This window comes from Xenia sp. Carnegie-2017, unplaced genomic scaffold (genome assembly GCF_021976095.1).
Source record: "Xenia sp. Carnegie-2017 unplaced genomic scaffold, XeniaSp_v1 HiC_scaffold_24, whole genome shotgun sequence".
NCBI classification, from domain to species: Eukaryota; Metazoa; Cnidaria; class Anthozoa; order Malacalcyonacea; family Xeniidae; genus Xenia; species Xenia sp. Carnegie-2017.
Window position 1 is genome coordinate 1,851,314 of NW_025813487.1, and position 60,948 is coordinate 1,912,261.

Here is a 60,948-nt window from a genome sequence, read left to right on the forward strand (position 1 = left end):
AGCTGAAACCAGCCCGCGTGGCTTGCGCACTTCGAAAGTTGTCTTTCGACATCATTCACTTTCAGCCGGACTGTCGCAACATCGTTTACAGCAGCCGCAATCCCATGCGAAGCACCTGACTCTAGCTGAGAACTGAGCCAAGCGTGACCATAGCCGGGCTTCCCCTCCTCGCCTGCAGAGCAATAATACGCAGAAGGGTTGTCCCCACGCATCGTCGCAGCTCTATCGGAACGACGCTTTTATTGGCGGCGCTTACGCTTGGGTGTTTTTTAAAATCAAGCAAGCTCAACTTGATGGGTTAGATCCTGCAAATGGATGGGTTAGTATATACTGCAATGCCTTACACAGAAGGAGATGAAACTCTCGGTGGCGATTTGATGCTCCAGTCCCCTTTGCTTGGGCCCCATTTGGGAGATAAACCAAGACCTCCTTAAAGACTTATGTGCTCAGGTTGGTTTATGATAAACTGGAGGACCTCCATCCCCACTTTGGGATGAGGAAGGCCGACAGATAACCATCCGCCATTCGCTCAAGTCGCAGTGGGAGACCATCAACGATCCGGACTCGAATATGTTCAATTTTCTTCAAGAATCTGGTGATATTCCTCCTGAACTTCTTTCTGTAATTCTTGGTCAGATTTTTTCTCAATTAAAAAAGCTGCAAAGCTACAAGCTTAAAAACTTTTGGTAATGACGGAGAAGGCAAAGCTTTCACTGAAAGTCCACCATAGAATTTTCGCCAATAATAGGCGAATTGCTGATTGGTGCAGTCCATAGCGAGGATGGGCGCTCGCAGCGGTCAGAGTTTCTCGTACAGTTTGAAGAAGAGAACCGGTTTATTGCCCGTGCCGCCGAAGAGCGTATTAAGAAACTGCTTCACGTTCGACTTATCCGTGAATCGGAAGAGATAGAGAAAGTTGTGTTAACCTTCATGTCCTTTATGTTGTCGAAGCTCTGGGAGAGGAAGAAGACGTTCAATTTCAGATGATGGCTATACATCGTAAAGAACTTATAGAGGCACTCCCTCTGTGTTCCACATTTGAGATTCATGACGCGGATGTCGTCGATGATGACGTAGGACTCCGGTTCTATTCTCGTATCCTCGAGCGATTCAGGCATGACGAAATAATGCTTCAAGACCGTGTTAGGTTGGATATATTGATCAGCGGAGGTGTACGAAATGACGTACAGCCTTTTGGACGAACGTGAGCAAGGAGCCGTTTCATGAAGAAGCTCTTGCCCATATTGCTCTGACCCAAGAGCAAAACATTTTACCCTATTTTGAGTAAAGGCAGAAGCTCGTCAAACCATTCTTTTTTGTGAAAATGAAGCCCGGGGATAGTGGGGTATTTGTCGTCACCAGTATTAGTATTGCGCGCGATAACACTTGGAAGAACAGAAGGCGAGGGCACCTGTGTTGGCGTCGGGACGACTGACCCGGGGCGGAATAACAGCCGAAAATCTTTTTGAAAGATATGCACCGCTCTAAATGTTTAACGACTGGCCAATGTGGCGCTCGTCGGGTCGAGGACGCTGCCCGCAAGGCCTGGGAGATGCTGTTGCTGATGGGCTGATGGAAACGTGAAGCCGCAGCGGGCGCCGAAGCAAGACATTGGGTAAAACTTGTGGCTGACGATTTCAACTTAGAAATGGCCCTCGATTTTGCGCGATTTGCTGCTCTCTTGCCCGTGCTCTTTGCAGCATCCAGGAGCATGCTCTTGAATTCATCCAACCGCTATTCTTCTCGCCCCGTGGTCTTCCGTCGTGTCCCTGCTGTTCTTCTAGGCGCTGCGCTTCGACGCCCCTGTCTTCCGTCTTGTTGTCGACCTTGGCGCTGCGCGTGTTCTTCGAACTGTTCTTGTCGTCTTGTGAGTCTTTCTAGCCCTCGATCTTTTTGCACCGCCCGTCGATGCTCGCGGGATGGCACATATTCCACCCGGTAGTCGTCGGAGGGGTGAGACTTGTTGCCGTTAAGAATACCCGCGCCAAAGATCCTGTCAACGATATTGACCCCAGCGAGCTGAGCGCACCGAGGGCGAAGGGGATCGCAGCATTCTCCGCGTAAGGGGCCATCCTGGTGGCGACCCTCAACAGCCTCCCGCTGTGCTCAGTATAAGGAATGGATTACCCGATCTTGAGCGTTGACATCGAACGCCTCCTGAAGGCCGAGCGAGACCAAAAACGGTTCGTTGGGGTCTGTAGCTGCGACAGCCTACCACATCTCCACAATGGGTAGTTTTGCATCAGCAACACGAACAACATCTACCCCATCCATGATCCGGTCGAAGGGGGGCAACACCGGCTAACTGTTTGTTGTGCTGGAACGCATGTGCTTGACTTCAATAGCTTTGGACGTGCACTCGCTGAAATTGAGGAAATATATACAGAGCCCCAGCTGCGCAAGTATTTTCTGGAGGCCTTTAACAAGCGGGTCATGATTACAAATTCGTTTGCAGTGCAGAGTCGAGCAACGGCTGTCTGCGGGGGCCTTGCTGTCCTGGCGGGGCGGCTGTTTATAGAAGAGGGTTCTGTAGAGTTGCCTTTAAAAAGATTAATTGGAATGTCCGGCGGAGACACTCTAACTAATGACCATTAGGTACTCGACTTTGTGCCTCTGACCACAGGCGGTTGTTCCTGACGATTTCGAAGCTGAAGAGAAGTCGCCTACGACACGTAATGTCAAAGCTGTCGTCCCGACAAAGCCTGGTCGCGTTTTTACGGACGGAAGCGATGAGGAACGCCTCGCAGAGGTCTACTACAGTCCTGCAGGGTACTGGATGGGCCTTGCTGCTATTCCAAAGCTGGCTAAAGAGACTGGCGTCTGCGACGATGTGGCTCATGAATGGCTAACAAAACAGGCCATCTGGCAGATCTATTTGCCCGCACCAGCGCAAAGTGCTATTCCCCGACCTAAGTTTGATATCAGCACCCCGAATGAGGTCCACTAGGCCTCATTTGGGGTGCTGATATCATTGACGGTCGGAAGACGCACATTCAAATACGCATTGACGGTCGTCGACGTAACAAGTCGGTATAAGGAGGCCCAGGCGATCACAGACAAGACAGCAACCCAGGTTGGGAAGGCGTTAGAGTCTATTTATGCCCGTGAGCCTCTTCGATGGCCTAAAGTTTTACAAGTCGACCCTGGCTCGGAGTTCCGCGAGGCTGTGCAAAGCGATTTGACGGGGTAGGGTCGGAGTTCATACGGATCAGGGGATCGTAGAAAGATTTAATCGAACTTTGGCGGAGCGACTCTTCGGTTATCAGTATAACCCTGAGCTGGCTGAGCCTGGAACTCGGAACAAAGAATGGGTATTAAAATTACCTGAGGTGGTTAAAGCGCTCAATAATGAAACTACCCGTTTGACGGGCGAAAAGCCCTCCTTGCGATTCGGAAGAAGAGCGTTAAGGCAAACCGTTGCGCCGGCGCTTCGTCCAGTTGGTTTCAAAGAGCAACGCTTGCCATCGGATGTTATGCTGCGGTATTTGTATGCGCCTGGCGACCTCGAAGGTGGCGAACGGCGTAGGGCGACCGATCCTATCTGGAGTGTGACCTCACACCAGGTCGAGCGGGCTGTAGTTGAGGGCAAGAAGCCCGTGTTTTATTTTTGAGCGATTGACCTAAGGGCACGTTTGTGCGCGAGGAGCTCCAAGTGGTGCCCTTTGGTACCGAAACAGCACCGGCTTAGACGATGGGGTCCTGTCACGCTTTTAACACCTTTGGCCTTTTAACACCTTGGCTTTCAGGATAGAGTACATCTTAGGCCTGAGTCCCAAAACTCAGCGATAGGCCCCAGCGCACTCGTCCTTCATTTTCCAGCACCTTCTTGTTGGCTGTGCTGAACAGCGGATGCATATCTATGTCAGTGAGTAGCTCGAGCTCCACCCCGTGTGCTTGAGGAGAGCGTCCAGCTTAAACCGGGCTCGTATAATAAGGCCAGGCCTAGCTTGTATTGCTCGAGGCACAGTTTTCGGAAGTTCTCGAAGACGTCGGCGAGGAGGAGAACATCAGTCCGAAGGTAGAGGTCGTGGTAGTCGCCGAAGGTTGTGCAGCCGAAGGCGTCCCAGACCATTTTCCGTGGGCATAGTCGTCATCGGTAATGCCTTTGACGGACAGTTTGCTGTAGAAAGCCTTCGGTGGGAGGGACCCCTCGTCGAATGTGGACCAGCCGTCTATATACTCATAGGGGTAGATCCCCTTGCGGAGCAGGAGGGTACGCCTCTTAGGGTTTGGCTCTAAGTCTGCTGTGATGCGCATGTCTTGCGGATTGCTGGCTTCCACCAGTTTATCCAGACATCAGACTGGGCGTTGTGGATGAATCAAAGCTGGCCGATACTGAACGAGATGTATTTCACGGCATTGTTGGGGATGCAGGTGACCTTCCCTTCAGTCTTTGCGATAGTCTGCATGATGAGATGGCTGTCGTAGCCCCGCAGGTTGTGAAAGACAATCGGTATGGTTGTCATCTTCGAACTGAGCCGCAACTTGAAGTTGCACTCACTTAGGGCCGCACCTTGGTACTTGCCAGTAATGTGGCAGTGGTCTCGCATAGAATCGCCTTCGATGGGCTTGCTGCAAAAGTGGCAGTTTGTGGCTTTCTTGTGGCTCCCCCAGTCCTTTCCTGTCATGCATAGGCTCGGGGTTAGCCAACACTGTCTTGATCTTACGCTCTTCTTCTTGGATCGCATCCAGGAAATGCTTGGTCCCGTCAGGCCATCGGTGGAGCTGCGGCGGCTGCGTTTCCCCGTCGGAATGAACGACTATGTACGAGTAGCCATATGCTTCGTGTCGGGAGGTTTGCTGGGTGTAACTCTTGTTGGGGTTAAGCTCGCGGTCCTCGATTTTGCGAACCAGACTCTCGAAGTCGGCGTAGATTATGAAGGGCGCTTTGAGCTGCTTGTGGTAGTGCTCAAAGCTGATTTTGCCATTTTTTCCGGGGTTTGACATTCTGATGGCAACCGCGGCCTGGTTGAAGCCTCGACATTCAGGCTTATGCTCTTCAAGCAAATCCTGTCTGGTCAAGCCGTGAAGGCAACGTTCACAGAAGTGCAGCCGGTGGGTATCCTTCAATTCCCGGTTGAGAAGGCAGTTGAAGTCCTTGATCCTTGATTCAAGTGTAGTGGTGTTTCTCATGATTTTTCGAATCCGAGACGAGGAAGAGATTCACAATCTTGTGAGCTCTCTCTACTTTGCTTAGACGGCAAGGAACGACGCCGCCTTCCCAACCATACACGTTGATAGCAAGGTCGTTCTGACGCTCTACTCGTTCAAGCTGGGAGAGCGGTGTGGGTGCGCTCACCCCCACAAAGTCAAGGCCGTCATCAGTGGGATACTTGCCCGGTTGTTGCGGGTCTTTAGCTTATCGGAAACAGCCCTGCCCTTAGAGACCAGCGGGGGCGGTCGTCGTCTTTGTTTTTCACGTTGACGATCGCCTTCTTATTCTTGACTGGGGTGGGGAGAAGAAGGTATGAGCCTCCGCGTAAAGGCTGGTAGTGAGTGATGTCAAGCTAGAGTGTTTTGACACGATCCACTATCCACCCATACCCTTCCCGAGTTAACTTTTCCAATCTCTCCAGGATAGTTTGGAAGGCTTCATGTGGGAGTTGCAGAATCTCATGCGCCTGTAGCAGCGTGATCTGCTTTGTCCGGAACACTGGTGCTTAAATCACTTCAGTACCATTTACTTCATCCTTCCGAAGCTCAACCTCTACCGCCAACTGGAACTTAACTCCTCGTAGAGCTAATAGCTCCTCGACAAGTTTGTGTTCGATGTGGGGCTAGGCGCTTTTGAGGAAAGCCATCAAGTCGCGTTCGGAGGGGTGCCCCTTCGGCACCTGAACTTTCCAGGCTCTCAGATGATAGTTGAAGGCCTTTGTTTCATCCCACTTAAGTTCCGTGGGTGGTGGGGGAGGAGCCCTTGTGGGGCGTTGTGGTCTGCGCCTCAATGACATTTCAGCCAGAAGATCATCCATGTATGCATCAATTTCATCATTGGTCGACTTGACGGGGCTGCGCTTGCACGGTTTGGAGATTGGCGGAGTGACATTTCTTGGCGTGGGTGTTGAGGCAGCGGGCGGTTGAAGAGCCTTAAGAGAGTCGTTCAGCGCGTGTCCGCTGATTACATCTTGGTCATATAGTTGCAGAAGCTTATTGACAGTATCCATATCGAATGTCGCAAATCTCGTTGGTATGCATTAGGGGAGATATTTTTCTAAATCAAAATTAATTCTAAATGTCGAAATTAATTCGGTGAGTACGCTAGCAAACGTTTTTCTTGCTTGTTTCTGTTTATAAACAAAAATATGCTGCACCTTATTCGCACCGCAGGCACAAGGATACTTGTGTTCCGATCCAACACTTACGGGTTTGTGTTCCGATCCAACACTTACGACATGGTTGTGGAAGTCCTTGCCTCCCAACCGCCTCATATAAAATCCGCAGTATTCACCTATGCAGCTGTCCACATGTGGTGAGCTTTCCGGATAATATCCACGCCACTTGCCTCTACCTCATGGCTTTCGAATGTTTGGATATACAAGATGTGAGAACTTATGTCTAAATAAATAATAGACCCTTTACATGTTACGTACCTAACAAAAGATGAGAAATTTAATATAAAAACGCGACTACATATCAGTTAAAAAGTGACGATCATAATTAATTCATACATTATTGAAAAATCAACTTTTTATCTATATGAGTTTTGTTACATAAACACATTTAAATAACGAACGAAGATGAAGAATTAGTCAGGATCTTCTTTAACAAACAGTATTATTCTATAACTAAATATACATCACTGACAAAAACAAGTGTTATAGAAATAAAAATACATAAATAAGAACCTCATGCAGAGTACATAATAACATTGAGATTAGTCAAATTCCAAAGGACTGCTGCTATATCTTAGAAAGTTTCACAAGTTTTAACTCAGGAATAGAGAATCACCTATCTAAGACAGGATTTGAATGTCAATGATTACGACACAATTTTTGATACTCTAAATGAATTTTCATTTCATAAGTCAGTTCTTATTATAAAAAACCTTTGTTATTGAATAAACCATTGTAAATTATAAATACATGGCAAACATCAACTCCACGCAATTATAATTTATAAAAAAAATTCAGCGTCCTTAATGTGGAAATTACAACCATGCTATTCTTCCTTTGCGCTTAAAGCTTTAACTCTTTTTAATAACTTAAAATCATTTTACGCCTGGCTGAGTCCCTGTTACAGGGTTCATGTGAACAAGCTGTTAGTTTACTGGCTGCCGTTTGCCATATTGTCAATCCTATTGGTCACACAATGAAATTTAAAGGCTGCAAATATGGTAATCACATGCGTAATAAGATATGCGTGGCACGAAAAACCAATGGAGTGGCACCACTAGAATATTGGTTAGTTTATGCAAACTTTATATTTGACTTGAGATGGTACATAGTAATTTTCTCAGTAAATATTGATGTTATGCAAAGTTTTTCCTCCCATGTCCACCCCTAAAGTGAACCTTCTAAACATGTCAAGAACTTCAGAAAAGTCATTTCTTTTTGTTTTTGAAAGTTAAAACTATGTTGACATTGCAATTTTAGTGGGGTGTCCATTTTAGGATTTTCGTCCTTGATTGAAGGATTGGCACATGTATCATGTTGTTTGTCGTGGTCATTTAACACCTTCAAGTTGAAATTACTTCTGGTAAACGAAGTGCATATAAACTCTTTTACAAGTAGTTCTTGAACACTAACTCATTCATTACACGTTTGTAATTGATCATGCGGCGTGCATAAATTAAACATTTGTTACTTTTTCAAAACTTGACGTTACTAACGTTACTAACATCCATCTCATTGTTGCTAATACGTAATCGTGAGTTAGCATTGGTTAGTAACAAAGTGTTGCACTACGAGTCCACGACAAAGACACACTGTGTTTCACCAATACCAATTTAAATCTAATCTCTAACGATAGAGTCTCACGTTTTCAAACGTCCTTCCATGTTTGCTAAATTTCAACATTCTACGGTCGTTTACTGCATAAAAACAACAGCTTCCATTACTTAACTTTATAAAAGGTTATTTTATGCATGCGCAGAAGCACAACACAAACAGAAATACACGAATGAAACCAGAAGTAAACTATTTTGAGTTTACTCCATAAATTCCATAGCATTTCTAATTTGAAACTGTACGTGTTGCGTCGACGCAGGAATGTTGTTAATGAAGATCGTATCAGACAATATATTTTACGAGAACTCAATGAATGCAGTATTACGCTTGGATATAGAACTATTTGGAGGCTTTTGCAATTTAAGTATAACGTGCTAGTACGTTATTTGACATTTCAAACTATGCTCAAAGAAATCGACCTTGAAGCAACGAGACCTCGACGAGCAAACAGACTAATAAGAAGAAAGTATTTGAATCCACGCCCTAAATACACCTGGTAAGATAAACTGAAGCCGACGGATAAGATAAACTGAAGCCGTATGGCTTTGCATTTTCACGGAAACATTGACGGCTTTATATATAAATTTATCGGCTGTCGGATAATTATAATAAATAAAATTACGCCAAAGGACATCGTGTCGTGGTGAATTGTGCGTGAGAAATTAAGTTACATCAACTCATTTTCTAAAGATGATTGACTCCTAGGCAATGATGTGGAAACTTGGACAGGACTTGTTTTTATAAAGATAAGATAACAAAAAGCTCTATCACAAACTTATGAAGGGTGATCTCCCCGAAATTAATAGCTATATTTTCAATTACTAATGCGCATTTTTTCCTTTGCAATGTGCATTTTGTCTTGATCATATTCCATTCTGGAATTTCATAAATGAATTTTTTTCTTGTACAATTTGTGTTAAAACTCATTTTGTTGTTGAACATTCCATTATGATGACGTAACATTATTAGTGATTTGCAAAACATCAAATTTTACTCAATCACATTATAATTTATTTATAATTTATTTTCTTGATGCGGTAATAATGAAAACAAAATAAACCAGTTGTTTTACCTACAAGTCTACAACCCTAAAACATGGCAGACAGGTTATACTTTGTAAGACTCTTCGCAACTCTATTTTGGGTTGTATTGCTGACCTCGAAGAAAGTCCAGATCGGGATTCTTGCGTTTTTCGTATTGATTCTCTTTACCATACTACGTTGCGATTTGCTGAAGTATTCAAGCTTGAAGAGGCTGTTCTGCAGTTAATCTCAAACGCAAAAGAACTTTTAAATGTCGATGTTCATCATGATATTAATTTATCTTCTTCATTGAACTGCCCTCAAGTTTTTAATAGTTTCCCATACTTGCCATGGCACAGAACCTATTGCTGAGTTGAAATCATCTCTAAAACAGTCTCTGATATTTCTTGATTGTATTGAATAGTTATTGGATCAAATATGTGTTACATCCTGAATTCCGCCATTATTGACATTCTCTCTTCTCCACCCACCTAGTCTAAGTGAACCATTGTAGTCACGGTCAATAAAGTCAGGTGGACAATATGGATTACTTGGAATACAACTGTCAGCCATAAGGTAGTTATGAAGAGCTACAATTGCTTTGTAGCTTGCACTGCAACGTCAACATCTGCCGTAATTGCTCGTCTGAAAAGTCTGAATCGTGAGGTGGCAATGCCAAAGGCATTTTCTACAATTCTTGCACGGGAGAACCAGTAATTTGCAATTCTCTCGGGGATCTGGATCTCTACCTAGGATAGGGTTTCATTAAATAATTTTTAAGAGGGAAAGCAACGTCTCCAACAAACACATATGGTACACTAATATTGGTTCCAGGTAGCAGTCTTGAGTGTGGGAGGTTTCATTTGTTCTGTTCCATAGCAATACCAAGTTGGCTACTTGAAAAAATGCTACCGTCACTTATACGTCCATAGTCACCTACATCAACTATCGCAAATTGATATTTTGCATTCACAAATGCCATCAGGAAAACACCGTGGAACTTCTTGTAGTTAAAAAACATAGATCCTGCTCGTGAAGGACAATGGATAATGATATGCTTACCGTCAATCGCTCCAACGCAGTTCGGGAAATTCCACCTTCTCTCAAAGTCTTGACTTATAACTAGCCATTCTTTAGACGAACTCGGAACAGATAAAAAACCATTTTCTGCCATAACATTCCACAAAGCTTTACAAGTCTCCCCTATAATTCGTCCCACAACAGTATCACTTACACGGTAACTTGCTGCAATAGTTCTAAAGGCGTCTCCAAATATTTTAAAGTGACGCAAAGCCTTTCTGCAAGTCCAATAGCTTCTCTTCTTGCATGCCAGCGTGTTATTTTTGGTGCAACCAAGGTCAGTAATTCTTCAAACTTGAAAAGAGTCATACGAAACAAACGAAAAAAAATTCTTTGTCATATAGCATAGCTTCTTCAACTAGAGTATGGTATTCTCCTTTTCTTTCCTTTTGTAATATATTCCTTACCCAAAATCTTTTCTTGTATTTTTGTTTTCTTAATCCTCGTCTTAAAAGAATTAGCAGAAAAAGTCGTCGTCGATTATTTAGAGCCGCCATGTTTTGCTTAAATTTCCTGCCATCTCTGGCAAAAATAATAGAAATAAAATCCAGCGGGCGGCAAACGCTCTCATAAAACAGATTTCACACTCGTGGGCGAAGCGACCGTAATGAAAAACTGTCTTTAACGGCCATTACTTGCGCGAGCAATAACTACGAAACGAAACTTAATTGAGAAAACATCTGGCCACAAGAGAGTCATAAAACGATGCTACACACATTATGTGTGTCCGCCTAAAAGTTTGTCAATCTCGAGTTCTTTAACGCAGACCGCATGGAGTAGTTATATTATGATGTATTTCACTACATATGGCCCTTACAAGGTTAAGTACAAGTTTCGGTTGATAGAAAATATATAACACTAACAGAGACCTTTTATGACTCACATCACAGCAGTTTTTCTCAAGAAATCCCATGTCTAAAAATAGTGACATTTAAAGCGGTGCGAATCTTATCCTGTGAGAATAGACGAACTTAGTAGATATCATAAGAGCAACAAGAATCACTTTTGCAATATCGCCAGTATATTTTTGAACGCTTTGTTAGTCATTTTATCAGACATCAGAAACCAAACAATTAAAAAAATTTGTTCTTTGAACAAACTTCTCTACTTATATATGGCAAAATTCGTTTAAATCAGGCATACCTGTGTCGAGAGGAGTGAAGAGCTTGTTCAAATCAGAAATTTGCCAATATACCGTAAAAATTCTCGAGAAAGGTGATGCTATCTGTTTCAATGCGATTGCTTTTAGAATTTGTGAAGCTCCTTATCGTAGCAGACGTAGAGTCGCAGCCAAACACTGGAGGTTGCCAAGATAGAAAGAATGTTGATGAAATTGAACGAATCTTATTGGTTGTCAAATAATTAGTTATGCTACCACCAACTGTTGCTACCATGCAAGAAAAATTTTTAATTAAAAACAGTGAATTTCAGTAAATGGGCAGCTGTTTTTACATTTGTAGTTCACCCATTTGATCTAAGCTCTCGAATTTATGTCCTCTCTAATAGTCTGCAAGTGATGAATGTCAAGTTAGGATAAAACTTTTACATGGATAAATTATTCGTAATGTCAGGATCACTACATGCGGTCGTTTCCACAAGAACTAGCTATCGCAAGCCTGAAAATTAGAAATCTTATATTCTATAACAAGAAATCTTATATTCTATAACAAGAAATTACGTCAAAATGGTTTCCATCTTAGTTTTCAGTGTGTTCTCCTCGAAACACTCCTAATTCATTTCACTTTAATATAATAGTGGAAGAAATAAATGAAGTTCGTATTCTTTTCTTCCCGAATGACAACTGACAACTTCAATTTGCATTATATAAAATAAAAACAACAAAAAGCCTGCGTTGATTGGTTGATAGCTGAGCCTCATCAATTAAATCCATCATAGAGTATTTGCTAATCAATCATGAATACATGTTATAGGAAATATTAAAACCTTTGCTTTGAATTTATCTTTATTACATTATTGTTATTTTATAAAAGAAATGTAAAGATGTTTTTCCCTGATCTGCTTTCGAGTACTCCCAAAGGTCTCCTCGGTTTTAATATTTCCACAATAAACATCTTTTATTTCTTAATTGAATATCGGCAAATCTTGCAAAGTACACCGAGCAGAAACATTTGTTTCCTCCTTAGAAACGTACGTCAATTTGAAACCTACACAGCAGCAAACGTGACTATGGCACTTTAATAAGTTGCCACAAAATGAAAATTTTGCTAATTGAATCGTGTTTTTATTGAATAGTGAACACAAAAGGTCTGTCCATAAGCTAAAAGAGGACGAAAAAGTTAGTGTGGCTAAAACCTGGGCCATTTTTATCGAATACAATCATTAAATATGTTGGTCTTAGCTGCTGCAACTCTTAAGACATAAATGACTTGAATATGAAGCCTAAGAGTTTGGACAACTATATACCTTACTTGTATTAAAATTTGCGCAGTACTAGAATTCGCGCAGCGCTGAGTGCGCGAATTTTAGTACTGCGCGAAATATAATCCGCGCAAAAAGCTTTGTAGTGTTATATGAGACATTCATTGTTGGTTATGCAAATCAGTTGTTTTATTAACGCATATACAAATTCACATATGTTTTAAGTTGTCCTGGTAACATTAAAAATCAAAAATGTCTTCATTTTCATCCTGTACAATTTCAGTCGGGATATTCTCAGGTTCTACGTAGTATTCCGTCACGAATGCCTGCATTTTGTTGTATATCCTAAACCTTGCATTGTTCTGCATGACTGTTAGGTAATAGGAATCTCCAAGCCTCCTTGTGGTAATGGGGATCGACGAAATTTGATGTCACACACACATGCTTCTATATTGCTCCCATATTCAAAAAAGAACTTGCAAAATCGGGATAGTGAACTCACGCTTTATTTTGAAGCCATTTTGAGGCCACCCAATCGCTTTTGATGAATATTGAGGTATTTCTTGATAAAGAAAGCTCAACATAAATGCGTTAATTATTAATAGTTCTTTTGAACAAACCAAAAAGAACGTATTGTAGTAAGGCAAAAAATAAAATCAATTTTCTCGTTTTTACGATGATTTCTTAACAATGACTTTTAATTAATTGAAGATATGATCTTCAAACATTATTTCAAATGACTTTTAAGTTCTCAAATAACACAGTGATTGCGTCAGGGGCAAAACTAGACCGTTAATTGGGTGGGGTATATATTCATATGATTTACTCTGCCCTGCTGACCTCTTGAATAACCAGAAGACTTTTAAGTAATGTCTTTAACTAAGGTTGTTCTTACACTTCCAAACTCCTAAATTTGCAGGTATTATCGCATTAGCTACAGAAAAGGACAAGAGCTATTTTTACTTTACTATATGACATTATTCCAGTCATGTAATCATACCATATCATGAGATTATAACTTCATCACAAGAAATCATCATGGATGACTAAGATACAACAACATAAAAATAGTAATTGATCTCAAACCAACATTCACATGAATATCGTTTGATTTTCATGTGATCAATTCTTTTTTAAATACAATCTCACAAAAAACACTTCATTGCACAAGTCACCACAGCCTCAAAGTAGATCAATATAAGAAGAAAACAGAACTATTTCTACTTTATTTTGTTGTATTTTACTTGCTACAAAAAGAAGTACAAGAAAGGTAATTTCAACATTATTGCTATAAACTGTAATATGTTAAGAAAGAAATACATTTGATCATTTTGTTTTAGCAATGAAAGGAGCTTTTATTGTTTGTATCTACTGGTTTTATTGATTTCGTCAAAATGGAGCGATACAAGCAAATGAAGGAAAGACCGACGAAATCATTATTTGAAAAGACTTTCAAAGAGGTTGGTCGTCTAAATATTTATCTAACATAAACATTTAATAATAAGGAGTGGGGCAAAGTCCATAACCATGAACTAACCAACGAAAGTCACATGAAAGCAATCGAAACTATTCTATAGAGCAAGAACAATTTTCTCAGTCGATCACAAAAATTATTTATGAATTTGATGTTCTGCTTTTTGGCTTTGTTGCACTGACTTCACTGCACTGGCTTAATAATTCTGGTTTCTCAACACAAACACAACTTATAATACAAAGTAAACGCATTTTGATAATCAGTGTCAGAGAGTTAAACCTTTATATTTTACTTGCTACGTCTTTTTTTCTGTCATATAATCATAAACAAGTCATAAGAAATTTAATGAAAAGTAGACAAACGTTTGGGTTCTGATCAACTTTTGTGTGCCCCAGGCGGTTCAGAAACGGTAAAAGTTGTGATATTTACTAATAATGTTTCCGCTAAAGCGTCATATACAAAAGTTGTTTTTTTCATCAATGATTTTCTTACAATGATGAGCCCAAACGTTTGATATTCAACTACAAACAACATGTCATTCAAAAATAGAGATGCTAAATCAAGACGTTAACCAGTCAGTGTAATAAAGTACGAGGTCAAAGGCATATCGATCGTGGGACTGCTGCTGGGGACTTTGGGGTGGATGTTTAGCGTTATATATAAGTCTTTCGTAAGAGCTCCGAACGTGAGTTCAATGTACTAGAACGCTATTAAATTTTGTGATTATTTTATTCACTAGCGAAGAAGTTATTTACAACAGTCGTGAGTGTTTTATATTTCACAATTTATTTACAGGCTTTTTATATTTGGCTAAACAAGGTGCAGTTATTACAAGGCGGATAATGTACTTGAAATTTGAGTAGTTTTACGTAATTATAAAGTAAAGTGCGTAAGTTTAAGTAGCGCGTTTGAGTAAGTGTAAGATTGGCTATTTTCTCTATTGCTAATACATAAATCTAGATGAATAATATACGCACGTTATGTACGTCACTACAGGTCTCACTCCCTCTAAGGTCGAGAAGTAGGTGCTTTTAGGGCAGGTAAATTAAAGACATTTGAAAAGATGTTTTCTTGTTATTTTCACTTTGTACAAAAAGCCTTTTATTGATCATTTTCACTTTTTTTACTTTTATTTCTTGTTTTATTAAAATGTGTATTAAAAATACAGTAAATGACGATTTTCAGGAGATTAAAGTTGCCCCAGGGTTCAACCCAGACTCCTTGGATTTTCTCAATCTTGTGTCTTTGGTGTTTGCAGCTAAAAAACAAACCACTTTAATATCTTTAGCCACGGACTTGAAAGAATGTAACTTTACTTGACCAATTGTCGTTAGACTTTAAATTTCGACATAAAATACTACTTAAATACGTAACATTTTGGGTAAGTACAACACACCTCTAGCCAGAGATTGAAGCCTCCGTACGCCTCCAATGTAACTAGTTATTTTGAAAATTGTTATATTTGTTACTAATATAGAGCTTGTAAGTTGGAATCAAACCTATAAACCATGTTCTCGGACACACATTTTAAGAAAAGAGAAATTTCAATGTCAAACAAACAAGTTTTAATTATCACAATGTTAATAGAAGAAAAAATATAGACAGCTAAAATATTTTTCAGTTTGAAATAGAAATCATTATTAAAGGCAATGGTGTAATTTCTAGAACAAGTTCACATAAATATGCATACGAGAGATATTTTTAAATCCTCTCTTTAAAGAAAGCTTTCAAAGCTTTACAGTGCAATTATACATTTTCACATGGTAAATTGGTAATTACCAAAAAACGCACAGCAATCTACCAATCACTGTTGAGAATATCTTAAAGTGTATTATTTTAAATGTAAAATATGCCACGCATTATAATTGTAAAACGACTTAAATAATGTGCTCAAAACATTTGGAAAAAACGACGATTTTATTATCGAACACACAGTTTTTTATTATTGAAATATCAATAAGAGTAAAAATGTTCTTTTTGAGTATTCTTAGTTCTAAATTGAAATATTTATTAATGTAAGAAGTGTCATTATATCAAAAATCACTTAAATAATGTACTCAAATCATTACTGAAATTTCTTCTAGAATGTAAATCGTGTAATTTGTGGAAAAATTCATGGAGTGCAACAATGGTGTCCGGATGGTACAAATTGATGTCCAGTTCATAGTTTTGAGATCGATTTTGAAAATTACCGTTGTTGTCCTTGGTTGAATGGAATTTGTTGTTTTGACGGGAGTTGTTGTCGTTCTGGTTCTGGGTGTTTTGGGTTTGGCAAATCGTGTTTTGTCCGATGGAATTCAACACATGAATGAATAAAATAATGTATAGTCTTTTCCATGATTACGAATTTCTATATCTTGACTGGTTGGAATGGATATTTTTTCATTTATTTAGATTTTCATATATAACACAAAAAGTAAGGCAATATATATCTTGAAATATGTTGTTAGTTTTATGAAATTTATTGAGTAATTTGTATACCTCTTTAAATGGTATCTTTTCCATTGATTTTTACTTTTCTTTATGACACTGAGCTGTATATATACTTGGAGTGCGCGTATATAAATTTTGTGGCAAGAAATATACTTCTTATTTTTTCGTCTGACGTTAAAACAAACATTTACTAACTATCTCGTGCATTGCACGTTTTCAATTGACCGTGCTGCGTGCATAAATTAAACGTTTGTTATAGTTTCAAAACTTGACGTTATTACCTCTACTAAAATCCATCATATTGTTCATGTTCTACGGTCGCTTAATTTATTGCATATAAACTACAGCTTCCATTGTTTAATTTGTACGCCTTAGCCATTAATAATTTAAATTTTTAAAACTGAAACAAACATTTCATCTATGCACACCGCAAGGTCAATTGCAAATGGATGTAATCAAAGCTTGCACTGATGCGCAAATTGACATCTGTCACCGTGTGGTAAATCTATTTACAAATTTTTTCACGTATTACTTGAAGTGTTTATTTATAGAATAAGCAAAAGAGTTTTAACTATTATCTTACAGGTTGCTCTTACACTTTAACACTCCTAAGTCCTAAATTTAATAGTATTGGAAACAGAAAATGACAAGAGCTTTTTCTATTTCAGTATATGTCTTTCTTCCTGTCCTATAATCTTATACCATGTCATGAGATTATAACGTCATCACAAGAATTCATCATGGATGATTAACATACAATAACATAAAAGGATTAATTGATCTCAAATCGAAATTCACAAGTTATATCAACTGAGCTTCATATGATAAATTCTTACTTAAATACGATCTTATATATTAATGTAATCAATTGCACAAGTCAGCAGGGGCCGGTTGCACGAAAGGTGGATAACTCTTATCAATAGGATAAATCTTTTTTTCACTTGATCAAATTTTTCACATCTTCGTCAAAAGATAGGGATTGTCACACTCTCCACAGTCATTGTTCTAAGTCTCTGGCTAATAATACATGTCACGTGACTAGCTAACATCTTCACATTTGCGTCATATATAAGATTTCGCAAAAATTTAGAAATGCCATCATCAAAATTTTCACTGAAAACTATACTAGATTTCATTTAATCAAATCATCTTTATTATCTCGCTGAGTCGGTTGATGAAGTAGATTAAAAATATTTGTCTTAGAAGATCTGACTGAGCAGAAAAATTGCGTACATATTTTTTTCAAAATGTAAGCCATAATGTTCATTTAACGCAGTGTTTTGGGAAATATACCGAAAGGCCGAGAAAAAAAACGTGAATATTCATGATACCACAATAAATAATGTTATGACAAATGACTTCGCTTGGCCCCAAATTTTGTCCCTTTTTTTTTTCCAAAACAAAGCGAAATGGAAGGGAAAACCGGTGGATCCGGTAAAAAACCCTCCAATAAATAAAAAGATCAAAATTTAGAAAAATTTAGTAAAATTTTTGTTGTTTTAAGATGTTTCATATTTTTGTTGTTTTCAATGATCCCGATGATCTACTTTAACATGCAGCGTAGTCAGATCGTGGCTTCGTCGTTCGTATCTTAAATTTGCAAAGCGACAAAAAAAGCGTCAACAAAAAAAGCGGCGACAAAAAAGTGGGCTGACTACCAAATTTATTGACACCGCAAATATTTTGTGTTTGAACAAAAAAAACGAAAACTTTAGTAGAGAACAAAAAATGAAAGAGTGCAGAGTGTTAACAAAAATTTTAATGAATAGACGAGAAAATAAAAACTAATAGCAGCTCATACATAAATCATTTGGAAAATTCATTCAGTACGTTCGATCTGATCATTCACCGACCAACAAACAATGAAAAATGAAATGACCAAAGTGACGTCTCGTTACTTGCATACAAATGATTTTTGATGTCTACTAGATTTCATTTGATCAAAATTTGATGTTGCTTCATTAAGACCTTCATTAATAGCTGGCTTTCACTCGTGTGCTTTGTCCGAAAATTTAACTATTGTGAAAATTTAGTTTTACGAAAATTTTTAACGGTTGAATTTAAAAATGCGTTATAAAAAAAATGTTGTACATGCGTTATACTGATTAATAGTATGCATAACAAAAGTCGCAAGTGTGAATCGTTCAATAAGGACGCTTGTTTCTTCGTGCTTCTGTCCAACTTGATCGTTCATTCAATGTCTAGTTATTACCCTTACAGACATAGCTACTCTATAAAAACACATTATAAATGTGAGCATAATGAATGAATAAAATCAGAAATTATATATTTTGAGAAGAACAAAACTTTACTACCTGATTTTCAAGCATTGTCCAGGTCCGTCTGATCCAGGCGTCTTAGTAAGTCTCTTCTACTTTTTTTACAGCGCAGCTTTAACGTGTATATCGTAACGTGTATATTGTAACATTTTTATCTTAAATATTCCATGAACCCTACTTGTAACAATGCAATTTTGTTTATAAACGTTTGATAAAATTAATAAAAAGTAGCGAGTGAAAGCCAACTATTTTCTCACAGCATTTGACATCTTTTATTGACTTTTTTTTAGCTAATATGGGTGTTTTTCATGATTATGGTTCAAATTATAAAAATAGACCATCGAGATCCTTATGGAATATCTCATGCAGTTACTCATAGCTATAAGTTAATTTTAACACTTATCTACTCAATTTACAAACCACAAGACATAGATCATGTTTTTCCCCTCGCTTGTTTTCCATCTTCGTAGATTATAGTCCAATCATTTCAATATTAATGTTCACACGTACAAATGCCGTTATGAAATGTCCATTCAATACGTTTATACCATTCCATACACAAAGTAATCGACGTAACCAATAAAGGGGCTACTGGTATTATGAATCACCATTTCGATAGATTACTGTTTACAATGCACTCTTATGGTAACTTCAAGCGAAGAAAAAGGGATCACTTCAATACCCCAGTTATATCATCACTCAAAGAATTCTTAGTGTAGATTTGATCTCCTAAAAATATCAGCTGACCACCTTTTGGTGGGCTCATAGAACAATGGGGCCCATCATCATTATATGAACAAACAACTGACATCCAAAGAGAGTCCAAACTACAAATGAACACTTTTGGCCATGAATCACCATGGCACATGAGTAATGACAAACTAGTAAGAGTATTTGAAGTGAATGACACAGGTGGTAAAGGGACTTTCACAACTCTATCCATGTGGGATCTATAATATAAGAAAATGTAAAACATATGTACGACATTTCATGATGAAGAACTCTATATATGACGTTAGTTTGCCATTTTAAATTCTTAATCATATATAGTGTGAATGAGCAAATTGTGATATGCTTTCTGTTTGACTATCCAAATGGTAGAATATACACCAACATTGCACGAATAGCTTTAGCCGGTTGAGTTTGAAAGATGCAACAAGTTTCAAACGATCGAAGGCTTTACATAGTTATCAAAGCATTTTACATTGAAAGCTTTCATATTACGAGGCCTACAATTAAGACTAGTTGATTATCCATGCAACTCATACTTCAGTAATCCGTCAGGAAAAAGACAAAATTCACCTTTCTTTCTACAACTTTAAAGTGACTAAGTTTCGGTTGTTAACATTTGTTTAATTTACGTCATGACTAAAATTTATATTGTGATTGGCTCTTTAAGATCTTTTCACTTTTCACAAAACAATACGTAATCCTTCTATGTATTTGAACAAAAGAATTCATTAGAATCTACAAATTTTTTTGGCGTTTTAATGTCATTATGCAAAGCAAAGATGCATGATGTAGTAGGTTAAGATTCATGAGACGATAATGAATTTATATACTACAGTTTATTTTTGTCGAAATATTCATTGAATCTTGCAGTCATATGTTGCTAAGTTAATGTTAGGAGAGAATTTAAGGGCGTTCTGTTTTCCCCGAGGTTCAAGTCTACCCCTTAATCTATGAAAACTGCACTTCTATGCACTCAACCACATACTGCATTGGAAACAGATGGCAAATTTATTGTATGTATATTCATTGCTTACATTCAGTCATAACTAATGTGACATTGAAGAAACAAACCAAAATTCAGTAGCATCAATAAAAACCATTGAGATTTTCACAATATAGTCACTTACATTTGTAGTTTCCAGCCGTAGGATCTATTTTCATGCATGACATCGAAACAAGTAGCTACGTGTGTAACACATTTCATAAGCGTTTTCCTCTTTCAAATTTCTTTTTGCTGCTGCTATCAACATTTAGGATGTGATACTGATAGTAAATATCTATACATCGTGGCTTTCAAATAGCTTGTCATCGATGACAGTGGAAGGCAACAACTTTATTTTGCATGGTACAATCACAAATCTTTACACTTGTCGTCTATGTGTAAAGTCTTGTTCCATCTCACATGAACAACATTTACTTTCCATGACGTCTTGTGGTTTATATGTGTCTTGAAGTGGATAGTATCTCTATAAATAGTGTTGAGCATGTCATTATTTGTATTTTTTCCTCATGATTGTTTAACCCTCTGGGAGCCCTGCCTTTTCAAAAGTTCTTACACATCTCGTTAGGTGATTGTTGCCTGTGAGCAACAACGGCCTCGATAGGGTTAAAACTCATTGTTTGTACTTGAACAAAATACTGGGTATCTATCAAATCTAATTTTTAAAAATAAAACGTATTTTTGCCAAACAAAAGAACTATGCTCTCCCTACATTAATACACGTGAAATGCTAGTAACAATTGACCATTTTTCAGCGATATTACGTCGATCATTTATTGATTAAATTATTCAGCCTATTAAATAACGCTAATATCACAGAATAGGAACATACAGAAGAGTCACTCGTGTCGGAACCTTTGATGTTTTTATTCTTGGGCATGTCGCGCCGCGCATGGTGGCCGCCATTTTTACAGCCAGTTGATTAGGGTTTTTGACTTTTTCCCAACCTTCAAAATGATCCAAAGTCATTTCTAAAGTCAAAATATTCTCGAATTCATTATTAAGAATTGATGTCATGTAATTTAAATGGTTGGAAACCTGTAACAAACCCTAATCAACTAGCTGGATTAATGCCTGACGTGAGAACACGTTGAACACCTAAGTGACCCTTCTGTATAGTTATTATTCTGTGTTAATATTATGATTTTGGGCTTGAAGATGATGGTGACGTCAATCAGAACGCCCTTAAACCATTTTTAGAACCTCATCAAGATATGACTGTAAGATTCAATGAATATTTGGTCAAAGTTAAAGTCTAGTTATTAAATTCATTAAGATCTTACGAATCTTAACCCACTCTACAACATCATGCATCGTTACTTTTGCATAACGACATTAAAAAGCAAAAGAAATCGTAAGATTCTAACGATTTTTTTTATTTAAATTCGTGAGTGCCCCTACTGTTGTATATTCCTTTACTGTGGATATGCTGACCAGAAGGAAACAAAAAAACTTATATAAACACTATTGAGTGCTTTACAACAAATAGCGTTTTGTATTGACAACTGAAAATTACGTGAAAGAGCTAGGAGAGTTGTTTGCAACATGTTTAGGTCGGGTTGCGTTTGCCTAAGTATAAAGCTAATTTAAGATTGATAAAGAATTGAGATATTTTCGGTGTCTAAGATAGAGAAGCAGGAGCGAATGTATTTAGATTTTTTGTTCATTCAACTATTAACTTAATAAACATTGTATCCTCTATAATGAACGGAAAATTGCTTAACATCTCTATCGACGAAATTAGAACTAGCAATCCAAATGGATTCAAATTAGACTCTGGTCGCTGAAATAAGGAACTTTGAGGATCTGAATGAAAAGCATCAATCATGTGATCCCCATTTCCTTGAGCCATTAACATCATTGTGATCTTCTTTTGAAATGACCATGTTTGTAGAGCATCGAAATCACCTAGAAATAATAGCATACACAATATAAATTTTTATAATAATACGATATAAGTCTTAATAAATCCCAAGGCATACCTTTCCCTTCTATCGTCATTTATTTTCGTACATGGTCAAAAAAACTAAAAGGTATGGGATCTCACAAACAATTGTAAGCTTTAGACTGCTTTTTCGATGAAGTGAAAATAAAAATCTTTGGCTTTATACTCTTCATACCATGTTCTACATTATTCAACAACTTGTTCCAATTAGGCATCTAACTTCTAATCCTATCTATTCCAAAAAGCACAGCCAGTCACATGGCTTATTCTGTAGTAAAGTAAATGGTTTGAACCCGGAAGTATCGGTACATGTTTGTAAATGTAGATCGTCTAGGTTGGTATAGTCCTGAGAAGGACTGTTTTTGTTGTTGTTGACTGACGTTTCGACAAAAATATTTCACTTCACACTAATTTACATTGACAATACACATTTCCTGTACACACAACACAATGACGTAAGAACCAGATAAAAAAAGGCTAACCTGACGTTTACTCCTCATTCGACTCCAACGATGACTACCGCTAAGGTTGTCGAAACGTCAGTCAACAACAACAAAAACAGTCCTTCTCAGGACTTTATTAACCTGGACGATCTACATTTATAAACATGTTACAAACATTATTCTGTACTCTTAGATATTATGCCTCTAGAGAAGTCAAATTACATGATCTCAATTCTAGCGCAATTTTTGCCATCATCTGCATGCTACTAATCATTCTTGGACAGCCTATTTTATACCTACAAAAATCCACTTCCAATTTTTGAGGCAGCTTAAGTAGAAACTGTTAAAAATAACTTTACCTTTCATGATAACAAAGAACAAAGATAAATGAGTTCATATAGATCTTAGCACACATCTTGTAACCGTACTGAGAAATGTAAAATGGTGGAGTGTACCAGGCATTCTTAACACCATTAATGGCGTCCTGTCGCTTTCGATTGAAGTTGTCTATTCTCCAAAGTAACTTACAATTATAGCTGTGTATGATTTGATCCCAGTGCGCGCTCTTCGAGTTGTGCTTCGAAATTCGAAATGCTCACCATGTTTCCCACTATTGATTCGTCTTTTTGATGTAAACGCTCACGAAACAATTGTATAGGGGAAAAATCGTCTCTCGCTTGTCGCTCAAGTGTTGCAATTCTTTCACGCAACAAGGAAACTTCTGGGGACAACTGGGTGTTATAACTATTGCTACCACCACGACCCTTGGGATACTCCATTCCTCTTTCCAGACCTGTAATTTTGCCATCTAACATCACAAATTTTTCAAAGTAGTATGCACGAACAGTAGTGACTTGCTCAACAAGTCTTCGCAATGGAGTGGTAAACTCTGGACGTAGTAAGAAGTTACTAAGCTGTATTACAAATGCCATAACATATCGTAACAAGAGGCTCACGTGATTAATTGGAGTGTCATTCATATGTTGTCTGATCTCCTTTTGTTTTAAAGTCTGTGAAGTGAGAAAAGGATGCTGCAAGAACATTCTTTTAACAAAACATTTGATGCTATTTACTGGTTATTTCATTTCAATCTTTATGTATGACTAAGACATTATGTATTATTAATAAATCTTGTTTCTCAACTTATATTTTATCTATATAAAAAGTAAACGAGAAATTTCTTTTTTTGGCACGTCTCAGCTTTTCCCGGTCCCCCCGTCTCCATATACGTGTACAGTAAGGAGTACGAAGTACGTTAATACGGCAGATTGAATTATAATTACTGCAACTTGCATATCGGGAAAGCTCTAACTCCTTAGCTTGGGTAAACCATCAAGTATCTTAATAATCATATGTTCTGAATTTATAAATTTGTAAATGAGTGAATTTATAAATGTGTACTTAATGTAAACCTGATGAGGCTTCATTTAACTACAAAGTCAACATTTTTAACATTGCTTGTTTTAAATTTTAAAACTTCTAAGCATTTTTATACCATACTATCATCTCAAGGGTTTTTGACGTAAATTTTTTTATGCAAAGAAAAAATGCAAGATTGTCGGTGGGAGCTACTGCGCATCTACTACTGCTGACATGAAATTATAAATCAGTCCAAACATTCTTACTTTATCATGGTTGCATCCAAAGGCTTGAAATTCACATTTCGTCTGCACTTCATCACAAGTCGTACTTTCATGATGTTCAATATCTTTCCTTGGTATCATTTGAATACAATACTTACAAACCACTCGATAATTTTCACACATTATTTCTTCGTGCTTCTATATGTTAAAAAAAATAAAAGCAACATTTTTGTGCACAGATTTGCGTCGGATGATCAACAAAGGAAAGTTCCATCTGATATATAAAATAGCGTTGGAGACATATGTTTATTCGTCATAATGTGAGGTGAAAAGCTTCAATTATTTTTCAGGCTCTCATGGTAAAAATGGTTTCTAAAAATATTCTGTCCTTAATATTTTTTTGTACTTAACTCAATGTTACTTTGATCAGTGAACGAATGTTCCTCGTACCTTAAGTGAAGCATACGGGACACTTTACCACAATATTCATTTCACATTTCGATACTCACATTCATTCTTCAAATGTTCATCAAGAAGAGAGCGAGGTAACTGAATGTTACACCGTTTATGTACGCAGCTAATGAGCGAATGCTTACAAACTTAAGATTGACCCTGACGAAATAAAACTTTAATTAGTAAGTAATAAAGAGAAGTATAGACTGGTTTCTTTCGTAATAAATGAAAGGCAAGTGAATTTTCGTTTAGAACCGTCCGAAGCAAAAATTGATACAGCTGTATGAAAATTTCCCGCGTAATAACTATGGAATATTTTCACCTACGTTTTTTTTCTTAATTTTTCTTGATCTACGGGACATTTTGGATCAGGACCTCTACAGATTGAGCAAATATGAAAGCATTTATTAAATGAAAAGAATAAAAAATTGAGGGTAGGTGAATGACCTTATCAAAGCATCTATTGAACGACAGACATCCAACTGACAAAAACATTTGATATTCTACTACAAACAACATGTCATTTAGAAATAGAGATGTTAAATCAAGTCGTTAACCAGTCAGTGAAATAAAGTATGAGATCAAAAGCTTATCGATTGTGGGACTGCTGCTTGGGACTTTGGGGTGAGTGTCACTCCCTCTAAGGTTGAGAAGTGGGTGCTTTTGGAGCAGGAAAATTAAAGACATTTGAAAAGGTGTTTTCTTGTTATTTTCACTTTGTACAAAAAGCCTTTTATCGATCATTTTCACTTTTTTTTAAGTTTATTTCTTGTTCATTAAAAAGTGTACTCAAAATAGAGTGAATGACGATCTTCAGGAGATTAAAGTTGCCCAAGGGGTGCACCCCAGACTCCTTGGATTTTCTCAATCTTGTGTCTTTGGTGTTTGCAGCTAAAAAACACACCACTTTAATATCTTTAGCTACGGACTTGAAAGAATGTAACTTTACTTGACCAATTGTCATGTGAAATTTCTATATAAATTACTACTTAAATACGTAACATTTTGGGTAAGTACAACACACGTCCAGCCAGAGATTGAAGCCTCCGTACGCCTCCGATGTTACTAGTTATTTTGAAAATTGTTATATTTGTTACTAATATTGAGCTTGTAAGTTGGAATCAAACCTTTAAACCATCTTCTCGGACACACATTTTAAGAAAAGAGAAGTTTTAATGTCAAACAAACAAGTTCTAATTATCACAATGTTAGTAGAAGAAAAAATATAGACAGCTAAAATATTTTTCAGTTTGAAATAGAAATCATTAGTAAAGGCAATGGTGTAATTTCTAGAGCAAGTTCACATAAACATGCATACGAGAGACTTTTTTAAATGCTCTCTTTAAAGAAAGCTTTCAAAGCTTTACAGTGCAATTATACATTTTCACATGGTAAATTGGTAATTACCAAAAAACGCACAGCAATCTACCAATCACAGTTGAGAATATCTTAAAGTATATTATTTTAAATGTAAAATGTGCCACGCATTATAATTGTAAAACGACTTAAGCAATGTGCTCAAAACATTTGGAAAAAACGAAGATTTTATTATCGAACACACAGTTTTTCATTCTTGGAATATCAATAAGAATAAAAATGTTCTTTTTGAGTATTCTTAGTTCTAAATAGAAATATTTATAAATGTAAGAAATGTCATTATATCAAAAATGACTTAAATAATGTACTCAAATCATTAATCAAATTTCTTCTAGAATGTAAATCGTGTAATTTGTGGAAATATTGATGGAGTGCCACAATGGTGTCCGGATGGTACAAAATGTTGTCCAGTTCATAGTTTTGAGATCGAGTTTGAAAATTACCGTTGTTGTCCTTGGTTGAATGGAATTTGTTGTTTTGACGGGAGTTGTTGTCTTTCTGCTTCTGGGTGTTTTGTGTTTGGCAAATCGTGTTCTGTCCGATGGAATTCAACACATGTATGAATAAAATAATGTATAATCTTTTCCATGATTACGAATTTCTATATCTTGACTGGTTGGAATGGATATTTTTTCATTTATTTAGATTTTCATATACAACACAAAAAGTAAGGCAATATATATCTTGAAATACGTTATTTGTTTTATGAAATTTATTGAGAGAAATCTATACCTCTTTAAATGGTATCTTTTGCATTGATTTTTACTTTTCTTTATGACACTGAGCTGTATATATACTTGGAGTGCGCGTATATAAATTTTGTGGCAAGAAATATACTTCTTATTTTGTCGTCTGACGTTAAAACAAACATTTACTAACTATCTCGTGAATTGCACGTTTTCAATTGACCGTGCTGCGTGCATAAATTAAACGTTTGTTATAGTTTCAAAACTTGACGTTATTACCTCTACTAAAATCCATCATATTGTTCATGCTCTACGGTCGCTTAATTTATTGCATATAAACTACAGCTTCCATTACTTAACTTGTACGCCTTAGCCATCAATAATTTAAATTTGTAAAATTGTAACAAACATTTCATCTATGCACCCCGCACGGTCAATTGCAAATGAATGTAATCAAACCTTGCACTGATGCGCAAATTGACATCTGTCACCGTTTGGTAAATCTATTTACAAATTTCTTCATGTATTTCTTAAGTGTTTTATTTATAGAAGAAGTAGAAGAGTTTTAACTATTATCTTAAAGGTATCTCTGACACTTTAACACTCCTAAGTCCTAAATTTAAAGGTATTGGAAACAGAAAATGACAAGAGCTATTTCTATTTAAAGGACACATGCAAGCTAGAAGACAACTTTATTTTATTGTAATGCCTATAGCGTGAAAATAAGACGTACCAAGTTTCAAAGTCGTCAGCAAAATATTTCAAAAAGATATTTAGGGTTATAATCGGTAAAAACACGATAAGAAATGACTTCGGATCATTTTTAAGGTTTGGAAAAAGTCAAAAACCCTAATCATCTTGCTGGAATAATGGCGGCCACCATGCGCGGCATGACATGAGTTACTCTTCAAAGGGTTAGAGCATAATCACTTGTGTTCTATGAGATTAAGAGTCCCAAGGATTAGATAGAGTGAATTTTATCTAATGCGAGGTTTCTTAATCCCATAGGACACAATTGATTAAGCTCTAACCGTCTTAGAACATAGCCAAAGCCACGAAGGATTATTTATGGTAGTGAATTTAAGGCCCCGTCTACATGTATCCGGACTCATTTGTACCTGTAAACATTTTTTTCTGGATTCAAAACTTTACGCGTCCACATGTATGCAAATTTGATGCGTTTTTGTGTGTCCACACGTAGCTGTAAACATTTTGTTCTGGATTCAAAACTTTACGCGTCCACATGTATGCAAAGTTGATGTGTTTTTGTGTGTCCACACGTAGCTGTAAACATTTTGTTCTAGATTCAAAACTTTACGCATCCACACGTATGCAAATTTGATGCGTTTTTGTGTGTCCACACGTAGCTGCGAAAACGATACAAATACGGAATTATTGCTTACGGAGCATGCGCTTTTCCAATTACTAAGCTGGCTATAAAATGTCGAATTATCCAACATAAACTAGTGCATCAAGGTCATCAAATGTAAGAATGAAGCTTTTGTGTGGACAGATGATGAAGTGGACCTTTTTTTAAGATCTGTTTTAGAATATGAAATAGCAAAAATGCTTAAGCACATATTTTTGGCATTGAAAGGAGCCATATCAAACTGCTCTCCCTCTTTCTATAATTCTTTTGATATTTTAAGACGGCAAAAATAAATCGCATAAACGCAACATTGCTCGAAAATAGCACAGTTAAAATCAAAAGAATTACTTTAGGCGTCATTTTATTCCATAGGATAATGCATGATAAATGTGGATTGGATTAGGGCAGCAAGGGCGTGGGTAGATATTATATTTCATCGATTTACGTCAACATTTTTAGATCATTCCGGTTGCAGCGTGTCCTCACGTGTCTGGATTTGATATGTTTTCAAAAGTTTCCACTCTGGAGACCATTTTCAAAAGTTTGCAGTTATAGTAGGCGTTTTCGCTGGATACGTGTGGACGATAAGCGTTACCGCAACAAAATATTTGCGGATACGAACGAATCCGGATACGTGTGGACGGGCCTATGATGCCTTGTTTTCAATTAAGTGATTATCAGTTAGCAATTATTGTTTCAGTGTAAGAAAAACAAATAAAATTCAAAAATTAGAAGATAAAATATCCTTATGCAGTAGTTTTAAAATCGTTTATTTTAATCTGTACATTTGAAGACACGAGTGAGCTTAGTAAATTGGTCTTGTTAGAATGCCAGATTGCAAATGCACTTCAACCACCTTCTGCAGTCGACGTTTCAAGTCCAAAGAAAGCGAAGGTAGACGAGGAGAAACAAAAATGTGGCAGCACTGCAAATACACAAGAGACAAAGACTTTTTTGGTTTTGGACATGGGAAAACACGTATGTCTTTTTATTTAAGTGATAGAGTAGATGTGTTCGTTATTAATTTTGAGTGATAGAGTATATGTGTTCGTTATTAATTTTGAGTGATAGAGTATATGTGTTCGTTATTAATTTTGAGTGATAGAGTATATGTGTTCGTTATTAATTTTGAGTGATAGAGTATATGTGCTCGTTATTAATTTTGAGTGATAGAGTACATGTGTTCGTTATTAATTTTGAGTGATAGAGTATATGTGTTCGTTATTAATTTTGAGTGATAGAGTATATGTGTTCGTTATTAATTTTGAGTGATAGAGTATATGTGTTCGTTATTAATTTTGAGTGATAGAGTACATGTGTTCGTTATTAATTTTGAGTGATAGAGTATATGTGTTCGTTATTAATTTTGAGTGATAGAGTATGTGTGTTCGTTATTAATTTTGAGTGCAATATTAAATTTTTCTGATTTGTTTGTAAGAGTTATTTTCTTTTTAAATTTGTGTGCAATATGAATCTGTTTACTTCACAAAAATGTGTTATAAACGCCTTAGATTTTATCTGCATGTTAGATATTCGGATATGCACTGTAGGGTTACTACAGTCATTAGTATTTTCTATTTAGAGAATACTTACTAATATCCAAATTAGTATTTTCTATATAGGGAATTTCTAATGAGATTTAAAGAATACTAATGATCTGTTGTATTCCATTGTTTTCCCTCCATCTTTGCATTTTCTTAGAGCCTTAAAGAAGCCCATACCAATTCATGATTTTTAGGCACTATGAAATAGAGAACATCAAAATACTGGATGCTGATTGGCCGAATGGCTTTGGCCATGTTCTAAATAATGATAAACAATTTTTATTTCGATTGGCTCTTCAGGTTCATGTCACCTTTCAAAGATACAATAATTAATTCTTTAATGTCTTTGAACAAAAGAAATACTTTGTATTAAAACTTTTACGTCCGTTTCAAACATCGAACCTTGCATGTGCTGAATGCATTTAAAACAAATGATAATGAGGAATTTTACATTATTTTCTTTTGTCTTTGCACGTGTAAAGTTCTACATTTATAATAAGGCTCCGTTTACACTAATACGAACTGCTATCGTTACAACTAATACAAAATAAAACAAATTCCGAAGAGGGACATCTCGTTTTCTTAATATTCAAGATATTACAAGAGTTTGAAACAAAAGATGGTGTAATATTTCGTCTTTATTCCAAAGACATCATCAGACTTATGGTTTACAATGCAGGCTGCGAAACGTTTATATATTTACAAGCGGAAATGACAGTTATGTAATTAGAGAACTATAAGACTAAACAATCAGGCAGTATACTTATAATAAAATAGAGATAGTTTCTTACAAGCTTTAAGACCACTATTAAGTTGTGGCATATTGCGTTTTATCAAAAGTGCTTCTAAGATGAGCACTAGAATTATTGTAATTAGTGTAATTACAATAATAGTGTAATTATTGTAATTAGTGTAATTACAATAATATTGTAATTATTGTAATTGTAACTAACCCAACATGCCACTAATTACAATAATTCTAGTGCTATCTCACAACATTTACTCATTTGTCCAGACGCCAACTACATCTCACAACTTTTCTCACTTCCTGACGTTCATTCCGACCCCGATCTCACATGCGTGCCACTTAATCCTTGTAATTTGATTCCTAGTAACACCAAAATCTTATATCGCTGTAAAAATAATAATCCTAATCAACTTCTCATCTTAGAAGCACTTTTGATAATACTCAATATGCCACAACTTAATAGTGGTCTTAAAGCTTGTAAGAAACTATCTCTATTTTAATGTAAATATACTGCCTGATTGTTTAGTCTTATAGTTCTCTAATTACATAACTGTCATTTCCGCTTGTAAATATATAAACGTTTCGCAGCCTGCATTGTAAACCATAAGTCTGACGATGTCTTTGGAATAAAGACGAAATATTACACCATCTTTTATTTCAAACTCTTGTAATATCTTGAATATCAAGAAAACGAGATGTCCCTCTTCGGAATTTGTTTTATTTTGTACTATCGTTACAGGTTAAATTTTCTATGTATTAAAATCATTGATATCGTTCAATGTCAAAAACAAAATTAAATTGACTAAATCTACTAACTTAATATACATTTACTCCAAACTGTTACAACTTTGAAACAAATGAAGATATCGTGATGAGCAAATCCTGTATATAGTGCAAACACAGCATAAGCCTCAAATTTGAAGCATTGGACGCATTTGAGCAAAAAGAAAAGAAAAAACCCGGTTTTCAAACATTGATTTGCCCGGCGGCTCGTGGCCACTCAGTTTTTATCACAATGACGTCATACCCGTGTATCTATAACTGTATAGACAACTGTTAAATGTACATAATATACAAACAAAAATGATCTCTCACAATTTTCAACTAATGACCATAAAACTCGAGAGCTATGATCTATAACAGGACAGACACACGGAATTGAGGTCACAGAAAATTCCTTGTTTTTAAATGACAAACGAACGGAGAATTTATTTGAATATTTACCTGAATATATCCCTGAATGGGCAAATAAAGAAATTAAGAATGCCTAGTTGAAGCAGTGGACGCATTTGAGCAAAAAAAGAAAAAAACGGTTTTCAAACATTGATTTGCCCCGGCGGCTCGTGGCCACTCAGTTTTTATCACAATGACGTCATACCGGTGTATCTATAACTGTATAGACAACTGTTAAATGTTATATATTTGTTAAATAAAAATAACCAAATTATCTAACCATACATTTTTATTAAAAAGTAAATCATCAACATGAAATTTGTTCAGAGGTACAATACATAATAATAAGTTTCACAGAGCATCTTACAGTAGTAGTCAAATCTAGAGGATGCCCTGTTTAAATGACAATTCATTTATGAAGATTACAAGTAGAATCTTAGAAACAATTAGTATAGAAGCTCTCTTTTTAATTACAAGTCATTTGTGTTATAAAAAGCAATTATATATCGTTTCAGATTATTGCAAAACATAGATATTATTTTACAATCTTTAATAGCAGGAAGTAAGACATTCCAAGAAATAGTACCGATAAATTTAAAAGATCTTTTGCAAAATTGGTCCAAATTTATTTTTGGTAAATATAAATAATTTTTTAAAGATTGCCTGGTGGAATAAGTATACTTCTTCTGTAGAAAACTATAGTAGGTGGAAACAAGCAACCATCCTTACGACCATCAACATCTATGTGCAATTTTCTCAACAGGTTTTTGAATTTACTATCAAAGTTTGAGTTGATGTATTTATTCAGGAACATTAAGTTTTAAAATTTGAATTCTGCAACAATAACCATGCACTAAAGCTATAGTTCCTGTGTTGGATTGAATAGTTATATTAGTCATAAAATATTCTCCTTCGTGAAATTCAGCGCAAATTTCACCACTCTTTACATCTACAGCAAGCAATGACTCAAAAGACACTACAATGCAATAAGACTTGTGTACGACTAGGTTGGATTCCAAATATAGTTTCCCGACATCATGCAAAATGGCATTCACATCACCATTCTTGTGAACATTAATTACATAAATGTCCTTAATTTTGATGCCTTTAAAAAATGCCATGACTGCTTGTTTACTATCACTTATACAGCAAGTGAACTCTAGATCAGTTACAGTTACCTGTTGTGGAACAAATTTTTTAATGACAGTTGTTATGGGTATTTTTTCAGTATGCCAAGGTTTCAAGTAAAGTTCATTGTTGTTATTTTCCCATTTCCATAATGTGTATTCTGTTTTGTTTACAGTTAAAATAACAGAAGTATCAGGTGATACAGCTGCTGCTTTAAATTTTGAACTATCGACAGGAAGTCTTTTGTTGTATTGTATCTCACCCTTGGTAATTCTAACAACTTGAACAAAATCTTGTTCGTCAATACAAACTAAGACATCACCAAATGTTAAGATTTTCTTAGGTTTAAATCCAATGTTAATTTCTTTGTCTGATAGAATCTACAAAATTTTCAGACGAAGTTGATATCTTCATAAGATGATCAGAACCATCCCATATCCACAGTAAACCATCTGACCACCAACATCCTAATGCATTCTTCAGTTGCATTGGTACAGTTTGAATAATAGTGCAACGTTCAATGCTCCAAATATGAATGTTGACGTGGTCACCAACAGCGAAAGCAGCCAAAAAAGATCCATCCGGTGAAAAACAACAACATTTAATTTTCAATTTCTCAAAGATAAATGAAGGTCTCCAAAGATGATCAGTTTTGAAAATTTTAAGCTTGGAAAAATACGGCACAACGTAAAATTCCTTAAACGAGATTGGATGGACTTTGTTAAGATTCCTACGAACACATGGACAACTAACATTTGGTAAACAAAACTCGATTTCTCCTTGATCGTTGTATTTTGTCAACTGAGTGATTTCAGAAAGCTTTACATTCTGGTTTTATGATAATAAAACAATTACGATAATGGTGGGTTGTCTTTGAATTTGAAGATAGTGAATACCTATTTTTTCTTGCAAAAATATCGAATGCCTTTGGGAATTGAAAAACATACGAACAATATCCAAAGACTGTAACAAAGAACTCTGAAGATTTATCGGTGCATTGTAGTTTTTGGTAATCAACAACACAGCGTCGATCAATTCTTTGCAAGGTTAATGAATTCCATGCAGTGAACTTAAACTGAAAACCTCCATCATTTCTTGCTGTAATAAACAAACCAGAACCTGAGAAAGAGCAACGATTAACGACATCATCTGACTGTAAACATAATAACAAACGTCCATTGTTAACGTCCCACAACTTTACTTCAGTAGATCCATCACTAGTTACCAGTCTATTTCCGGTAGGTGAAAAGGAGCAACAAAAGATGTTTCCTTGTACGAAACAGGATTTCTTTAATGTTGAATAGTCATAGATGTCATACAGGGACATAATTGTGTTAACATTATCCCACTTATCGAACCTTGAATCATCAAGTGCAGTGCCGAGAGTGCATCGTTGCTCAAATTCAGGAAGTTCAAAAATAGATATTTGACCATTTTCATATCCTACAGCAAGAAGTTCTTCATTGGACGACACACAAAGAGATGTAACGTTAGCACGTAATGAGACAGTCAAATGATGATGGTTTGTTAAATATGTTGTGTCTAAATCCTCAAACCAAACAAACTTTCCTTGTTTCAATAAATCCCTTGCCAATAATCTTCTTTCGTTTTGCTATCAATTCGTTTGCAATAATTTGTAAATAAATTAAGCTATGACCAAACTTATATCTCATTCTCACTGACGTCATCAATAAATGAAATAGTAGCTCCTCAAGTACATCTTTTTCAAGAAAGTACGCCGTTCCTTAATGATTTCACGCAATTCAGAGTCAATGGTATAAATGCCAATGTCTTCTACACCCATTAACCTTGCACAAACCACTTTGACATCTACTGCCCAGCTAAAGTGAACATTTTCGCCACATTCTATCATATGGTAGACTCCATTCTTCAAAGCATATTTAATCATAGCAGTGTTCATCTGATCTTCAAAAATGTTCATCGACTTAATTTGTTCAAACACTTTCTCACAAGCATGCCATAAAAACTTATGACCATTTTTTGGATTAACTGTAAACTCATGCTGTTCGTAACCATCTGATTTCAACCAATCAATGAGAGATTTGTGATACACGGTTAAACAATCATCGTAAACTGGCAAAATTTGAGATAACGATTCAATGATTTTACTGCGGACTTCAAACTTGATGTCACCAGAAAAACCTAAATAGCTAAAAAGTAAAGTTAATGGTAAAAACTCCAGACTGGCAGCCAACAATTCAAGAAATTGCATAAAAGTGGTTTCTGAGATAACAGAATTTCCCGGACTTTCTTTCGTTATATCTTTTACTCTTTCAAATTGCTTTGTGTAAACACTGCTTAACCCACTTGGGACCAATTGTTGAATGTTTTCGTAAGTAAGCTCAATATTTTCTTTATTCAAGCTCAGTTGGGCGTAATAGGCATAAAGAAATGATCCCTCACATTTTTTAACTAATGACTGAAGAACGTAGCGATTTCTCTGCACGCGATTGTTCAACTGATGTTTCAAATACTTGTGCAGGTCTTTTCGTTGTTTTATCACGAGGACGAGTTGTAATTTCCACAGGATTCATGTCTTTCAACTTCTTTTGAACAGGAAGCTCTGGACGACTGGTGATGAAGATTTTAATCCATTTAGGCAGTCGGTCAAACTCTTCTGCAATCAATTCCAACAATTCACTTTTGCCATCAACTTGGCTTTCATCTAAGGCATCAATAACCAAAAGCATAGGTTCGTGATCTTCCAATAAATGCAATGGATTATTTAATAAAACACGGAATGCATCAGCGACTGATTTGTAGGAATGATTTCTCAGTAATTCTTCACTAAGTTTACTTTTAAAATTTGATATTGTATCACACATGCTACTAGCCAATGATTCTATCAACATTCGAGGATTCCTCTCATCGGATCGATTATACCTGCAGAAATGACAAGCAGCAAGTTTATTCTTTGCAGAGTATTGTCGACACACCTCAGCAGCAAACACACTTTTACCAACGCCAGGACCGGCAATTAAAATCATGACATTAGAAGCATCTTCACTTCTATTGTTAAACCAAGTGTCGAGTTCTTCAAATAACCATTGTCTAGTGCCTTCAAGGTATTTTTTGTTAAGATCTTTTATAAGACCGTTAAAATTACACTTTCCAAGCTTCTTGACATCTGCTCCTGCATACCAGTTTTTCAATATTTCAATATGATTTGCCTCATCAGGACTGAGAGGAGCTTTCTTTGCTTCATCTATTTCAGTTTGTTGAATACCCAAACCAACCAATGCTTTTGAAATTTCCTGCCACAAGTACTCAAACTCACTGTCATCTACACTAGTTGTAGTAATGTGACCATACACTTTGTTTCGATAAAACTTTATTCTTGCAATATTTGCTGAGATTGAAGTATCTGAAGAGAAAGGAAGATTATCCCATCCACCATTTGGCGCTGTTAGACCACATATGTTACGCAATAAGACAGTCATTAATGAAATATCAAAGTTTTCAAGATTTGGCAAACCAGTTGATGGATAAAGAAGGTTCCATTGCTCTTTGTTGATGACGCTTCTTTTTCTTAATGATTCCAATGTACTTTTATTTGAGGGTTTATTAAGTTCATCGCTTAGGTTTGACGAACGAAAATTTATATTAAACTGTAATGTTATTTTCAAAGCTTGTGTTCCTTTATTTATCAAGAGTTTACTTAAGCGAAATCCGTTTGCTTCAATCTTCAGTTTTTGAGGTGGTGAAGCCATTTTCAAACAAGAAATTTATTTAGAATATAATGCTGTAAATACTCTGACTTACTTTAATGAAGAATCTTTGGTTTTAATCGTGAAGCCTTTGTTTGAACTTCACACTAAAAAGAAAGAAAAATAATGGTAAAAAAATAAGTTACAAAACTTTAAAATTAAACAAATCAACGGCGTATTGAAAAACTTATATCAAAGTTCAAATATAAAACGTTAGTAAAATCTGTGATACAATATAACGAGTAGCTAAACAATAATGTTTTAAAATATATGTTTTGTAAAATTTTACTCACCAAATATGACCAAAACGACTATTTCTACATTTCAACATTTATTTCTTCGTTCCACAACGTAAATTCACAGTTTTATAATGAAATATTTCTTCATTTTTGTTTTTCATTGTGTTGTAATGTAGACGTGTGTATTCAAATGTAAAGGATGGGCTCGTCACGAGATCATTCTGATTCACTTCCTTGTAACTGGATACAGCTGAAATGTAGTTAGCAATCATGTTCATTCTTCATAGATGGTTCTCACCAGATTTATGTTTTTTACATAGACTTTTAAAATAAATTACCAATATGATTCCGAAAAATTATTAGAATAGAAAAAAGGCCAAAATGTATCCAAATATTGATCCAAATGGCCATTTTTTGTCAAAGTTTGAGTTTCCAAACCAAAGATCAGCAGCTATAGTCAGACAATAGTTGGTACTACTTGAGTCAGTCATTTTTAAACGAATAAAAGGATCATTTAAAAAATACATAAATTATGTTGAATTCTTTGTGGCTTTAACCTTTTTGTGCTCATAAAAATTGTAAAAACTAAAATACAGCAAAAGAAATGAGCAACAGACAGTTTTTCTGGCAACGTGACCTGGCTTGTCGTGAATTTTATCAATTTATCAAAAATAATATGGACGATGTAAAACTTATCAGTATAAAATGATATACGGGAAGAAATTTTCATAAATAATCAAAACAAGTGAAGTATCTTTCTCTTTCTGTAAGCACGAACATTACTAAAGAAGTAAGAGCATTGCAAAATGGGAACTATTTACGTTAAATTACGCACATGCATTTGTCATGGGAAGTTTAAAGCATCGAGTTGCTGAGGAAGAACTTCTTTCCAATCGTGGCAAAGAGGAAACTTTGTAATTTTATCTTGCTGAATGTTTAGTATATATAGAGGCTGCAAACGCTGTTTCTGGTTGTTTCAATACGCATTTTTGATGGTCGCATTTTATCGACGCATTTGATTAATGCATGGTAACGCATTGAGTTGAAGTCTTGAAGAGACGAATTGGATAAGCATTTTTTGATATTAATACTCGTGGTAATGAACCAACATTTGTCGTCAAAAGAATCGTGATTTAGCATTCCGCACAACAGAACGCTTATGCTGTGCGACAATGGCACTATAAATCTATAATTCTATTCCGTCACTGTTCTACGGCACTAGGAAGTCGTGTGAGATAGAGCGCGCGATATCAAGATCAGTTCGAGCATAGATTTCACAGCGATCAGCTACAAAAAGTTCCTTTCCACACTATATTACAAATTTCTTGAATTATGGCTTCTACAAGTGAAGAGTATACGACAAGAGATGATGTCGGAGATGAAGCGGCACTCCTGGAATTTGCTGAACACGATAAACAAGGTGACATGATGGAAGAAAGCGAAGAAGTGCAAGTCACATCAAAGAATTTGAAAGTGGCAACCGCCCTTTGTAAGATGAGTGAAGCAATGAGTGCAATGAGTAAAAACTATCGCGCGCTCTATCTCGCATGACTTCCCAGTTCCTGAACAGTAACTCATAGAATTTCAATTAAACTTAAAATTCATGTAAGTCTCGTTTAATTTTCGAATTGGACGAGTCCCCCCCCCCTCTACATAAATTTTTACGTATTCCAATTTTTTCTATAGACAAGTATAGTTTGTATAACTCCAACAGCATAAAAGTTCTGGCACCTGCACGCAACGTTTGGTATTATTCATAGTAGATGTCAACTAGATACATACAGAAAATGTATTTTCGGCATAATCGAAGTAAACATTAAAACTGTTAAACAAACATGATCATAAGCAAAATTGTGACAGCTCACTTTGTTGTATGAATCAACATTTCACAAAAAATAGATTCAGTCGCGTTGTTCTTCTGTAAGTATATACATTCTTCCTGTGTGTAACATTTGCTTATTTTGCTAATTTCCTTACTTTCAAAATAAATGGTTTGTTCAATACAATCATCAACATTTTTCAAGACACACAGAGTTTAGTCAAAAGTGGCGTCGGCAAAAAAGGGAGGTGATGCATAATTGAATATGTTACCTCCCTCTACATAAACTTTCACTTATTCCCATTTTTATAGACAAGTATAGTTTGTATAACTCCAGCAGAATAAAAATTCTAGCATCCGCAAGCAACGTTTCGTATTATTGATAGTAGATGTCAACTAGATACATACAGAAAATGTACTTAGAATTAGATAGAAAATGAACAAACAACAAACAAAACAACAGAATATAAGTAAAGTATGATTACCGATTGTTCCCGTTTACATCCAGATCGCAATGATTCGTGTATTTTCGATAAAGAGTTAGAAGTACTAATACTTTACGCGTTCGTAAGTTTACATTAACAACAATATTGTTTCGATTCTTGAAGACTGGCACTAGTGTCAGTTACAGTTTATAAAGAAAAAGACAGCATCATACAAATAGAAAATACTCTCAAGTTATTCTACTTTTTCCCATACTTTTGAACAGGTTTTACTGTTCCTTTACCATCCAGCTTATTGTTAATAATTCTAAAATTGGTATATCAACTTAGATATGATTTCTCATGCATGATTATCCATACTTCATCTAGATGTTTCTTTAGCTAAGTTGTTAAGTCTGTAATATACATATAAAATCTAGCTTTACTTTTTGTAAAATTACCTTTGTTTTAGAAATAAGACTTCATATATGACGACCTCGTGGACAAAATTATGCTTCTTTTAGTTCTTTACATGTCACAAACCTAACAAAAAATGAGAGATTTAATAAAAAAACGCGACCACATACATATCAGTTTAAAAATGGTAATCATAGTTCCAATCTTATTGTAACATCAATTTTTTATCCATGTAAGTTTTGTTACATAAACACATTTCAATAACGAACAAAGATGAAGAGTGAGACAGGATCTCCTTCAACCAACAGTATTATAAAAAAAATATAATGCCATCTATGTAGAACATTCTGGTTATATAACTAAGTATACATCACTGACGAAAACAATTGTTATAGAAATAAAATACATAAATAAGAACCTCATGCAAGTACATAATAACATTGAGATTAGTTAAATTCCAAAGGGCTACTGCTAAATCATATAAAGTTTCACAAGTTTTAACACAGGAATAGAGAATCACATGTCTACGACGGGATTTGAATGCCAATGATTAAGACACGAATTTCGAAACTGTGAATGGATTTTTTCCCTTCATTAATCAAAAACTCCACACATGTATATTCTTGCATATGTCAGTTCTTATTATGAAAAACCATTTTTATTTAATAAACCATTGTAAATTATAAATATACGGCAAACATCAACTGCACGCAATTATAATTACTTATGATCAATAAGGACACTGTAGGTACAACAGTAAAGGATGCAATAAAAGCAAACCGTAAGACTGCTAAATAAAAATACATTCTTCCTGTGTCTAACATTTGTTTATTTTACAAATGTTCTTACTTTTAAAATGAATAATTTGCTCAATACAATTAACAACATTTTGCTGGACACACAGAGGTTAGTCAAAAGTGGCGTCAGCAAAGAAGAGAGGTGATTCATGACTGGACATGTGCCCTTCCCTAAATAAATTTTACAGATCCCCATTTTTCATCGACAAGTATAGTTTCTAAAGAAAAATTCAGCGTCCTACATGTAGAAGACGTTCTCATGTTAATCTGCCTCCCATATTTTAGAACAGGTTTCACTGTCCTTTACCATGCAGCTTATTGTCGATTGTTAGAAAGTTGGTATATCAACATAAATACAATTTCTCTTGAATGTTTGGTCATACATTATCAAGATGCTTCAGTAGCAAATTTGTTATGTAAAGTTAGTAATATAGTTTTAGAATCTCGCTTTACTTTCCACAAACTACCTTCGTTTTAGCAATAAGACTTCATATATGACGACCTAGTAGACAAAATTATGCTTGCTTTAGTTCTTTACATGTCGCATACCTTACAAAGACGAGAGATTTAATATAAAGAACGCGACCACATAAATATCAGCTTAAAAAATGATGATCGTAATTCATACCTTACTGTTACATCAATCTTTTATCCATGTAAGTTTTGTTACATGAACACATTTAAATAACGAACGAAGATGAAGAGTGAGCCAGGATCTCCTTCAACAAACAGTATTATAAAACATTAATGACATCTATGTAGAACATTCTAGTTATATAACTAAGTATACATCACTGACTAAAAACAATTGTTATAGAAATAAAAATACATAAATAAGAACCTCATGCAGAGTACAAAATAACATTGAGATTAGTCAAATTCCAGAGGACTGCTGTTAAATCTTATAAAGTTTCACAAGTTTTAACTCAGGAATAGAGAATCGCCTATCTAAGACAGGATTTGAATGCCAATGATTACGACACGAATTTTGAAACTGTGAATGGATTTTTTCCCTTCATTAATCAAAAACTCCACACATGTATATTCTTGCATATGTCACTTCTTATTATAAAAGACCTTTTCAATTTAATAAGCCATTGTAAATTATAAATATACGGCAAACATCAACTGCACGCAATTATAATTACTTATGATCAATAAGGACACTGTAGGTACAACAGTAAAGGATGCAATAAAAGCAAACCTTAAGACTGCTAAATAAAAATACATAAATAAGAACCTCATGCAGAGTACATGATAACATTGAGATTAGTCAAATTCCAAAGGACTACTGCTAAATATTATAAAGTTTCACAAGTTTTAACTCAGGAATAGATGATCACTGATCTAAGACAGGATTTTAATGTCAATGATTACGACACGATTTTGCAAACTGTAAACGGATTTTTTAAATTCATTAATCAAAACTTCCGTACTTGGATATTATGGCAAAATTCACTTCATATTATCAAAAAACCTTTGTTATTAAATAAACCATTGTAACTTACGAATACATTTCAAACATCAACTGCACACATTATAATTACTCAGCTATGAGAAAAACACTGTCGATACAGCAATAAAGGATGCAAGGAAAATAGGCATTAAGATAATGCTAGTCTCAGATGTGCAGTGCCGCTAAGAAGCACAATGTTGTTTAAAAATCTCAGTCTCAAACTATCTACTATCAAGATTAATCTCTGCGTATTTGGTGGTATCATATCTCTCTATATCATTGGGAATGTATTTGGTATAGACATAAAACAACTCACTTCATGGTAGGGGAGAAAATTGTCGAATGGTGTGTGCTAATATTATTGGGCTAAGCGTATTACCGTGAGTAATGTAAAAATTCGTCACATTGCTCATGTTTAAAGCAATATTTTAAGTAAAAACGTCTACTTAGTGAAATAAAAGAATCATGGAATCTTCATTATGTACGCAAATCACACTACCATACTTTATAAAATCATTTTTTATTCTCGCTGAGTCGGTTGATGCAGAAGATTAAAAAAATTGTCTTAGAAGATCTGACAGAACAGAAAACTTGCGTACATATTTTTTTCAAAATGTATGCCATTATATTTATTAAACGCAGTGTTTTGAGAAATATACCCAAAGGCCGAGGAATAAAAAAAAACGTGAAAATTCATGATAGCTACAATGAATAATGTTATGACAAATGACTTCGCTTGGCCCCAAATGTGGACACTGTTTTTTTTTTCCAACAAAACGAAATGGGAGGGAAAACTGGTGGTCCGGTAAAAAACCCTCCAATAAATAAAAAGATCAAAATTTAGAAAAATTTTGTAAAATTTTTGTTGTTTTAAGATGTTTCATATTTTAGTTGTTTTCAATGATCCCGATGATCTACCTTAACATGCATCGTAGTCAGATAATAGCTTCGTCGTTCGTATCTTAAATTCACAAAGCGACAAAAAAAGCGACGACAAAAAAAGCGGTGACAAAAAAGGTCTGCTGACTACCATATTTATTGACAACGCAAATATTTTGTGTTTGAAGAAAAGAAACGAAAACTTTAGTTGAGAATAAAAAATAAAAGAGTGCAGAGTGTTAACAAAAATTTTAAAGAACAGACGAAAAATAAAAACTAATAGCTGCTCATACATAAAACATATGAAAAATTTATTCAGTACGTTCGACCTGATCATTCACTTACCAATAACAATGAAAAATGAAATGACCAAAATGAGGACCACTTGCATACAAATTATTTTTGATGTCTACTAGATTTCATTCCATCAAACTTTCTATGTTGCTTTATTAAGACTTTCATTAATATCTGGCTTTCACTCGTGTGTTTTGTCCGAAAATTTGACAATTGTGAAAATTTAGTTTTACGGAAATTTTTAAAGGTTGAATGAAAAATGCGTTGTACTGATTAATAGTATGCAATGTTTCTCTGTGCTTCTGTCCAACTTGATTGTTCATTCTATGTCTAGTTATTACGCCTACAGACATAGCTAATCTATAAAAAAACACATTATAAATGCCAGCATAATGAATGAATAAAATCAGAAATTATATATTTTGAAAAGAACAAAACTTTAATACCTGATTTTCAAGCATTGTCCTGGTCCGTCGGATGCAGGAGTCTTAGTAGGTCTCTTTCACTTTTTTTACAGCGCAGTTTTGACGTGTATATCGTAACATGTATATCGTAACGTGTATATCGTAACGTGAATATCGTAACATGTATATCGTAACATGTATATCGTAACGTGTATATCGTAACGTGTATATCGTAACGTGTATATCGTAACATGTATATCGTAACGTGTATATCGTAACATCTTTATCTTAAAAATTCAATGAACCCTACTTGCAGCATTGCAATTTTGTTTATAAACGTTTAATAAATTATTAAAAAGGAGCGAGTGAAAGCCAGCTATTTTCTCACAGCAATTGACATCTTTTATTGACTTTTTTTAACTAATATGAGTGTTTTTCATGATTATAGTTCAATTTGAAAAAATAGACCATCAGGATCATTTTTGAATATCTCATGCAATTACTCATAGCTATAAGTTAATTTTAATACTTATCTACTCAACTTACAAACCACAAGACATAGATCATGTTTTTCCACTCACTTGTTTTCCATCTTCGTAGATTATAGTCCAATCATTTCAATATTAATGTTCACACGTTCATATGCCGTTATGCAATGTCCATTCAATATGTTTGTACCATTCCATACACAAAATAATCGATGTAACCAATAAAGGGGCTCCTGGTATTATGAATCGCCATTTCGATAGATTACTGTTTACAATGCTCTCTTATGGTAACTTCAAGTGAAGGAGAAGGGATCACTTCAATACCCCAGTTATATAATCACACAAAGAATGCTTAGTGTAGATTTGATCTCCTGTGAATGTCAGCTGACCACCTTTTGGGGGGCTCATATAAAAATGGGACCCATCATCATTATATGAACAAACAACTGACATCCACAAAGAGTCCAAACTGCAAATGAACATTCTTGGCCATGAATCACCATGACACATGAGTAATGACAAACTAGTAAAAGTAAATGAAGTGAATGACACAGGTGGTAAAGGGACTTTCACAACTCTATCCATGTGGGATCTACAATATAAAAATATGAAAAATATGTACGACATTTCATGATGAAGAACTCTACATATGATGTTAGTTTGCGTTTTAAATTCTTAATCAGATATATTGAGAATGGGAAATTGTTATATGTTTTCTGTTTGACTATCCAAATGGTAGGACATTCACCAACATTGCACGAATAGCTTTAGCCGGTTAAGTTTGAAAGATGTAACAAGTTTCAAACGATCAAAGGCTTCATCGTTATCAAAGCATTTTACATTGAAAGCTTTCATATTACGAGGCCTACCATTAAGACTAGTTGATTATTCCATGCAACTCATACTTCAGTACTTCGTCAGTAAAGAGACAGAATTCACCTTACTTTCTACAACGTTTAAATGACTAGTTTTCCGTTGTCAACATTTGTTTAATTTTGTCATGAATAAAATTTTTATTGTGATTGGCTCTTTAGGAGCTTTTCACCTTTCACAAAGACCATAAGTAATTATCCTTCAACGTATTTAAATAAAAATTTTCATCAGAATCTACATATTTTTTGCATTTTAATGTCGGTATGCAAAGCAAAGATGCATTATGTTGTAGGTTAAGATTCATGAGACGATAATGAATTTATAAACTAGACTTTAATTTTGTCCAAATATTAATTAAATCTAGCAGTCATGTCTTGCTGGGTTAAGGTAAGTATCAGGTTTAAGGGCGTTCTGTTTTGCCCCGAGGTTCTACTACTAAAAATATGGTAGACAGTCGTAGAAAATTGAGCAAGAAAATAGTTACGGCTCTCGTTCATTGCAAGTCTACACCTTAAACTCTGAAAAAAGCACTTCTATGCACTCAACCACATAGTGCATTGGAGACAGATGGCACATTTAGCGTATTTATATTCATTGCATATATTCAGTTATAACTAATGTGACATTGAAGAAACAAACCAGAAATCAGTAGCCTTAATGAAAACCATTAAGATTTTAACAAGAACAATAGAGATAAATCCAAAAACAAATTACCATTTATCGTCAGTTTGGTCGCTTACATTTGTAGTTTCCAGCCGTAGGATCTATTTTCATATATGATTATGAAACAAGGATTTTCCTCTTTCAAATTTGCTTTTGCTGCTGCTATCAACATTTAAGACGTAATACTGATAGTATATATCTGTACATCGCGGCTTTCAAATAACATGTCATCGAAGAGAGTTGAAGGCAACAACTTTATTTTGATTGGCACAATCACAAATCTTTATACTTGTCGTCTATGTGTAAAGTCTTGTTCCATCTCATGAACAACATTTACTTTCCATGACGCCTCGTGGTTTATATGTGGCTTGAAGTGAATAGTATCTTTATAAATAGTGTTGAGCATGTCATTATATGTATTTGTCCAACATGATTGTTTAACCCACTGGGAGCCGTGCCTTTTCAAACGTTCGTAAACGTGCCTTTTCGTTTGGTGATTGTTGCCTGAGCAAAAACGGCTTCTATAGGGTTAAAATACATTGTTTGTACTTGAACAAATTACCGGATATCTATCAAATCTAATTTTCAAAACAAAACGCATTGTTGTCAAACAAAAGAACTATGATCTCCCTACATTAATATATATGAAATGCTAGTAGCAATTGACCATTTTCCTGTGATATTGCGTTAATTATTTATCAATTAAATTATTCAGCATATTAAATAACGCTAATATTATAATTTTGGGCTAGAAGATGTTGGTGACGTCAATCAGAACGCCCTTAAACCATTCCCAGAACCTTGACAGATCAAGATACGACTGCAAAATTCAATGAAGATTTCCTCAAAATTAAAGTCTAGTTTTTAAATTCATTAAGGTCTAATGAATCCTAACCTACCCTACAACATCATGCATCGTTTGATGTTACGTCAATTATTTATTAATTAAACATATTTAGCCTATTAAATAACGCTAATTTATAATTTTGGTTTTGAAGATGTTGGTTACGTTAATGAGAACGCCTTAAACCATTCTCACAGTATATTATCACAGAATAAGAATATACAGAAGTTCACTCGTGTTGGAACCTTTGATGTTTTTATTCTTAGGCATGTTGCGCCGCGCATGGTGGCCGCCATTATTACAGCCAGTTGATTAGGGTTTTTGACTTTTTCCCAACCTTCAAAATGATCCAAAATCGTTTCTAAAGTCAAAATATTCTCGAATTCATTATTAAGTATTGATGTCATGTAATTTTAATGGTTGGAAACCAGTAACAAACCCTAATCAACTAGCTGGAATAATGGCCATTGTAAGGACACGTTGGCTACCTGAGTGACCCTTCTGTATAGTCATGATTCTGTGCTAATATTGATTTTGGGCTTGAAGATGTTGGTGACGTCAATCAGAACGCCTATAAACCATTCTCAGAACCTTAACCTATCAAGATATGACTGCAAGATTGTATGAAGATTTGGTCAAAACTAAAGACTAGTTTCTAAATTGATTAAGGTCTTATGAATCTAACCTACTCCACAACATCACGCATCGTTACTTTGCATAACGACATTAAAACGCAAAAGAAATTGTAAGATTCAAAACGATTTTTATACTTAAACGCGTTGAACGTGGTCAAGACGTGGTCTCTTATATTGACAACTAAAGATTGAAAGATTTGGGCACAGAGTGGCCAAATCTGTTCACAATGTTTACATTCGTGTGACTACTAACAGCACAATGCTACAGAGTAATGATTATACAGAAGGGTCACCCAGGTGTACAACACGTCCTCATGTTGGCCATTATTTTAGCCAGATAATTAGAATTTCTCACTTGTTTCCAACCATTAAAATTAAATGACGTCAATACTAAGTAATGAATTCAAGTATGTTTTGACGTAAGAAATAAGTTCGGATCAATTTAAAGGTTTGGAAAAAGTCAAAAACCTTAATCATCTAGCTGGAATTATGGCGGCCACCATGCGCGGCACGACATGCGCGAGGACAAAATCATCAAAGGTTCCGACACGAGTGACTCTTCTGTATATTCTTACATTGTGGTAAGGGTTAGAGCATGATCACGTGTGTTCTATGAGATTAAGAGTCCCAAGGATTAGATAGAGATACCTTTATCTAATGCGAGGGTCTCTTAATCCCATAAGACACAAGTAATTAAGCTCTAACCGTCTTAGAACATAGTCAAAGCCACGAGGGATTATTTATGTTAGTGAATTCAAGGTCCTGTCTACACGTATACAGACTCATTTGTACCTGCAAACATTTGTTCCGGATTCAAAACTTTACGCGTCCACATGTATGCAAATTTGATGCGTTTTTGTGTGTCCACACGTAGCCGCGAAAACGATACAAATACCCAATTATTACTTACAGAGCATGCGCTAATACGAATAATGAACTGGCTATAAAATGTCGAAATATCCGACAAAGCTAGTGCATCAAGATATTAAAAAAAAAGTAGTAAGAATGAAGCTTTTATGTGGACATATGATGAAGTGGATCTTTTACTGAGATCCGTTTTAGAATATAAAATAACAAAAATGTTTAAGGACACATTTCTGACAACTGGCATTGAAATGAGCCGTATCAAAACTGCTCTCCCTCTTTCCATAATACGTTAGATAATTTAAGGCGGCAAAAATAAATCGCATAAACGCAACATTGCTCGAAAATAGGACAGTTGAAATCAAAAAATGACTTTGGCGCCATTTTAATGCATAGGATAACGCATGATAAATGTGGATTGGATTAGGGCAGCGGTGCGTAGGTAGAAATTATATTTCATCGATATACGTCATCGTTTTGAAATCATTCCGTTACAGTATGTCCTCACATGTCCGGATTTGATGCGTTTTCAAAAGTTTCCAATCTGGAGACCGTTCAAAAGTTTGCAGTTACAGTAGGTGTTTTCGCTGGATACGTGTGGACGATAAGTGTAACTGCAAAAAATATTTGGGGAAACGAATGAATCCGGATACGTGTGGACGGGGCGTAAGATGCCTTGTTTTCAATTAGGTGATTATCAGTTAGTAATGATTGTTTCAGTGTAAGAAAAGTAATTAAAATTTAAAAATGAAAAGATATAATATCTTTATGCAGCAATTTTTAAAATCGTTTATTTTGAACATCAAAAAAAAACTTACTTGTGTACAGTCAACTGCAATGGTGACAATCATGGCACATTTTGTTTGACAAGCCAACTCAAAAGGAAGAAAATATTGATCTGCTGTAATGAATGTTTGCTGACCAGGTAGTGGAGGTAGAGTTACAGAAGAAACATTCCTGAAGATTTTATTATAAATAAATCAAACCAACATTCTCGTTTATAAATCTAACTATTGAACAATAAAACTTAGCAAATTTGTGAGCATGCGTAGTCTGGATATAACTGTGAATTTATTAAGATTCAAGGTTAATAACTCATTTTGGTCATGTTAAAATTGGAAAATTGGAAAGAAAATTGGACAACTTTACATAATTAAACTTACCCTGTAGATTTTTCATTTCCTTGAACAGCGTTTATTTCCATATAACTCAAGAAGAATATGAACCAGCGATTGACACTAAAAATAACTGTTTGCCACAACAATTGAGCAATTTTAAAGATACTATCGACAGCGTTCGTTGACATCCTGAATGAGGGATTACTACACTTAATGTTTTGTTGATAGCAAATGCAGAAACTGGTTGAAAATGCATAAAAACATAGAGCAAATAGAATCCAAATACATCAGCAATAACTACAATCATTACTTATGGATTTATACCTAAAGCCGTTTCGCAAGCTTTCTTTAGTTGTGAATGATGAGACTTTTTTGTTTCTTTATCGAGTAGAATTCTTTGTAAAGCACCAGATAGGAACACGTTCTTTGTTTTCACGTTCTTCTGCATGACTGAATGATTTAAAAAGTTCAAAAGGAATGAAAATAAAACCTTACTAAGGCATCTCTATGAATTACTATTCCACTGGAATTCCGCCATCTTTCCATGTTTCATTCCATTTAATCACGTGACTATAAGAAAGTATGCGGAGCAACTGTGAATGGTGGAGGATTGGGTCGAGAAAAACCAAAACTTTAAAATTCTGAATAACAAATGTTGTGGTCGTCTTTATTTTGACCACATTTTGACGATGAGAATTGAGAATTGACAGCCCGACTCATTTTGGCCATCAGAATCAGACTCATGGTTTGTCCGTTTTCTATGTGCACTCGCTGCGAGTGTTAAAAGAAGTGATTTTTTAAACAAGAAAAATCGTCTGAAATTCACAATACATTATGCAATACCATAACTAGTAGGATGACTAAGCCATTGATTGATCTTGCTTTAAGCCACAGCCTCGTAGTATGTAAACATAACACAAGATATTAAAATAAAATCAAAAGTGAACATCGTAGGTTATATACTTTAGTCATTCATTTCAGAATGCAAATTCACAATAAAATGAATGGTTTTTGCTGTTTTCAACTTAATCATAAACGATATACAATTACTCAATTAAATGTATTTTTTGTCTAAATATTCCAACATGTTTGCTTTATTTAAATGATAAAGTGCATGTAGATATGTTGTATTGTAGTAAGGCATAAAAATAAAATCAATTTTCTCGTTTTTACGATGATTTCTTAACAACGACATTTAAGTTCTCAAATAACATACTGATATGTCAGAGCAAAACTAGAACGTAATTGGGCGGGGTAAATATTCATATATTCAGCTCTGCCCTGCTGACTTCTGTTGAAATTAACATCGCAAACAAAAGAAATCAGCAGGGCAAAGCTGAACATATGAATATATACTCCCAAATTAACGTTCTAGTTTCGCTCATGGAAGGGTGAATATATAAAAAAACGACGGCACACAGCTATAATAAAAAATTCCTGGTTATTTTTAACACCGACAAATTTCGCAGTTTAAGCATGTAAAAGCACTTTAATTCCATACATTTAGTAAATAAGTACGGGTGATTTCTGATAAAAACACTTGAAAAATTAAATATATTTATATTATATATTATGTAATTCTTTTAAAAATTTTGATCCAAAGGATGAGAACTGTGCTACATTATTATCCGTAAAATCTTAGTTTGAGTTTGACGTCAAAACAAACATTTACAAACTATCTCGTGCATTGCACGTTGTTATAAAACGTTTCAATGTTTCAATTAAAGGGGAACTCCACCCAAAAATAATGTTGGTCTTAAAACTTTGTCTGTCCCGTGAAAATAAATATGCGGCAATTTTTTTGTTTGTTTGATTCAATATTTTCACAAAAAATGAGTTGAAATGCTGCAGCTAGGGCATCCGGTGCGTGGGAGCAGAAATATGTCAGCGGCTTGTATTGACGTCATATCGTCAATTGCTCCTCAAAGCTTTATGTAAAGTCATTGCACAGTCATAATAAACTTGCGTCAAAATGCTTCTCCTAATCACAAAATGTTTCTTTTCGAAACGTCAGAATTTTTTATTCGTAGGTATATACACAAGCAACTTTATAGCTTACATGCAAGTATTGAGCTGGTTATTTGTATTCTGTTTTAATAGAACGGTTTCACATCCATAAAGGCCATTATCGCACAGTTTCCGCACTACATATAGAACTTGAATGTCGATTAATATTATTTTTTAAAAAATACGAAGGTTTCTTTGTGTGGAAACTGTGCGTAATGCCGTTTGCTTGTCCTCCGAATTCAACCTTAACAACAGTTTCCACTGATGTGAAACCAATCTATTGCCCTTAATAAACATTGAATAATAATAAACATGGTTGTGTAACTCATTACGGTTAGAAAATAATCCTACTTAAAACCATTGTAAAAATAGCCTTTCGTGCATAGAATTAAGGTGTAGTTTCCTTGACGTAAAGTAAGAACTTATAGTTTCCTAATTATTGTACATAATTTCCTTTTTAAGTCACATTTGGGACGAAAATTTATTTCCTACGCACGAAACCATTGGTATAAATAGAAGTAAAATTAGAGACTACGCAGTAGAGTTGTTATTGGATAAGAAAAGTCGTACTTCTTTCTTAATCAAAATTCTATAACTAAGAATCAGAGTGCAGATCAATTTGGACGAACTAAACGAACGTGATAGCCCAGGGCATAATGCCAAGTATGGTACTTATACAATGATGGCTGACTCTGGTAAGATAGTAACTTTTAATGTTGTGCAAAGTACTGAAGTCAGTTCTTCTAATGCTATGGAGAAAAAAGCATTTGAAAGATGTCTGTCTGAAGTTGAAAAGCTAGTTCCTGTTAAGCGAATAACAACAGATAGACATGTTTCGATTGCCAGTGCTATGAAAAACAAACACCCTCATATTGATCACCAATATGATGTGTGGCATTTGTCTAAATCTGTCACAAAAAAACTAACAAAGAAGGCTAACATTAAGGGAAATGATGACTTGACCCATTGGATTAAGTCCATTTCTAATCATCTTTGGTGGTGCTCTGCAAGTTGTAACAAGAATGCAGAAGAATTGGTGGAAAAATGGAAGTCTGTCCTTAACCACATTTCCAACAAGCATTTCTGGAAGGGGAACACATATTTTCATCAATGTTGCCACCAACAATTAACAGAAAAAGAAACAAAGCAGAAGAAGTGGTTATCTCCTACTTCACAAGCATATATCGCTGCAGAGAAGGTGATATGTGACAAGAGGCTTCTAAAAGACTCGGAAGCTATCTGAGTTTTGTCACACAGGAGAGTTGGAGGTTTACCATTCCCTTTTACTGAAATATTGCCCAAAGCGAGAGCATTTTCATTTCCTGGGATGGTAGCCCGCACTCAGTTAGCAGCATTAGATCACAACAACAATATTAAACGTGATAAAGCAGTTATTAAGTCAGGGACAAACAAAGGGCAAGACCGTTACAAAATGATTTTTGCTAAAACACAGAAGCAATGGGTTGTAAAAGCAATGAAAGAAAAGAAAGAGTACCAGTACATTGATAAACTACTTGCGGAGGTTGTGAATGCATGCAAAACTGAGGAGATTGAACTTGTACATCATGGCGAGAATCTTCCAAAGAACATTTCTAAATCATGTCCACCCAGGAAAGAAGTACTTGTAAAGGAACATCAGTCTAGATTTGCATAAAATGTCAGTGGTGATGTTAGCTATGGCAATAGGTTTTGCCATACCCATATAATATGACGTTGAATCAGTGAAGACAACTTTTGTACTACTTAAAAATGTTCATTCTTAAATATTAACATAGCAAAACCTTTTGCTATAGCTAGTTTCACCACTGCATTACACAAACTATTCATGTAATTAATTATAGTTATATTATAACCAGTGTAATAGCCAAGCCACATTTATAATCATTTCTTTGTAAATCTGGTTTTTTGTAATAAATTAATAATAATAAATGTGCATAGCATGACCTATAAATGAGCTGGCTATGCCACTTTAATATTGACATACAAAGTAATTGTAATGGGTATACCTATATCATAATAAAATACTTCATTCATCAACATAGTGGAAGCCTTCAAATTGAAATTCCTCTGCAAGGCCAGGTGGAGGAAATGTTTCTCTAATGCAGTAACTGCACATGATGGCAAGATGACTCTCACTTCTCTACCCAAGACACCCCAGCACCATCTTGCCAACTGTCTATATGCAATATGGCGGTACAGTTTGTCTTCGGGCCCATCATATGCTACCTCATATTGCTGCTTGTACTGGTACCAAGCTGTTTGTAAAACCCACCTGTTAAGACAAACAGGCTCAAAACCAGGATGTTGTGTAATGCACAAAGGGACTTCGGTGGTCTCATTCGTTTCTACTGCCTCTAAATTTTGTCACAAATATTGGAAATCTCTTTGCAGCATAAACATTCCTCGTTATTATCCATTATTTGGCAGTTACCACATTGACACCTGAATATGTTAAAAGAAAGGATCTTGAAAAGTAAATGTCAAAACTTCAACAAAATTGTATCTTACAATAAAAACTTTAAAATCTAAAGTATTATGTGTGTGTGGACGTGGTCAACTTCAAAAACTGAAAACGTACTTTTGAGATAGAAACAATGGTCTAGAATAATATAACATTTTACTACCCACCATTCAAGATTGTCGCGCCGAGATTCATCGTCAATATACAAAAATTCCTGTTCTTCGTTATCCTCAAACTGGTGAGCTTCTTCGTGTTCATCAGCCGGCCATTCGGGCTCAAACTGATATGGCCGAATATTCTTTGTTGGATTGTCTTCCATTTCGCTATCGATTGATGAATTAGGCCGAGGTTCTTCCAAAAAAGCCATTATAAGCGATTGTTTTGTTTTTGTGCTAGGCTGTGCGTTATTATTTTACTTTGTTGTAAACTCAACTCCAAATCGGTTTGACGATATGACGTCAAAATAATTTCCGCTGACGCTTTCAGTGCCCACGCTGCTAAGCCTCAAAACAGCTCAAATAGCGCACTTGAAGACGCGATTTTGTCAAAAATAAAATAGCTGATGTAAAAATTTCAAAAATATAGTAACCTTTGCATAAAAATGGAACTTTTAAGACCAACATTATTTTTGGGTGGAGTTCCCCTTTAAGAAATAAAAGATGTTTACTGTGTTTGCACAGGATTATGCAAACCGAGGAGACATTTGGGAGAACATAAGAGATGATCAGTGCAAGCCCGAGACCAAAGGTCCAGGGTTGCACGTGCTCGAGGTTCTCACAAACCTCTCCAAGGCTTGCATAAGGCAGTGGAAACACGAAAACATCTTTTATTTCTTTTATTAACAATAATGTGAAAAGACAAACGCTTCCATTTTTCTCTAAAATGTATTCATGATCAATTTGCAAATTCTCTTCGACTGATTTATTGTTTCGATTGATTTGATTGGTTGAGCTCAGATGTACTTTGCACTGGCTAATGCAAACTCAGCTCTAGAACAATCAACGCACGCGTTTCATTGTGTTTATTTTATAATTTAAGATTGCCAACGATAGTTCAAACACAGCAGGAACAGATGAGACGCCATTCTTTGATAATGCGACGCATAAATATTGTTTTATAGCGTTGATAAACATTGGATGAGTACGGAAAACAGGTCCGGCACTTTGTAGACAAGTTAACAGCAACTCCAGTGAGAGAATTTTAGATCTGAGCTCATGCGATCTGAAAATAATGAAAGGTTTTTTATCGCGAGTAAATCTTAAAAGCTAATGCTAAAATCTTACTTTAAAAAAGTACTGATAGAGCTTTCTTTTATATGTCAGGTCAATTTAGTTGAGTTCAATTTGTTTATGTAGTACATAAAGTTATATCAATAAGAGATGACCTTTACTGCATGATCTTTAAGAACAATTATGATCTTAGTTAGAGATATCTATAGTATAAATAAAGTTTGTTTGATTTAGGTTTCCTTCTGAAGTAATATTGGATAAAGAAGATATAAACGAACAGTTTGATACATGTATCTTAGAATCAAAAAAAAGTCAAAGTTTCTGTAGTAAAGATATTCATGATGACATGAACTGATAGTACAATATAAATTAGCACAAACCACTTTTTTGAAGTGACTTATGATCAATGAGAGTTTCATACATTATCAACATACATCTCAAAAAACTGTAGCTAACTTACTTGGGATCCAACGGTCCTTCCGCAAGCGGTTTCATTGATAGTTTACACAAGGACCTAAACACTAAGAATGCATCCTTCTGGGTGATATGAGAAAATCTTTGTTGAGGTGGCTTGCCTTCACTTGACGTCTCGCTGGGCATATCAGACTGAGACTCGGAGACGGAACTTCGTGCAGTTTCATTCCCATCATCCTCCTTGGGCTCTGAAACTTCGCCAGTTGTCGAGTTATTTGTCTTTGCTTCTGAATCAACATCAACGCTATTTGGTGGGATTACTTTGGTTTCAGATGGATCACTAACATCTTGTACCTGGGTCACACATGGGGAATCGCCATTAACGGACTCGTCATTAACATTTGAACTTCCATCGAGATGTTTTTCTTTGGCAATCTTCACTGATTCTTCACTTTCTTCACCTATATTGTCTTTTGTATTGTCATTTGAAAAAGTCTTAGAAGGCAAGTCATCTACAGCAGCATTGTTCAACGCGTCTGAGTCATTTAAATGCTGTTCTTTATCAACAGACTCCGAGACATTAGTGTCAACTGTTGTTTCGACTAAATCTTGTTTTGTGTCATCGTTCACAGCATCACTGACACCATCAACAACATCTTTTACACTCTTCTCTTCAACCATTGATTCTTCATTCATGATAACTGTATCATTAACATCCTTATCTTTAACTTCCGTGGAAGAAACGGAGACTTCGCTATCTGTAAATGAAAGCCATCAAAAATATTGAAAAATAAGGATTGGTCAGCAATATCGTCGTAAAGCCGGTTTTTGAAAACAAAAGAAATACGTAGACAATTTTTTTTTGCACAGGGTGGTTGATTATCTTCTCAGACAATTTCAGGGGGGAGGTTCAAATTTCCAAAACCAAGTAGAATTTCTTTCTTACCGTTCACACCTTCAACTTTATCGTCGCCATGATGGATTTCACCATTTGGTAAAGGATTGATGTCAGTTTTCTCCTCCTTTTTGCTGATTTCTTCTGATTTAAAATTATTGCTATCATCCTTTTCTTCATTTTCATTTTCAGTCTATTGATATACAATATGATGCAATATTATGAACATTGACATCTCTATTGATGTACAATATGATACAATATTATCAACACTGACATGTCTATTGATGTACAATATGATACAATATTATCAACATTGACATGTCTATTGATGTACAATATGATACAATATTATCAACATTGACATGTCTATTGATGTACAATATGATACAATATTATCAACATTGACATGTCTATTGATGTACAATATGATACAATATTATCAACATTGACATGTCTATTGATGTACAATATGATACAATATTATCAACATTGACATGTCTATTGATGTACAATATGATACAATATTATCAACATTGACATGTCTATTGATGTACAATATGATACAATATTATCAACATTGACATGTCTATTGATGTACAATATGATACAATATTATCAACATTGAAATGTCTATTGATGTACAATATGATACAATATTATCAACATTGACATGTCTATTGATGTACAATATGATACAATATTATCAACATTGACATGTCTATTGATGTACAATATGATACAATATTATCAACATTGACATGTCTATTGATGTACAATATGATACAATATTATCAACATTGACATGTCTATTGATGTACAATATGATACAATATTATCAACATTGACATGTCTATTGATGTACAATATGATACAATATTATCAACATTGACATGTCTATTGATGTACAATATGATACAATATTATCAACATTGACATGTCTATTGATGTACAATATGATACAATATTATCAACATTGACATGTCTATTGATGTACAATATGATGCAATATTATCAACATTGACATGTCTATTGATGTACAATATGATACAATATTATCAACATTGACATGTCTATTGATGTACAATATGATACAATATTATCAACATTGACATGTCTATTGATGTACAATATGATACAATATTATCAACATTGACATGTCTATTGATGTACAATATGATACAATATTATCAACATTGACATGTCTATTGATGTACAATATGATACAATATTATCAACATTGACATGTCTATTGATGTACAATATGATACAATATTATCAACATTGACATGTCTATTGATGTACAATATGATATAATATCATCAACATTGACATGTCTATTGATGTACAATATGATACAATATTATCAACATTGACATGTCTATTGATGTACAATATGATACAATATTATCAACATTGACATGTCTATTGATGTACAATATGATACAAAAATATTATGTTCATCAAAACAAAACTTACAGCTTGACTTTCCATTCTCTGAAACACAAGACTTATCATTTGCGTCAGTGTTGCCTTTGCTGTTGTTTGACTAATAAGACTTTTACTGGCAAGGCAAATGTTGTAAACTGTTCTAACTGCTTGAAGTAAAGTTCCTTCATGAACTTCACAAGTACTTGATGTAACAGCTGTTAGAAGAGCCTGTAAATATAGATAATAAAAATATACACATTATAAAAATAAGATCATTTTCAACTGTTCACAGTTAACACATAGACCTTTTAAATCTTGTTGGAATCCAATTATTCAATGTGATATTTAAAAAACTCATGGCACATGAAATGTAAAAAACATAGGGATACATATGTCATTACCCTCTTTAAATTCCTCAAGGATATATCATTTCTCTCATTAAATACTTTAACAGTTTGACATTACTTTTTATAAATACCTTTATAATTTGTATTTGAACATTTACATCAGTATTTATACTGGTAAAGCAAGTACAAATAGTCTTGATAATTCTGTCAATTAAACGCCTCTCTGGTTCAATGGAGTCTGGTGTATCGCCAACAATATGACCATAAGCAATGAGTTTCTATAAAAAAAGAATGTTTGAAATACTCCAATTTATAGAAGCAAAATACATGACCTAGATTTGTGAAGGAATACAAAATGGTGGTGAAAAGACACAAGTGAAGTTGTGAGGCTTGGGGATGAGTACTGTTGATACATAAGGATAGCAATATTGACAATTTCTAGGAGAAATTTAGGAGGTAACTAACAAAAGAAAATACCGCAGGAACTAATTTTGTTCTATCAAATTGCAATAACTTAATAACAATGCGATGAAAGAGTTTACAATATTATATCTATTTCTTACAACTAAAGACTCCAAGTGTCCTAACACATCAAAAAAATTCAACTTACTTGTATACAGTCAAGTGCAATGGTGACAATCCTGGCACATTTTGTTTGACAAGCCAACTCAAAAGGAAGAAAATATTGATCTGCTGTAATGAATGTTTGCTGACCAGGTAGTGGAGGTAGAGTTGCAGAAGAAACATTCCTGAAGATTTTATTATAAATAAATCAAACCAACATTCTGGTTTATAAATCTAACTTTTGAACAATAAAACTTAGCAAATCTGTGCGCATGCGTAGTCTGGATATAACTGTGAAATAATTAAGATTCAAGGTTAATAACTCATTTTGGTCATGTTAAAATTGGAAAGTTGGAAAGAAAATTGGACAACTTTACATAATTAAACTTACCCTGTAGATTTTTCATTTCCTTGAACAGCGTTTATTTCCTCTAGAATAGATCAAAATCATAAAGAGATCATTTTGTAAAGCAACATTCCTGAACACAGCCGTACATTATATTCATTGCACACGTTGACATACATTTCTCCAGAAACATATATACATATAACTCAAACAGAAGAACATGAAAAAGCGATTGACACTAAAAAATAACTGTTTGTCACGTATAAAAAAGTACAAATCATACATTGAGCAATTTTAAAGATACTATCGACAGCGTTCGTTGACATCCTGAATGAGGGATTACTACACTTAATGTTTTGTTGATAGCGAATGCAGAAACTGGTTGACAATGCATAAAAACATAGAGCAAGTAGAATCTAAATACATCAGCAATAACTACAATCATTACTTATGGATTTATACCTAAAGCCGTTTCGCAAGCTTTCTTTAGTTGTGAATGATGAGACTTTTTTGTTTCTTTATCGAGTAGAATTCTTTGTAAAGCACCAGATAGGAACACGTTCTTTGTTTTCACGTTCTTCTGCATGACTGAATGATTTAAAAAGTTCAAAAGGAATGAAAATAAAACCTTACTAAGGCATCTCTATGAATTACTATTCCACTGGAATTCCGCCATCTTTCCATGTTTCATTCCATTTAATCACGTGACTATAAGAAAGTATGCGGAGCAACTGTGAATGGTGGAGGATTGGGTCGAGAAAAACCAAAACTTTAAAATTCTGAATAACTAATGTTGTGGTCGTCTTCATTTTGACAACATTTTGACGATTAGAATTGAGAATTGACAACCCGACTCATTTTTGGCCATCAGAATCTTACTCATGGTTTGTCCATTTTCTATGTGCACTCGCTGCGAGTGTTAAAAGAAGTGATTTTTTAAACAATAAAAATCGTCTGAAATTCACAATACATTATGCCAGGGGTCTCCAAACTACGGCCCGCGGGCCAGATGCGGCCAGCTGGGCCTTTCAATCCGGCCCGCAGAGACACGTAAGAAAAAAAATAATATTTTTCAACAAATTAAACTTTGTGCACAAAGTTCACGTTATGACGCAAGCCAACAAGCAAGAGTGGCTTACGTCAATTTTTGTCCCAACTTCCTACTTCCGTTTCAAGCACATTGTGAAATTTAAAAAGCTGGGGCCGGTTGTATAAAGCTCTTAAAGGACACATGCAAGCTAGAAGACAACTTTATTTTATTGTAATGCCTATAGCGTGAAAATAAGACGTACCAAGTTTCAAAGTCGTCCGCGAAATATTTCAAAAGATATTTAGGGTTATAATCGGTAAAAACACGATATTCGATGACCATTGCTAAAACGCCGTGAGATTTTTTAAGTCTGGGAACTGGGAAAGAGTGACGTAATAGTTGACGTAAACAAGCTTCGTTCTTATATCGTTCTACGACTTGCACGCAGTGCTTGCACGGCTTTCGGTAGTTTGCTATTACTGTTTTTTATTTAACAAAAATTAATGGATTCTTCTGAAGAAGATGCCGATTATGATATTGTCATCAATAACAATGAGGTACAACCTTACATGTTTGAGCTATTGGCCAACGCGCAAGGTGGTCATAGTAATGACAATTCTCCGTCATTGGAAAGCGAAGATAAATACATTCACAGAATTGGAAATGTTGAACGGTTAGTTGCATTTTATTGATGCTTCATTGTTTTTCCCAAAGTAAAAACAATGTTTTTATCTTTTAGGTGCGAATGTGGCTTTTGTGTTGTCATGAGTACAGGACGGGAAAGTATATGTTGCCAAGAGGTAAACAATACTGATCCTTTGATACATGGCGATCATATTTGTATCACACAAGAGGAAGAGTTTGCCACAGTGTGTAGAAACGAAGCTGTCGTAAAAAACAGCTATGGTCGTGTACACACATGACATTGGACCTATGCCTGAGAGTGAAGAAAACGAGTGAGAGTCTGATCCATTGTAGCTATTGCTCATCGTCGACGTGCTTTCTGTATCAGACCATACAGCGCTGTCCTCAAAATGTTCAATTTCACATGACGTCGTCTGTGTGCTATGATTTTTTGTTGAAATTAACTCAACCTTTAAATAAAATTATCGTATTGCTGGATTTTTCACAAAAATCAAAACGGCCGAAATGGAAAGTCTATAGCTCTACTTATCATATTTGGCACTTTGTTTGAGTGGCTCTTGACCTTACGTGTTTTTGCGGACGGATTGTTATGGCTGCTTGGCATTTCACATTGCGCTTCTAAGGTACATTAAGGAATTTTCTATGAGTTAAAATAATAAAGAAAAGATCAAACGACATTAGTCTGAATTAGTTACCACTGTATATGTTTTTGTTTCGCTGTCTACATATATTTTGACATCTTTATCTTAGACAAACTTCATTTGAGGTAAAACGCACAAACATTTCGATCCGATGTCGACACATCGTGGTCGTCGCCTACAAGAAAGTCGTCATGTTCTGCAAGA

General features: G+C 35.2%; 4 protein-coding genes across 5 annotated transcripts; all 4 read right to left on the reverse strand.

The window, feature by feature from the left end:
* Positions 1 to 29,800: 29,800 nt before the first annotated feature.
* Positions 29,801 to 37,280, reverse strand: LOC124451523. 2 transcript variants are annotated; one of them, XR_006950495.1, is made up of 4 exons: positions 37,100 to 37,280; positions 36,816 to 37,011; positions 36,578 to 36,629; positions 29,801 to 29,942 (listed from the first exon to the last, which is right to left on the reverse strand). XR_006950495.1 is itself a non-coding variant. In XM_047002181.1 (3 exons), exon 3 carries the CDS (start codon positions 36,523 to 36,525, stop codon positions 35,224 to 35,226), a length of 1,302 nt encoding a protein of 433 aa, XP_046858137.1. In that variant the 5' UTR covers positions 36,526 to 36,629; positions 36,816 to 37,011; positions 37,100 to 37,276; the 3' UTR covers positions 35,067 to 35,223. The 2 variants fall into 2 exon arrangements, 1 of the variants encoding a protein (XP_046858137.1); XM_047002181.1 differs by lacking the exon at positions 29,801 to 29,942 and having other exon boundaries at positions 35,067 to 36,629; positions 37,100 to 37,276.
* LOC124451531 lies at positions 32,113 to 34,396 on the reverse strand. Its single transcript, XM_047002191.1, has 2 exons — positions 33,659 to 34,396; positions 32,113 to 33,582 (listed from the first exon to the last, which is right to left on the reverse strand). Exons 1-2 carry the CDS (start codon positions 34,119 to 34,121, stop codon positions 33,152 to 33,154), a joined length of 894 nt encoding a protein of 297 aa, XP_046858147.1. The 5' UTR covers positions 34,122 to 34,396; the 3' UTR covers positions 32,113 to 33,151.
* An 8,362-nt stretch (positions 37,281 to 45,642) lies between the features above and the next one.
* Positions 45,643 to 49,627, reverse strand: LOC124451540 (brefeldin A-inhibited guanine nucleotide-exchange protein 1-like). Its single transcript, XM_047002202.1, has 4 exons — positions 49,064 to 49,627; positions 48,780 to 48,824; positions 48,435 to 48,573; positions 45,643 to 45,794 (listed from the first exon to the last, which is right to left on the reverse strand). Exons 1-4 carry the CDS (start codon positions 49,180 to 49,182, stop codon positions 45,711 to 45,713), a joined length of 387 nt encoding a protein of 128 aa, XP_046858158.1. The 5' UTR covers positions 49,183 to 49,627; the 3' UTR covers positions 45,643 to 45,710.
* Positions 49,628 to 54,165: 4,538 nt separating this feature from the next.
* On the reverse strand, positions 54,166 to 59,159 carry LOC124451518 (brefeldin A-inhibited guanine nucleotide-exchange protein 2-like). The gene is made up of 8 exons (XM_047002179.1): positions 58,891 to 59,159; positions 58,474 to 58,513; positions 58,129 to 58,267; positions 57,650 to 57,796; positions 57,220 to 57,399; positions 55,792 to 55,933; positions 54,892 to 55,603; positions 54,166 to 54,423 (listed from the first exon to the last, which is right to left on the reverse strand). The coding sequence occupies exons 1-8, from the start codon at positions 59,012 to 59,014 to the stop codon at positions 54,201 to 54,203; spliced, it is 1,707 nt and encodes a 568-aa protein (XP_046858135.1). The 5' UTR covers positions 59,015 to 59,159; the 3' UTR covers positions 54,166 to 54,200.
* Positions 59,160 to 60,948: the final 1,789 nt, after the last annotated feature.

What these genes read in the sequence shown, in the direction of transcription:
- LOC124451540 (XM_047002202.1), bottom strand. Translation starts at nt 49,182, where the DNA reads ATGCAGAAGAACGTGAAAACAAAGAACGTGTTCCTATCTGGTGCTTTA. An exon ending in GGAAATGAAAAATCTACAGG is followed by an intron (nt 48,574 to 48,779) that starts GTAAGTTTAATT and finishes TAAAATCTTCAG; the next exon opens with GAATGTTTCTTCTGTAACTC. An exon ending in TTGCAGTTGACTGTACACAA is followed by an intron (nt 45,795 to 48,434) that starts GTAAGTTTTTTT and finishes TTAACCCTATAG; the next exon opens with AAGCCGTTTTTGCTCAGGCA.
- LOC124451523 (XM_047002181.1), bottom strand. Translation starts at nt 36,525, where the DNA reads ATGGCTTCACCACCTCAAAAACTGAAGATTGAAGCAAACGGATTTCGC.
- LOC124451518 (XM_047002179.1), bottom strand. Translation starts at nt 59,014, where the DNA reads ATGCAGAAGAACGTGAAAACAAAGAACGTGTTCCTATCTGGTGCTTTA. An exon ending in AGCTTGCGAAACGGCTTTAG is followed by an intron (nt 58,514 to 58,890) that starts GTATAAATCCAT and finishes GATCTATTCTAG; the next exon opens with AGGAAATAAACGCTGTTCAA. An exon ending in TTCAAATACAAATTATAAAG is followed by an intron (nt 57,400 to 57,649) that starts GTATTTATAAAA and finishes CTATATTTACAG; the next exon opens with GCTCTTCTAACAGCTGTTAC.
- LOC124451531 (XM_047002191.1), bottom strand. Translation starts at nt 34,121, where the DNA reads ATGTCCCTGTATGACATCTATGACTATTCAACATTAAAGAAATCCTGT. An exon ending in TTCAAATTCAAAGACAACCC is followed by an intron (nt 33,583 to 33,658) that starts ACCATTATCGTA and finishes TGACAAAATACA; the next exon opens with ACGATCAAGGAGAAATCGAG.